The sequence below is a fragment of the Pteronotus mesoamericanus genome, unplaced genomic scaffold (genome assembly GCF_021234165.1).
Source record: "Pteronotus mesoamericanus isolate MK-2021 breed Mesoamerican mustached bat unplaced genomic scaffold, CSHL_Meso_final contig_101, whole genome shotgun sequence".
Taxonomy (NCBI): Eukaryota; Metazoa; Chordata; class Mammalia; order Chiroptera; family Mormoopidae; genus Pteronotus; species Pteronotus mesoamericanus.
The window spans coordinates 4,957,958-5,030,046 of record NW_026555001.1 but is presented as its reverse complement, the minus strand read 5'-3'; positions in this window follow the sequence as shown (position 1 = coordinate 5,030,046).

The window sequence follows — 72,089 nt, the reverse complement described above, 5'->3', positions numbered from 1 at the left end:
TATTGAATAAATGCAAACGAATACTTAAAATATATAATGCGCACTCATGCTGCCACTCGTCCCTGCCTTAAAAGACAGAGCAGAGCCGGTCAGCCTGACGCTCCCGTGAACTCCCACGCATCCCTCTCCCCCGCTCTGTGTCTCGCAGCTTTGCTCCAGTGACCTCCGTGTCTGTCTATCCCACACCGCCTTTGTGGTTTGTCACATGTGGTTGTATCACAACAGTGTAGTATTTGGTTTTGCATTATTCAATCTTTACACAAATGGCGTAATTCTTCTAAAAGTTGTTTATTTACTGCAAAATAATGACTGATACCGGGTGACTCATGTAGCTGAAATACATTAATTTTCAGGCCTGCATTTGGTCTACTGTATGACCACACCAACTGTCAGTTCAACTGGACATTTGGGTGGCTTAAAGTTTTCACAATTACAGACATTGCACATGCAAACATCTGTGGTGCGAGAGGTTCTCTTAGACATGTGCCTAGCAGTGGCACAAGTCTTTAAATACACAAGATAATATCAGCTAGTTTTTCAAAGGAGTTTTATCAACATATTCTGTCAATCACTGGGAAATATGTGTTAATATAATCCAGTATGATAATGCATTTGACAAATTCTACTTGTAGTTTTGGTGGGTGGGTTGGGTGGTTGTGTCTGTGTGTGTGTCTGTGTGTGTTTAAGTTCACAGAAACTTTACAATGAATTCATTGGGGTGATATTGGTTAAAAAATTATAAAGGTTACAGGTATATGTTCTACAATACATCATCTGTATATTGTATAGTGTGTTTATCTTTCCAAATCAAATTTCCTTCCATCACCATTTATTCCCTCTTTACCCTCTTCTACCTCCCACCATCCGGCTTTCCCTGTGATAAGCACCTTACTACTGTCTGTCTATGAGTTTTTTGGGTTTTTTTTGCTTAATCTCTTCACCTTTTTCACCCACTCCCATAAGCCCCCACCCCTCTTACAGCTGTCAGTCTGTTCTCTGTGTCCATTAGTCTGTTTCTATGTTGTTTGTTAATTTATTTTGTTCATTAGATTCTACATGTAAGTGAAATCATATGGTATTTGTCTTTCTCTGACTGGCTTATTTCATTTAGCATAATACTCTCCAGGTCCATCCATGCTGTCAAAATAGGTAAGATTTCCTTCTTCATTAAGAACTATTACTGTTAGATAGCAGCTAGGAATGAGTGGCCAGAGGGAAAATAAAGTCAGGGCCCTTGCCATTACAATCTAAGAAAGAACTTAATACAGGAGGCTAGAAGCAAAAGAAAGACATGTCCCACCAATGAACTCAGCAGTCCTGAGCTCAACTTGATACAGTTGCTGGGTGTCTTGAGCATTACAAGCAAAACAGCACAGGAGGAGGGGAGAATCCTTGAGATATGCTGTGAAAAGAGGCTCTCTGTAAACTTCTGTAACAATCTTACTAAGATTGCTAGGTGTCCTAAATGTCACCAACAAGAACAGTACAAGACGGTGGCAGGGCCGTGGGCGGGGGGGGGGGGGGGGGGGGGGCGGCTGAGGGGGTTAATTCTTGAGATTCCATTCTGGGAAAGGGAGCTTCTCTACCAATTTTACTAACACAAAAAGCCTTTACTGAAAAAGAAAGCCTTTGTAGCTGTACATTATTCCCAAGGGGGAAGGAGAGGGAACTTAGAAGCCAGCCAAGGTATATAACCCCTGAACCCCAATAGTTGGGGCACTCAGATTAGCTGGGTATCCCCCTATAGTTTTTGCTCAAGTGTATAAATAAACTTGCTATCTCATTTCCATTTTATGTTTGTCTCTTGCTTGTATTTGTGTCTTGGGAGCAAGACAAGAATGAAGGCAGGGGAGGGAGCCTCAGCCTAGGTCTGTCTCTCCCCATCCATAACATTACAAGCTTGTTAGCAACTTATATTGTTGTTCAATGGTGATTTTTTTTGTCTCTAGTAGTGCATTATTTGAACTTTGGATCTAAAGTTTATTTGGTATGTTACAATAGTTTATTTTTTTTTTGTTAGTATTAGTGTAATAGAGTGCAGCCAAGCCCCTCCTAAAGGGGGACCTGTAATGGGGTCCAGAACTTGGGGTATCCAAAAAAATATATAGGATATTTTCCTTCTTCCCCTGCCATAAGGCGGCTGCCAAGGGGGATGGGAAACCTGGAGCAGGGCATTTAAGAGTCATTTTGCATGTCAATAACTGCAGGATAGCTTCATACCTCATATGCAAAAAGGGTTATTTTGCATATTCCAATGGTAACCAAGAAGGTTTCCATAACTTAAATCCAAGATGTAACTAGGAGTCAGCTCCCCAGGTTACAGGGCTTTTGTGCAAGAGCTTGGAGACAGTTTGTTCCACACCAGGGAGGAACAATGTGAAGACTATGCAGGATGGAAAAGAGGAGAAAGGACTCTTGCTAGCGGGCCATGAGAAGGGGCCATGTGGTTTTGGATTAAGAACTGGAGATCACGGCGACACAGTTGATGGTGCTGTTGTTACCGAACAAAAGGACCCGTGGCGGGGGTGCCCAGATGCTATTACCGAAATAACGACACCCTCCTTCCCCGGGACCCCTCGGTTGTGGGTCCTTTGCCCGCCGCCCTTGGAATTATGGCTCTGAATGGCAGAGTTTGGTGAAAAGGAAAAGAACTATTTATTCAAAAGTTATACAGGTTTGATGAATGGCTAAATGTCATCCTTAAACCTCAAAATCCCTTCGAAACAACCACCAGCACACACACCGTCCTGCCTTCCCCCCTTTGCCCAGTCAGGCCAGTCAGGGTACCGTCCTTCAGAAGAAGAAAAAAGAAGTCCGGCGCTCGGCTAGGGAGGCCTCTCGCGGGTCTCAGCACCGTCCACTATGTCGCCGCGATCTTCAGCCCTTAATCCATAAGCATGTGGCACCTCTTCTGGCCCACTAGCAAGAGTCCTTTCTCCCCTCTTTCTTCCGGCGTGGTCTTCACACTGCTCCCCAGAGTCTGTGTCCCTTTTTGTCTCCTGCAGACCCCTGTCTCTCCTCCCTTTCTCCCAGTTACATTCTGTATAAAGTCTGAACCCTTTCTGATTAGCTTTGGTGATATGCAAAATAACCTTCTTTGCATATGAGGAATGAAGCTATCCTGTTATTGACATACAAAATGACTCAATGGCCCTGCTCAAGGCTCCCATCCCCCATGGCAGCCTGCCCTGGAGTGGGGAGAATACATTTTTCTTGGACACCCCAATCTCTGGACCCCGTTACAAATACCCTTTGGGGGGACCCTGCCTGTGCCCCGTTACTCTGGGAACCGCGAGAGGCTTGCCTAGCCCACCTACAGACTCCTGTTCTTTTTCTTCTGAAGGACGGTAGCCCTGATTGCCCTGACTGGGCAAAGTGGGGGAAAGGCAGGACTGTGTGTGTTGATTGGTATTTTAAAGGGATTTTGAGATGTAATGGCAACATTAGCCATTATGCAAAACCAGTACAACTTTTGAATAAATAGTTCCTTTCCTTTTCACCAAACTCTGCCATTGAGAGCCACTGTTTTTAAGGGCAGCGGGCAAAGAGCCTAGACAAGAGGGACCCCAGGGGAGGGAGGCAGTGTTCCAGTAACAGTATCTGGCCCCCCCCAAACAGGCCCAATATTCAGTAACATTAGCGTCCTATATCATTTTTTAACCCTTTTACTTCCAATGGTTCATGCCCTTATGTTTCAGGAATATATCTTGTAAACAACCTGTATTTGAATGCTTTTACATAATCTAAAATATTTCTGTTTAACTGGAGATCTTAATCATTGTGCAATTATTATTTCCTCCTTGTCAATCCTTATCCCTTTCATTTTTACATATTTAAATATGCTATTTATTTCTGCCTTTCCTCTTTACCCCCTTTTTTACTTGTTTTCATTTTCTTTGACTATCTCTATTATGTCTTTGTTTTCTATTTCACTGATTTTTTACTCTTATACCTGTTATTTCCTTCCTCCTACTTTTGATTAATATTCTTATTCTTTTGTTAATATCTTGAGTTGTTTATTTAGCTCATCAATTTTCAACTTTTACTTTTCTCCAGTATAAGCATTTAAGGCTAAATATTTTTCTTAGATAAATTACTTTTATTGTTTCCCTCAAGTTTAATATAAAATCCTTTTCTTTCAGTTCTTCTTATTTAGTTTTATATCCATTATAACTTTTCTTTGATTTATGAGTAATTAAGAAATTTATTTTAATTTCTAAATATTAAGAAATGTTTTATTTATTCCTTCTAAGCTCTGACTTAATCACATTTTGTGGTCAGAGGTTTTGGCCAGAACAATAACTGCAATTTGATGAAAACCTGCTTCATTGCCCAGTACATAATCAATTTTTATAAATGCCACATTTATAAAAACTTTTAAAAAATGTATGTTCTTTAATGTTGAATACAGAGTTTTGTATACAGTCCATTAAACCAAGTCTGCACCTTTCTGAGCTAGTCTTGTAGAGTTTGCTTTTTCATGTCTGTCTTTCCTATTAATAACGGTGCGAAGTATGCAATCTCTTAATATAATGGTGGTAGGTTCATCAGTGCACCTGCATTTTGAGGCCTTTTTATAAGTTGCACACATAATTATAATTGTTATATTTTTCTAATAAAACAAATCTTTCATTCTGTATATGTAAGGATTTTTGCCTTAGAATTCTTTTCTGAGATCAAAACAGCCACAACAGATTTCATTAGTAATTGTCTGATACACATTTTTCCACTCTTACTTTCAATATTTATGTATCCTTAAACTTTAGATTTATCTTTTGTAAATAACATTTATCTGAATGACCTATCAATTTGCAATCTCTGTCATTCAACTGGTGAGTTAAGTCTGTACATTTTTATTATAATAAGCAACATTTTTTAACTTCTTTCTACTACATCTTTTTGTCTCACTTGTTCTTTTCCTTTTTTCCTGTTTTCATGATTTTTTAAATTGAGTTTTTAGGTTTTTTTAAATATATTTATTTGGAATTTACATACTCTTTCTTTTCTTTCAGTGAGTACCCTTACCATTACAGTATGCTTGCTTAACTTAATAAAGTATAACATTAAACTACTCCTAAACAATAAAAAGTTTCAAATATATCAGTACTGTCCATCTCTATTCCTAATTTATATGTTACTGACACTATTGTCATTATTTCATTCAAATGATGTTTGTTTGGATTATTCAAGTTTTTTTTCCTTTTATTTCTGTAATAGCTTTTTCTTTTCTTGAAAATAGTCTTTAGATTTGTAAGTTTTATGAGAACAAATATCTTGGTAGCAGGCTCTTTCTATGTGTCTTTACTAGAATATATTTAATACCATTTACATCATTTTTAATTGTAAAAATGTTTATATTTTAAGTGCTTTAAGCAAAAGTATCATTTAGGGTAGCTAGTCCTTTTTCACTGGCAGAAATAAAAAAGCAAGTCAAAAATTTTATATATTTGTAAAATATGTCTTTAAAAAGTAAATTTAAAAAATTAACTTTTTGTAGTAATAATTGTCATCTTTAATATGAAAGGATATTCCACCTTAATAGAGCTTGTGTTTTGAATAGAAAGATTTGAATAGCTCCAGCTCCATTACATGCCTTGTTTTCCAGGTGGCTGCTGGCAACACATTCCTGAATTGGCAGAGGAAAACTATACCAATGGCCTTGAAACAAAGCCTATATAATGGTCCACATTGAACACTGAAGCCATGTTTTTGACTTCCTCAGCACAACTCAGCCAACCAAGTTAACCATTTTGATGTGTTAGTCACTCCAAAGGAAGAAGTCTGATTTTTTAAAATTTATTCATTTGAAGGGGAAAATAATATGATTTGTTGTTGTTCCACTTATTTACGCAACCATTCATTGCTTTTTTTAAGTGTTCTGATGAGAGATCAAACCCATAACCTTGGTATATCAGGATGATGCTCTAACTAACTGAGCTACCAGGCCAGGGCAAAGCTGATTTATATCTTTACCTTTATCCTAATAATTCACAAATAGAAATATAGCTGATAAATGTAGATAGGCCTAAATCAGAAAAACACTATTTCTATCATCAATATAATAACTGACATAGACAAGCATCATCATTAGATACTAAAAATAATTGGGTGAACGGTTTAAGGATAACAAGACATTCACATATTCTTTCATAACATCCTAATTAAATGCAAAGACAAAACTACATTTTACAATGTAGAGATTTCACATTCAAAATCTTAATCAAGTAAAAGTATCAACCAATTTTGGGTCAACCTGATGTCAGTTGCCTCAGTGTGATGCAATAAAAAAATACCAACATGATCTATGTGGTGTCTTGCCAAAAACATTCAGCCTGATTCTAATCTTGGGAAAAAAGGATTCAAATTGCAAAAGGTAGAACATTCTACAAGACAATAAGTTTATGCTCTTCAAAAAAAATCAATGTCATTAAAAACAACAGAAAAAGACAAGCAGAGTGTTCTGGATTAAAACACTTAAGTGATATAATGACCAAATGTAATGCCAGAACTTTGATTCAATCTTGGATTTTAAAAAATACCATATGCTTTCACTTATATATAGAATTCTTTTTTAAAAAAAGCAAACTAACAAAACAAGTGAAACAGACTCATAGATACATAGAACAAACTGGTGATTGCCAGAGGAGAGGGGATTGAAGGATGGATAAAAAAGATGAAAAGGATTAAGAGGTACAAACTTCCAATTATAAAATAAATTTTTCAAAAATGAGGAGAGCTTAAGAAACATTCTGGACAACATGAAGTATACAGAACAGGGTATATATTCAATAATACAAATTTTCACAGAGACAGATGGTTATTAGACTTATTATGGAGATCACATTGTAAGATATATAAATATCAAATCACTATGATGTACACATGAAATTAATATAATATTGTATGCCAACTATACATTAAAATTTAAAAAATCTTAAGTAGCTATATATATAAGACATTCCCCCAGTATGGACAGTATACACTAGGTACTGTTACTGAATTAATATTTTAGGTAGGAGGTTAGCATTATAGTCGTATAGGAGAATGTCCTTATTCTTAGGATTTACATGCTGAGTAGTTAAGGGTGAAGTGTGATGTTTTCAACTTAGTATAAGAGAGAGAGAGAGAGATGGGACGGGGGAGGAAAAGTGGAAAGATAGCCAATGGGGTGAATGTTTACATTTGTATGAAGGATATATGTGCCCATTTTCTTTAGTCTTTTTTTCAAAATAAAAAGTTGAGGGAAATAATGTAGAAGATAATCCACCCATTCTTCTCCCTTCATCAAAAAAAAAAAAAAAGGAATCTAATGTAGCCTAAGAGATGTAGTTAGAATACATTTCATACTGAAGGCTGATAAACACTGAAATAAAGTGTAAACAAGTTGGGTTATCTCCTTGTGGGGAGATCTTAAAACTTAGATTGGGTGCATGATTTTCTAGGATGACTAGTTGTTATAATCACTCAAGCTAAAGGGCTTGCTGAAAGCTAATGTCTCAATGTCTCCTCTTGCTTAGGGTTTCCTGATTATTAATTTACTCCAAGGACATTTATTAGCTTATAATTAGTTGACAATTCAATAGAGTAATACAGAAAAATAACATTATTGAGTGTCCTTGAAACTATATTCAGGCTTCAAAAATGTGGGTCAGCACACTGATGCAATAGACTCTCAGAAGTTAAATTGTGTTTGTATTCAATATCTCTCAGAGCAGTTTAAAATAGACGCCAACTGTAACACCCATGGATTATGGAAACAGAATTTTTCACAAGCCTAAAATCAATTTCTGGCCAACCTGGAACGCTGAACCATTTTATGCTAAATATATTGTTAGCTAAGAATGTGTTTTAGTATGTGCATTGTGCCCTCTTTGAAGAACCTGAGAATTTTACAGTTAATTACAGTATGAATTTTTACTCTGAATATTGTCAATATGTTAGGAATTCTAAAAGCTCTTGGGGAAAGTAAATATTTTACAAACATATAATATTGTGAAAGAATGAGATCACTATGATGAGAATTATGAAACATAATGCAAATTTAAATGTATATCAATTTCTAATTTTTTAAGTTCTTTCTCATTTGCATTAAATACAAACTTGAAATAAGTCATTTCTATAACTACCAGAAATAACTGTGGTGATTAAACAGCAAATGCTTTAAACAATCTACAAAAAATATACCAATAGAGTGCACAGCTTGAAAATATGAAATGTTGAACAAGTAACCTTGCCTAGATATTGAACTATTTACATAATAAAGAAAACACAATTATTTTATCAAGTGATAATTTATTTGTGATACTTCTTAAAAGGTCTATGAAGATGTTTACTCAAGGCTCAAAAGAGCATTATACCCAGCAAATGTCTAAATCACATAAGGAACTTTTTAAAGATTTCCTGGGTTAAAGATTTGTCTTGTTAATTAACACTTTTATCATCAAGGGCTTCTTATGTTTGCAAATGTTATCCCTTGTTACATTTAATACCATTTTTCTTACTTAAAGTGAGCAAGTCAAAGTCTGTATTGACATAGTGCAGTCATACTAATCAACTCCAAGTTATTTCAAAAGGACTCATCTTGGATCCTGTTATCCTGCTTCTATGTATCTCTCTTGCAGTGAGTGACTGGAAAGGACCATTAGACCATTCAGATCAGTGGTTTTCAATATGGACTCTGAGATGATTTCCTCAGACACTTCTCTGTCTCCCAACCAGCAATGCAGAAAGTATCCCAGAAAGCTGACATTTATAGTAAAAACTTAAAGTATACATTTGAGGTTCCGGTACTTGGTTATTCCCTTTTATTTAGTTTTTAAACTTTTCAATAACTTTTTTCTTTTCCTCTGTGGACCATTAATGTCAACATTTCTGAAAAAGCCATCAAATTTATAAACAGTAAAATTGAACATACGGATAATCCCCCAAAATTTATAGTTTTCATGTGAAATGCTGACCAAAAAGTAATTACAGTAAAATTTATTTGTAATTTATATCCAGATGTTGCAATTTGGTTTAAGATGCCATGGGTTAAAAGCACACAATTAAATTAAAAATATATTTTAAAAAATAAAATTGCAACTATGTTGCTTATAAGAAAGATGTCACAGGATCCAAGATGGTGGACGAGTAAGTGGAAGCTACACTAACTTCCTCCCAGAACCAATCTGGAATTACAACTAAATTGTAGAGAAATCATCCAAAATAACCAACTGAACACTAGCTGGAGAGAAGCTTTATAACCATGGACAGAGAGAAGTAACCACTTGACCACAACGTCATTGGTAAGGATGCTGAGGAGACGTGAGAGGGGTGGCTGGGCTTCTATGTGTGGCAGCCAAAGGGCCAGAGGGATATTTCAGTGGCCAGGGGGTACTCTTTGAGAAGTGTGGAGTCTAAACCCCAAGTTGGTCTCCCCAGCCTACACGACCAGAGATGGAAAAGAACCTAGATAACAGTCAGCTGTGAAAAGCAGAAAGGTTTTTGTCTGCCAAGAAGAGATGGCTGGAGAAACAGAGAGCCTCTTAAAGGGCGAACACAAAATATCATCTGAAGCCACTCACCCTGGGCACTGGCAAAGGGAGGGCAGAGTGGGCTAGAATCTGGCATTGGTGGCTCTGGGAAGAAAACTTAAGGAACAGCCACCAGGATCTCTGTGTTCAGTCATTCTCCATATTGCAGGAGCCAGCTCTAAGGCAGAGCACTCCTGACTGAATGGCATCAGCCTCAGGGGAAGGGATAACTGCGCCTCCAGGAATTACTGTGCCCCACACTGTGGTGCTTAAGCCAGGCTGCTGATTACAGCTTGATCAGATTCACAACTGATCAAGTTAACATCTGGTTAGTTTAATAGCTAAGGCAGAAAATACAAAGCAGCCAAAATGGGAAGATAAAGAAACAGACCACAAATGAAAGAACAAGTGAATTTTCCAGAAGAACTAGATAATGTAGAGGCAAGCAATTTATTAGATAGAGAATTTAGATTAATGATTATAAGGATACTCAACAGCATGAAAAAAAAAGACTTAGAAACCATAAAAAAGGACCAGTTAGAAAGAATGTGATATCTGAAATAAATAATACACTGGAAGGAATAAGACTAGGTTAGATGAAGCAGTGGATCTAATCAGTGTTTTGGAAAACAATGTAGAAATAAACACTCATGCAGAACAGCCAAAAGAATTTTTAAAAAATGGGGAGAGCTTAAGAAACATTTTGGACAACATGAATCATAACATCTGCATCATGGGAATACAAGAAGGAGAAGAGAGCAAGCAAGAGATTGAAAACCTATTGAAAAAAATAATGACTGAAAACTTCCCTAATCTGGTGAAGAATAAAGGCACACAAGTCCAGAAAGCTCAGAAAGTCCCAAACAAGTTAGAATCAAAGAGGCCTACACCGAGACACATCATAATTAAAATGGCAAGGCTTAAACATGAGAGAATCCTAAAAGCCACAAAAGAAAAGCAGGTAGTTGCATACAAGAGAGCACTAATTAGACTGTCATCTGATTTCTCAACAGGAACATTTCAGGCCAGAAGGGAGTGGCATGAAATATTCAGGGTGATATTAAGCAAGGACCTACGACCAAGGCTACTTTAGCCAGCAAGGCTATCATTTAAAATCAAAGGAGAAACAAGGAGTTTCCCAGACAAGAAAAAGCTACAAGAGTCAGGTAACACTAAACCAATACTGCAACAAATGTTAAAGGGCTTGGAAGAAGAAGAAGAAGAAGAAGAGAATGAGAATGAGATGGAGGAGAAGGAGAAAGGAGGAGGAGGGGGGAGGAGAGGAGGAGGAGAAGTAATGGGAAAAAAAGGAAAATAGTCTAACAATAAAATGGCACTACATACATATCTATCAATAATCACCTTAAATGTAAATAACTTAAACACTCCACCAGAAGAGCTGAATGGATAAGAAGCAAGACCCATGTATATGCTGCCTGCAAGAAACTCATCTCAGATCAAAAGATACACACAGGCTAAAAAAGTTGGAAAAAGATATTTCATGCAAATGAAAAGGAAGAAAAAAACTTGGGTATTAATACTTAAATATGACAAAATTGACTTTAAAACCAAAGCTATAGTAAGAGACAAACAAGGCCACTACATAATGATAAAGGGAACAATCAATTAAGAGGATATAACCTGAATAAACCTGTATGCTCTCAACATAGGAGCACCTAAATACGTAAAGCAAATCTTGATGGACATAAAGGGAGTGATTGACAGAAATACAGTCATAGTTGGGGATTTTAATACCCTATTGACTTCAATGGATAGATCTTCCAGGCAGAAAATCAACAAGGAAACTGCAGCCTTAAATGACACACTATGTCAAATGGAATTAATTGATAGCCTCAGAGCATTTCACCCCGAAGCAGCAGAATATACATACTTTTTAAGTGCACATGGATAGACCATATGCTAGGACATAAAACAAGTCTCAATAAATTTAGGAAGATTGAAATCATAGCAAGCATCTTCTCTAACCACAATGCTATGAAACTAGAACTCAATCACAAGATGAACACTGAAAAACATGCAGAGACATGTAAGTTAAATAACATGTTATTAAACAATGAATAGGTCAACAGTGAGATCAAGGAAGAAATCAAAAGATATCTTGAAACAAATGAAATGAGAACACAACAATTCAAAATCTGTGGGACACTGGGAAAGCAATCCTAAGAGGGAAATTCATAATGTTACAGGCCTATCTCAAAAAACAAGAAAAACCTCAAATAAATGATGTAACTTCACACTTAACCGGACTTGAAAAAGAACAACAAACAAAGCCCAAAGTGAGTAAAAGGAAGGAAATAATGAAGATCAGAGCAGAAATAAATGAAATAGAGTCTTTAAAAGATGATACAAAACATCAATGAATCCAAGAGCTGGTTCTTTGAAAAGATAAATAAGATTGACAAACCTTTAACCAGATTCATCAAGAAAAAAAAACAGAGGACCCAAATAAATAAAATCAGAAATTAAAGAGGAGAAATAACAACTGAAACCAAAAAAATACAAAGGATTGTAAGAAAATATTATGAACAATGATATGCTAACAAACTGGACAACCTGGATGAAATATATAAATTTCTCGAAACATACAATCTTCCAAAACTAAATCAGGAAGAATCAGAGAATCTGAATAGACAGATTACAACTAATGAAATTGAAGTAGTAATCAAAAAACTTCCAACAAACAAAAGCCCTGGACCAGATGGCTTCACTGGTAAATTTTGCCAAACATGCCAAGAAAAACTAACACCTCTCTGTCTCAAAATGTTCCCTAAAATTCAAGAGAAAGGCAGGTTCCCAAACTCATTTTATGAGCCATCATTATCATAATTCCAAAACCAGATAAAGACACTACAAAGAAATAAAATTGTTGGCCAATATCCCTGATGAACATTGGTGCTAAAATCCTCAACAAAAATATTAGCAAGCCAAATACAGCAATGCATCAAAAATATTATACAATATGATCAAGTGGGATTTATTCCACAAATGCAAGATTGGTACAACATTCACAAATCGATCAATGTGATTCACCATATAAACAAAATGAAAGGATTAAATTTTGGAAGGATTAAAGCCATAGGATCCTATCAATAGAGCAGAAAAAGATTTTCATAAAATTTAGCACCAATTTATGACCAAAACTCTCAGCAAAGTGAAAAAGAGGGCACATACCTAAACACAATAAAGGCCATACATGACAAAGCCACTGCCAGAATCATACTCAATGGGCAAAAACTACAACTGTTCCACTTAAAGTCAGGAACAGGACTGGGATGTCTGTTTTCATCTCTCTTATTCAATATAGTACTGGAAGTCCTAGCAACAGCAATCAGACAAGAAGAAGAAATAAAAGGCATCCAAATTGGAAAGCAAAGTAAAACTGTCTTTATTTGCAGATGACATGACTCTGTACATAGAGCACTCCAAGAGTCCACCAAGAAACTACTAGTTTTGATAAATGAATTCAGCAAAGTAATAGGGTACAAAATTAATATCCAGAAATCAGCTATTTTTTATTTGCCAATAATGAACTAACAGAAAGGGAAATTAAGAAAACAATTCTATTCATAATTGCTTCAAAAAGAATAAAATACCAAGGAATAAACCTAATTAAGGATGTAAAAGACCTGTACTCAGGAAATTATAAGACACAGAAGAAAGAAATTGAAGAAGATACAAATAAGTGGAAGCACATACCGTGTCCGTGGATAGTAAGCATGAACATCATTAAAATGTCCATACTACCCAAAGCAATTAATAGATTCAGTGCAATTCCTATCAAGATTCCAATGATATATTTCACAGAACTAGAACAAATATTTCAAAAATTTATATAGAATCACAAAAGGCTCTGCATAGCAACAGCAATCCTGAGAAAGAAGAACAGAGATGGAGGAATCACATTACCTAATATCAAACTATACTACAAGGCCATAGTAATCAAAATAGCCTGATACAGGCATAAAAACAGACACATAGATCAATGGAAAAGAATAGAGAGCCCAGAAATAAACCTACACCATTATAGTCAATTGATATTCAACAGAGGAAGCAAGCACATACAATGGGCTAAAGATAGTTTGTTCAATAAATGTTGTTGGTATAATTGGACAGATACATGCAGAAAAATGAAACTAGATCACCTTCTTAGACCACACATAAGAATAAATTCAAAATGGACCAAAGATTAAATGTTAGACCAGAAATCATAAAAATCCTAGAAGAAGGAAACATAGGCAGCAAAATCTCAGACATCGCTTGTAGAAATTTTTTTATCAGATATATCTCCCCAGGAAAGGAAGACAAAATAAAACTAAACAAATGTGACTACATCAAACTAAAAAGTTATTGAACAGCAAAGGGAATCATCAACAAAATAAAAAGACAACCCACAGAATGGGAGAACATATTCGCTGATATATCTGATAAGGGATTAATATCCAAAGTTTATAAAGTACTTACAAAACTTAACACCAAAAAAAGAAAAACAACCCATTTAAAAAATGGCAAAGGACCTGAACAGACACTTCTCCAAAGAGGACATACAAATGGCCAATAGACATATGAAAATATGCTCAATGTCATTAATTACCAGAAAAATGCAAATTAAAACTACATACCACCTCATGCCGACCAGAATGGATGGCTATCATTGATAGATCAACAAACAAGTTGTTGGTGAGGATGTGGAGAATGGGGAACCCTTTTAGCACCATTGGTGGGAAAGCAGACTGGTGCAGACACTGTGGAAAGCAGTATGGATATACTTCAAAATATTAAAAATGGATCTACCTTTTGACCAAGCAATCCCACTTCTGGGAATATATCTGAAGGAAATCAAAAAACTGATTTGAAAGAACATAAGCACCCCTATGTTCATTGCAGCATTATTTACTATCACCAAGATATGGAAGCAGCCCAAGTGTCCATCAATAGATGAGTAAATAAAACAAATATGAGACATTTACATACTGGAATTCTGCTTGACCATAAAAAGAAAAAAAAGAAAATTCTACCCACTGCAACAGTGTGGACGGACCAGGATAACATTATAAGTGAAATAAGCCAGTCAGAGAAAGACAAATACCATATGATATCACTCATATGTGGAATCTAATGAACCAACTAAACTAACAAGTTTAAACAGAGACAGACTCGTAGATGGAAGGCAGATGAGAGCTAGTGGGGAGGGGGCGGTTTGGGGTGGAGGGACTGAGCAAAAGGAAGAAGGACTCGTGGGCATGGACAGCAGTGTGGTGACTGCAGGGGGAAGGGGGGTGTAAGGGGACTATACGGCAATGACAAAAATACAATAAATATTAAAATTTTTTTAAAAACAAAAAGGATGTTACAATAGTAATTTATTTTTAAACAAAAAAATAATTGTTTTTATTTTATTTGTTTCATTAATTTTGAGTAAATACTATAGTCACAAATTTGTAAGTGAATGAAGTAAAAAAATGTCCAAATGACAACATTGGTCCTTTTCATCCAGTCCCCACCCCTTCCACAACTTCAAATAGGGGAGCTGCCATTATTGTGTATTTGAGTACTTCTTTAAGATTTTATACACACAAAAATCAAATACACATATATATTTATCTATCCCTCTCCATTTTGCACAAATGTAAATATTCTATACATGCTGCACAGAAACCTGTTTTTGTTTTTTGCTTAATATACCTTGTAATATTTATTGAACTTGGTACCTGGTATGTACCAGGCACCCTTACAGGAAGCTATAAGAGAAACGACATGAATGTTCTACTTCCAATCTTCATCACTGTATTCTCCTAAAACTGCTATAAACTAAATCATCGTTAGTCGAACCATATTTCTCCACATGAACAACATTGTGATTAGAGGATGCATCCCTGACCAAGGACCAACATCAAATATAGTATGACCAAAATATATTATTAAGCCAGTCAGAGAAAAACAAGGACCATTTGACTTCACTCATACGTTGAATCTAATGAACAAAATAAACGAGCAAACAAAATAGAAACAGACTCATAAATTTAGAAAACAGACTGACAGCTGTCAGAGGGGAGGAGTGCTGAGGGGGGCTGGGTGAAAAAGGTGAAGGGGTTAAGAAGAAAAACTCAGGGACACAAACAGTGTGTTGCTTACCAGAGGGAATAGAGGGCGGGGGAGGTAGAAGAGGGTTTAGCAGGGATAAATGGCAATGGAAGGAGACTCAGCCTGGGGTGGTGAACACAATACTATATACAGATGATCTATTATAGAATTGTACACCTAAAACCTATATAATTTTATTAACTAGTGTCACCCCAATAAATTCTGTTTATTTTTTTACACAACACTTTTTCTTTATTTTTTATCTTTTTATTGTTATTCAAGTACCGTTGTCTCCATTTTCCTGCCACTACCTTCCCCCACCTCCCAACCTCAATCCTACCCTGCTTTGTCTTTGTCCATGGGTCCTTTATAGGGAAGGATTGTCAATTTAAAAAGTTAAGAAAAGACAAAATTCTTCAGAGAGCATTTAAGAATGTAAAAATAAAATCTTCCTGAATAGCCATGAAAATACATATATAATTAGTGAAAGATAGAAATCTTTAAATGAATGTTAAATAGTAATATAATTATTTCCTAAACATCATCGATTATACACATATAAATTCAAATTTCCATGCTTATATTAAATGCCAATGCTTGAAAACAATGATCTATATACATATATATACACACACATATATATACTTTTACTATAAATTTTACCTATCTAAAAACATGTTCACAACAAGCACATTTGATTTTTTCTTTGTCTTCTTAGAATTTTTAAGGGTTTTCATGTTTTGGAGGACATGATTTTGATGCCCAAATTCTCCTTGTTCACAAAGTCACATGCTTTTTTTCTCTTGGTAAATGTCTTCTGACGTGCAAAAGAATTAAAAATAACTTTACTGATAACATTCTTTTCAAAAATGATCATTGAACAATATACATATTTGAAGTCTTTTCAATGAGGACTTCAGTTGAAGAGTTTATAGAAAAGTCCCTGAAACTGATTCTTGGCTACAAATTCCTTAAAGTTCATCATTATTTTTGCCATTTGTTAAAAATAACCCCAAAATACAATCTCTAATCTAAAGGCATGGCAACATTAGTTTTCACTCAAGAATTACTACTTTGATTTAATGATATTAAATGTGGTATGAGATGATTGTTAGGGCTGTAGAGATGTTCATTACAAGAGTTTCAAGAAAATTTTATATTTCATGTACTTCCATCTCCCTTTCTGCTCTTACCCATTAGCTCTCAGACCCTGCTTCTCAAAAGGCGCGGTTATCTTCACACTCCCTCTGGTCCTTCCCTAGCTCTTTACCCGAGATCACCCTCTCCCTGAAAGTTAAAAGCCTCCAAAATGGTTGGTCCATTCCCCAATATCTAATTTTAAACCCCCTTTTTCCTGGGAAAGCTTATGATTTGGGAGTGATGAGTGTTGATTGGATAACTCAGAGTGGTCAGAAATGCAGAACATGAAACAAATGCATGAGCCAAAAGGAAGAATGTCAATAGGATTACACTTGTATTATTTCCACAAGGATATACTACTGCTGATTATAAAACACACCAGTGAAATTGACTGCAAGGCTGTGTTTCCTGACACAAAAGTTGAATGCGTGCTGAAGGCTATGATGGTGGCAGTAAACTTGAGTTCCTGGAACTTCATCTTCACTGGGACAGGGGCACAAAGGCAATCTCTTCACTGTGCCAGGTAAGTGTTGGCTGTGGTTTCCAGATGCATAACTTTTGAATCTGGTCCTGAGCCCCTATAAGGATTTTCTCTAATACTATTTTATACCCCTGTGGTTTTAGTAAAGTGTCCAAGGTGAATTCTATTGTTTACAACTAAAATCTCTCACTAGATAACTCTGTTTCTCATAGTTGTGAAGCTCAAATGAGATACTGTAAATCATTAATGAATGTAGGTATTATAATAAATTTTTAAACTTATGTTCAAAATATTTAGTTGTATTAAGGACAGTTGATTCTATAACTTATTTTACTTTTCTTCTCTGAACAGCACCTTATATAATTTGTGGCCATTTGGGCACAATGAACAGTAACTAAACATATATTACATTATTGATTTTGCTATGAAGATCCTGACCTAAGAGATACTTAAAACTCTTCGCTAAAGTAAATTTCTAATCTAAGTAATTTTTATCATGGATTTATTAGCACTTGGCAACCTTTGCAATGTCACCCATCTGAGCTTCTGAGGCCCAATACTGTGAGGACCTTAAGGGCAGGCTCCATGTATCATTCATTATTGTACCAGCACTAGGCCTGCCATGTAGCAGATAGTCAATAAATGTTCATTGAAATAAACTAAAGTATAACCAGCGGGCAGCAACTCGAACGCTGTTATCAGTCTCATTCACTTTTGATAGAGGTATTCCATTTATATGTAAAAAGGTTTGCATTGGTCAGTTAGTTTCACTTTATTTCGCTTTACATTTTTAAAATTCCAAACTGATGACTAACCTCTCTAAACTTACACAATGTGAAAACTGTGAATATAGTTGCTATATTGTTTTACTAAAAAAATTCTTTTAAGCCAAACAAAACCTATACTCACCCTTCTCCCTTAGAGCTAATTCAGAGGTAATTATACATGTATATCTGTGCAGTAACTAAAGAACATCATTGCATGAAATATTATTGTTTGCTTCTTCCTGGGCAGACCATCAAGGAAGCAGAAATGCCCTTGTGATCATTACTGAGAAATTAAGTTTATTCTTCTTGGGTGGTTGCATGGTAACACATGTAATAAGGCCAACAAAGTGAACCGAGAAGAATGCTGACTCATCTGTGAAATGACATCCTATTCATAATCATTCTTGTTCCAAGAACCCTTGTGTGCAAAGACTGCAGAATTCAGTTGGATGAAATTCTAACTAGATGAAAAACACTTCTGATTAAACTCATCAAAAAGTGAAATACTTTATATACAAGGTATAAATTACAGATTAGGAATTTTCCCTTTGAAAAGATAAAGGCTAAAAGGAGGTTTGCTTAAAATGAATAAAATTATGTAAGAGAACACAGGCCAAGTCTCCAAATGTGACAACTCTGAGTGTGCAACCCCTCTTCAAATTCATACATTAAAACCTAATCCCCAATGTGATAGTATTTGGAAGTGAGGCCTGGGGAGTTGGGGGCAGTGATTAGATCATGAAGGCAGAGCCTTCATAAATGGGATTAGGGCTCATACAACAGATACCTCACAGAGCTTCCTCACCCCTTCCTCCTACCAGGTAAGGGCACAGAGAGAAGCTGGCCATCTATGAAGCATGAGGCAGGCCCTTATCAGACGCTGAATCTACTAGCACCTCGAACTTGGACTTCTTAGCCTCCAGAATTAATAGAAACAAATTTCTATTGTTTAAAAACAATTTAGTCTATGGTATTCTGTTACAGCAGCTAACCTAAAATACTAATCTAATATCTTTTACTTATAAACTCAAAGTTTTTTGGACAAATAAAGGGTTACAAAAGATTCTGGTGTAAAATCTCTCCTTGATAGTCATACCTTTACACATTCTACCAAAAATTGATTGGAATTGGCAGGCTTCTTTTTAAAACCAGAACCAGTTGCATGGAAGAATCAAAATTATTCAACATTCATACTACAGTGCATACCGCTATATTTCCTTTATGCAAAGATGTTATTTTTGAACCTTTAAAATCAGATATATTTATAACTTTTGGGACTTTTTTTCTTTCCATTTTATTTTGTATTTGTTTCAGGTGTACAGCGTAATGGAAAGACAATCATACTTTTTATACAGCGTTCCACTCACTATTTCCAGTACCCCACCTGGCACCATATATAGTTATCACCATATTATTGACTGTATTCTCTATGGGGTACTTTACATCCCAGTGACCATTTTCTAACTACCAACTTGCTCTTCTTAATCCCTTGACCTCTTTAGGTACTCCCCCTGGCAGCCACCAGTCCACTCTTTGTGTCCAGGAGCCTGTTCCAATGTTGTTTGTCCACTTACTTTGTTCTTTAGATTCAACATATAAGTGAAATCATAGGGTATTTGTCTTTCTCTAACTTATTTCACTGAGCAAAATACCCTCTAGGTACATCCTTGCTGTCACAAATGGTAAAACTGCATTTTTCTTTTTTATGGCTGAGTAATATTCCACTGTATATGTGTACCACCATTTTTTCATCCACCTGTCTACTCATAGGCACTTGGGCTGCTTCCATATCTTGGCTATTGTAAGTAACACTGCAATGAACATAGGGGTGCATATATTCTTTTGAATGAGTGTATTGGGTTTCTTTGGATAAATTCCCAGAAGTGTAATTGCTGGGATACAGGCAGTTCCCTTTTTAATTTTTTGAGGAAACTCCATATAGTTTTCCATAGTGGCTGCGCCAATCTGCATTCCCACTAACAGTGCACAAGGGTTTCCTTTTCTCCACATCTTTACCAACACTTACCATTTGTGCATTTATTAATGATAGCCATTCAGACAGGTGTGAGGTGATATCTCATTGTGATTTTAATTTGCATTTCTCTGATAATTAGTGACATTGAGCATCTGTTTATATAATGAAAATAATTCTATTTTTATATACTAATAATAAACTATAAGAAAGGGAAACTAAGAAAACAATCCCATTCACAACTGCACCCAAAAAAAATAAATAACTAGGAATAAATTTAACCAACAAGGCAAAAGACTTGTACTTGAAAAATTATAAGACACTAAAGAGAGAAATCAAAGAAGATACAAATAAATAGAAGCATATACCATGTTCATGGAAAGACATGAATAACATTAAAAGATCCACACTATCCAAAGCAATCTATAGATTTAATAAATCCCTGTCAAAATAGCAATGGCATATTTCACAAAACTAGAAGAAATAATTCAAAAATTCATATGGGATCACTAAAAGCACTCAAATAGCCTCAGCAATATTAAGAAAAAAGGAAAAAATTTGTGGAATCACACTACCTGACATCAAACTATACTACAAGACCATAGTAATCAAAACAGCATGGTAGCAGCATAAAAACAGACACATAGATTAATGGAACAGAATAGAGAATCCAAAAATAAACTCATGTTTATATAGTCAATTAATGTTTGACAAAGGAGGCAAGAAAATACAATGGGATATTGAAATGGTCTATTCAATAAATGGTGATGGGAAAACTGGACAGAAACTTACAAAAAAATGAAACTAGACCCCCTTCATACACCATACAAGAATAAATTTAAAATAAAGACTTAAATGTAAGACTCAAAACCTTAAAAAAATCCTTGAAGAAAATATAGGCAGTAAAATCTCTGGCATTTCTCTTAGCAAGATTTTTTCTGATAGAGCTCCTTAGGGAAGGAAAACAAAAGAAAAAATAAGCAAATGGGATTATATCAAACTGAAAAGTTTTTGCACAGCAAAGGAAACCATCAACAAAACAAAGAGACAGCTTACTAAATGGGAGAACATATTTGCCAAGAACATCTGATAAAGGTTTAATATCCAAAATTTATAAAGAACTTATACTACTCAACACGAAAAAACCAAACAATCCAATTAAAAAATAGGCAGAGGACCTGGATAGACACTTCTCAAAAGAAGACATATAATTTATATGTAATTTTAATAATTAGGGTTTTTTCTTCAATACCCAGATGCTTCAACTGCTACCCATACCAGCTAAATGGAAACAAGCACCAAACTCTTTTCTCCCATTGCTCATAACTGAACATAGGCTCCCATGGTGCATTTGACTGATGAAGCCCAGGTACAACCCAGATCAAGGAAGGCTACTGGGAATTTGATTTCTGACTTATAAAGTAATAAGGCTACCTTCATAACTTGGGGACTTTCCAAAATATGGAAAGACTAAACAAAAGATGATGAGTAAGCACAACCATGACAAATGTCCAATAAATAGTGATAGGGCAGGACTCACTGTACTCATTGTACAGGAAGATTATGTAAAATAACTAAGATCACAACAGGATAGGGCAGACTTCCCAGGACATTCTTTTCCTGACTGAATGTCAAAGTCTTTCAAATTAATACTTCTAAAGAGACAAGACTAGCCACACACTAGATAGCCGATGAGCAAATTTTAACACATAGAGGCAAAACTGCTTTCAGATCCAGGAAGCTCAGTGTTCTCACCCAAAGGCAGAGAAAACTATCAATGTCTGAAGATGTCATCACTTTTACACATGACACCTTTGACATCTCAGCTTCTACTGAAGGCTTCAAAACACGGAGTCTAGGGAGCTGGACAAAGGAAGTATTTTGGACTGCTGTCCATTGGACATTTTGAAGACCTTGCAGCGTATTTGGTCATTGTGGACAAGCAGAACCTTGGTATTCATGTCTGTGAGAATTTTATGTGTGCTACTTAAATTGTGAATTGCAAATAGGCAGGAGTCCCAGCCTCAAACTAGTCCAGTGGGCACTGGCTCTCATTCTTCCTTGGCACAGAAGAAAACAATAAAGCCTCTCTCAGCTGTCGCTTATTCTTCTTTCCTTTCCTTTTTTCCTGTGTCCCAGTTTGCAGGTCTGTTCTTTCAGAGCTATCTTTAATTTTTTTATTGATTGGTTTTAGAAAAAGGAAGGAAGAGAAGGAGAAATATCAATTTGTTCCACTTATTTATGCATTCAGTGGTTGATTCTTTTTTTTCCGAAGATTATAATACTTTATTTTACTTTTATTTTTTAATTTTTAATTTTTTCCGTCACCATTTATCCCCCCATACCCTCTCTCCCCTCCACCCACCCCATCCCCTCACAATCACTTCACTGTTGTCCAAGTCCGTGAGTTCTTTCTCCTTTTATTTCCTTTTTACTCAATCCCTCCACCACCACCCCCTACCTATACCATTCCCAGAGCTGTCAGCCTGCTCTCTATCTATGAGTCTGGTTGATTTTTTGGGTGTGCTCTGACTGGGGATCAAACTTGCGACCTTCACATATCAGGATCATGCTCTAACCAACTGAGCTACCCAGCCAGGGCTTACAGAGTCACTTTTAAAAGTGAAAACAATGACAGCAAAGCATGCTGATGACCAATGCACTGAGAAAGGATCTGCACACTCCTGCCAGCTTCGGTGAAGCCCTGACGCATGCAGGCACCGTTTGTGCGCAAGTACTGAATAGCAAGATCTCAGACGTAGAACTGTCCTCAAAACAATGGAACTCAGCTTTGTGCTGCCATTTAAATAAGACTGAGAAAATACAAAAGTAGATTTCAGGTCTCTTCTGTTCATCAAATGTAGCTACCACGGTTCTCCAAATGACCTAAATGGCAAAGGTATTTTTCATCCATACCAGGGCACTAGAAGATACAATAGAAACTGCATTTTTAAAATCTCTAATAAACCAATGTTTATCTAGGGAAGGGTACTTTGCGGTATGTACTAATTAAGGGACATTGTGACTTTAAAGGACTTTTATGCTGAGGTTCTAAATATACACATATAGATACCTAAATCCTTAATACCGTAATGAAGAGGATTGGTCTGTACTCTGCAGAAGAGTTGTTTTGTTGATTTATGCTGGCTGTGCCTGGCTCCAGTGCAATTATAAGCTAAATTGCAGCCTAGAAATATCAGGTAACTATCTGTGACTGTCAATGTCAAATCTCCTGCAAAAGTTATTCCTTATTGTATCAGCAGGAGCATCTAAAAGTATAAAAATTGTGAAATGAGTAAGCACTAAAGATTCTTTTTAAAAATGCATTCAATTATTTGTGTTTTAAATGACTAGGGCTTACTTAACAGTTTTCTAGAACAATTAGATTTTCTTTCACTGTAACAGATTTTTTTTAAAAACGCTAAATTAATAGAATTCAAAATTTTTCATATAAATTTTAAAAATTAACTGAATTTTCAGCAAAGCGTCGAATTTGATTTTTTTTATTCTGACTCCATGAAAAACAGTTATAGATTGAACTAGAGTGTCAGATCTGCCACAGAAAAGTTAGTGCTCCTGGACATCGTTCCATATTTTATCTTGAAAAGTCTATTTCCCTTGTGCCCTCCACTTCTGTCCTTTTCAACTCTGCCATGGATTTTTATTCTAGGCACCTCAATCAGAAAAATTAACAGTGGCAATGATTTATTGAAAATTTTATGAAGTTCAATAGTGAAGTTAAAGAATAGGTTACAAAGGAAAGTGCTATCTCAACTCTATCCATATGTAACTTGATTTAGTCTCTATTTTGTTTTCTTGGTTTTTTTCCCCCCAACAGAAATTGTACTAGGTAACTGGGCAAAGTCCATAAAAATGTCTTTAAAATCTGGAGTTCATCTACAATCCATGCAGCTTTGCCATGAGTCCTAAAATTTGAGGTAGCACAACTGATGTTTGGCTATTACCATGTTCTCCAAGTTCATTGGCAAAGGAGTGGATTGTAAACATCTTGAGGTTAGGAAACCCCTATTATTATCAGTTTTTATTTTTTGGTTGAAGGAAACATCTCAGACTTCACAAAATATTCTGGATGGAAACTTGGGCTGGATAAAGAGGAGAGATTATGTTCTTTATCACTGACTTATTAAAATGGAATAACATTGAGACCTAAACTAAAGAGGCAAAGAGTTCCCAATCACCACTGACATTCTTTATTCTGCAGAGATTTTAACATTCTTATATTTCATTTTTGTGTCCTTATTTTACCTTTTGGTCCTTAAAAACATTAAGCCATTGGTAAACCACAGTCTAGGCTTTGTGCCACTCAGAGTTTTAATATAAAGAAAATGTCTTACTCATAGTAGAAAAGAAAATAGCTTTTATCCTTATATTCTATGAAAATACTGTCAGTGAGTTGCAAAATTATACAAGCAATGAAGAATAAATAATTGCTCTAGATAAAATTCAGAATATGAATACCAGAAGAATATATAAACAAGGGGTTTATGGTGGTTACCTCTGAGTAAATAGAAAATGTACTTTTACTCCCTTTGTATTAGTAATAATTTCTAATTTAACAAAAGATATATATAACTTTTGTAAAAAGGATAGACAATGAAATTCATGTTTAATTTTAAAAGCGCATATCCAGACTTTAGTCTGCAACAAAATTACAGAGACTCCTTCAAGATGGAGACGTAGGTAAATACGCCCTGCCTCCTCACACAACTACCGCAAAAATTACAACTAGACTTTAGAACAAATATCACTGATAATTGTCAAAGAATTGAGCTGTATGGAAGTCTGAACAACCAAATATTTAAAGAAGCCACATTCGTCCAGAGAGGTAGGAAGGGTAGAGATGTGGAGTAATACAGAGAGGCATGGAAATGTGGAACAGTCAGTCCCACATTCATGTGAGGTGGATAAAAATCAGGAGGGATACCTCAGGAGTGAGGGATCCCAGCCCCAGACCACACTACCCAGCGCAGGGTTCTAACACCAGGAAGATGAATCCCCATAACTTCTGGCTGTAAAAACCAGAGTGTGTTAGGGTGGCAGAAGAAACTACTGAGATTCTCAGGAGACTCCTCTTAAAGGACCCACAACAGACTTAGAACTTATGCAGACATACCCGCTCTGGGACTCAGCACCAAGGAAACAGCTGGAAGAGCACCAGCGGCATAGGGAGAGAAAGTGAAGTTACTGACAATAGGGCAAGTACCAGGAGAAACCAAGGCAAGTGCCAGCTTCCTCCTGGGCAAAACTCCAGAGGCAACACAACGGAGTCCACTCTGTGAGCCCTCCCCCACACAGAGCCACAGAAAGGTGATATGATCACCTGCCCTGGTGATCACCTAAGGCTCCGCCGCATACAACCTACAAGTGTACTTTTCTACAATAGGCCACCCTACCAAGAGAGAGAGTCAAAGTAGCTCTACCTAATACACAAAAATAAACACAGGGAGACTGCCAAAATGAGGAGACAAAGAAATATGGCCTAAATGAAAGAACAGAACAAAACTCTAGAAAAAGTACTAAATGAAATGGAGATTAGCAACCTATCAGATGCACAGTTCAAAACACTGGTTATTAGGATGCTCCACAAACTCACTGGGTACTCCAACAGTATAAAAAGACCAAGGCAGAAATGAATGTTACATTAGTGAAATAAAGAAGAGTCTATAGGGAACCAAAAGTGGATGGAATGAAGCCAAGAATCAAATCAATGATTTAGAACACAAGGGGGAAAAAAATCATTCAATCAGAACAGCAAGAAGAAAAAAGAATTTAAAAAAAAATGAGGATATGCTAAGGAACCACTGGGACGTCTTCAAATGTCCCAACATCCAAATCATAGGAGTGCTGGAAAGATAAGAGGAAGAGGAAGAAATTTAAAATTTATTTTAAAAATAATGAAAGAAAACTTCCCTAATTTGGTGAAGGAAATAAACATACAAGTTCAGGAAGCACGGAGAGTCCCAAACAAGATGGACCGAAACAGGACCACACCAAAACACATCATGATTAAAATGCCAAAGGTTAAAGATAAAGAGAATCTTAAAAGCAGCAAGAGAAAAGGAGAGAGTTACTTACAAAGGAGTTCCCATCAGATTGTCAGCTGATTTCTCAAAAGAAACTTTGCACATTAGAAGGGACTGGCAAGAAGTATTCAAAGTGATGAAAAGCGAGGACTTATAACCTGGATTATTCTATCCAACAAAGCTATCATTTAGAATTAAAGGGCAGAGAAAGTGCTTCCTAGACAAGGTAAAACTAAAGAAGTCCATCATCACCAAGCCATTGTTATATGAAATATTAAAGGGAATTAATTATATAAGAAAAATAAGATCAAAACTATGAACACTGAAATGACAAAAAATTTAGAGCTATCAACAATTGAATCTATAAAACAAAGTAGGCAAACAAACAGAACAGGAACAGAATCATAGATATGGAGATCATTTGGAGGGTTATCAGTTGGGAGGGGGAAAAAGGAGAGTGGAGGAAAAGGTGCAGGGACTAAGAAGTTACAAATCAGTAGGTACAGAATAGACAGGGGTATGTTAAGAACAGTATAGAAAATGGAGTAGCCAGGGAACTTACATGCATGACACATGGACATGAACTAATGGGGATGCTGGAGGGAATGGGGGTATTGTGTGGAGGGAGGCCAAGGGGAAAATCTGGGACAACTGTAATAACATAATCAATAAAATATATTTTTTTAAACTACAGAGATCCCTATACTTTCATTCAATCCTGTGGTCTTGCAGTATGATCAAGATTTAGAAGAAACATCACAAATATAAAAATAAAATTTAATAAAACCATTACTTTAACAGTAATAATTGTCAGGGGCTATTCTAAATACATCTACCTTATTGAATTGTATCAACAGCTCTGTATGAAGTAGGTCATGCTATTTTCCCATTTTACATTTGAGGCAACTGAGATACAGAAAGGCACATGTACATAAAGTCCCAAGTTCATAACCACTCAGCTGCATGGTGTCTTATGAGATTTATATTTTTTTTAGTGAATAATAATAATTTGTATTGATTCTGTTCATAGGAATCATTTTGAATAGTGTTTATTTTAGAGGATCAGAAATTTAGAAATCCCCTGGCTCTAAATTTTATGTTAATTGCAATATACTTCAAAGGCTATCAATGAAGGATAATAAAAAGGAAGTTAATTGGAAAGTCTGAAGCTGTGATTGATCCCCTAGAGTGTATTTTGGCTTTTCTTCCAAGAGCATTTGGGAATGGAGTTTGTCCTAATTAAAGAAACTAACATCTTAGGAACTGGTCCATGGGCCCTCCCTCCACATGGCATGGTGGGAAACCAGGATTGTTTAAGCCCTGGTCCTCTAAACAATTTTTTCTTCTCTTTAGAGTCCCACAATGTTTTGAAGTGGTTCCTTTTGTAAGAGACCTAATGAGAAAGATGGATAATAAGCCTTCCAGAAAAATCTGTTTGTTTGGTTTTTTTAGGATAAATGACAATATTCTGCTTTCTTTAGAATCTTCACTTTTTCTTATATAAGAATTAATAACCCATCACATAAAATTCTAAATTATGATCCCTGAGCTTTCCCACTCAGATTCTTGTAAAATATTAAAGAAAATAATCCTATCACCAAAGAAAAACTTGAATGAGTTATTTTTATTGTGAACACAGAGAGCTAGTTTATTTTTCTTGGATTGTACGAGGACTACAGTCATCCTTTGTGTCAAGTGGGTGCATATACCTGCTGCTTCTCCCTACAATGCAGAGCCTAATTTCAAGTTTTCTCAAAGTACACATAATTTATTTACAAGGGCCTCAAGACTGTTTGTATCCACATCAGAGAACAGTATAATAATGATAATCACTTATGGCAAGAGGTTCTTTTATAAATTGCAAACCGTTAATGCTTTGTTTTAATTTATTCCTCTCTCTTGGGATCTGATAGTGATTGAATTCATAAGCTTATTCTGGCCTCTGGGCAAGTTTCATGCTGATTTATAAGGTGTGAAACTTTTAGTCAGTTCTGTTCTTTGGGATGTTATTAATCAAAATATAGAAGGGGACGGCTCAAACAGGGGCCAGAACTCCTGGACTCTAGCTGTAGCTCTGACACTATCAAGGTCATTAGCCTTGGATGAATTTATACTTCTGGGCCTCAGTTTTCTCAAGTATGAAATAAAAAATTTAAACAGATGATTTTTCTTGGGTCATTTCCAGTTCTGAAATTCTATGGTTTTTAAGAGATGTTCAGTTTTATGTATGAGAAAATTGGGAAGCCATCCTGACTCATCAAAGGTATGTAAATATTAAATTTTAACTGTTCAAGACAGAGTACACATTATGAGTGATTGTTTTTTCATCATATCACCCCAGGCATATTGCCTAGAAAATATTGACTGTTTATATAATTGCCTTAGGGCACTATATTACTCAGGTGGACACACAGCAGAAATGTTATTTATGGTGCATAAACTGTAAGAGGAAACCATATCTTAGCCTCTGCTTTCACCAATCTTTTATTTTTAATTAACCAGGGAGGTATTCATTCAGTAAACATTCGGTAAGCATTTCTTGAACATTTATGTATCCTGTGATGGAGTAGATACTTTGCTGTTTTCAGTATCTTCTCCCCGAAATTCTGAAGGGTAGAAAAGTGAGGATTAGAGAAGTTATATCTGGTTCAAAGATGAAGAGTTGACAAGTGGTGGGCCACAATGTGAACCCAGATCTGCTGGATCTGTGCTGAATGTTTGTTTGCCCTCCATATCCATTCTTCATTCTTCTTTACTCTCCCCCATCCAGAAGGCTGGCCTGTGTGATCACATCAATCTGCCATTAGGGAAGGTCGGTAAGAGACATTCAGGAAGGGAAAGAGTGAGGGCAGATGAAGTCTTTATGTCCCTACCTCCTTTAGGTTCATCTAGGACTGGCTCTGTCCCTTCACCATAGCTCAGTGTTCCATTCAAGTTGGCTCGCTCTACACAATCCTTCCCTTCCAGGTACACCACTCACTCTAGTGGGTCTCATAATGCTGACAACTCTGAGGTACTGTACTTCACTTAAGATTTACTACATTCTACCCTTGCTACAGGAAAGAGTCCCTTTTTAAGCCCTTCTAAGATTATCCTAATTTGAATGTGCCATCTCTTTCTTGTAGGGTCCCTGACTAAAACAGTCACTGAATCTCTTGCTACCATGCTATGCATGCTGTTTCACAAGTCAGGACACAACTCCATGACTTAATCAAACATTCGGCAGCAGATATCCTTCAACTGCAACAAGAGCTACTGTTTGTGAAAATGTTACTGTTTTCTGTTCCTGTATTTCTCCGATCAATTAGAATTTGAAATCAGCAAAAATATAGGATTCAGGGATGATCAAAATTCTGTTTTGGCCTCAGAATACTGCATCAAAATAATTTAAACAAAGAAATCTAACCCACAATAGGACTGAATAATTGACCTACTACCAGTTCCCTCCAGTGCAGGAAAATATTCTTGACATGCTATTCCTTCAACTGCCCACACTTCAATCCAGCATCTAGGATTAAGTTCAAGAGAGAATGACAACATAGGAGGGATTATATGACATCACAAAAGAAGCACACTAACTTTTAATGTTGTTATTTATGTTGCCTGGGTATTGACATTAATTTTTTTTTCTCAGACCCTCCTCCATCTGAAAAAAAATGGAATTTCTATTGATTCTACAAAATAGGCAGAATTCTTAGACTATGGTATCCTTTCCTTCTGACTGAAGAAGACACCCACACACCAGCCTCTTTGTTCAAATGAATTATGCAATGAGCCAGAAGGTCCTAGAACTTCTTGGCCTGAAGCAAGCAAGAGCTAATTAATCTAAATGTTGGTGCACTAACTGAAAAGACTTGCCTATGCATTGAAAATGAAGACTCTAGACTGTGCATCCCTCACCTGGGGTCTTCTGACCTGGGATTTCATGTCTGAGTTTCTAGGAGTCTTTAGAACCATGGAAATGTGTGAAAAATCTTGTGTGCATGTGCTTTTGATGAGAGCGGGATTCCATGGCATTAATGAGAATTTCAAAAAGGTCTAAGAACCAAATATAACAAGAGGAAATGGGCAATATCTACGCTTCATTGGCTAGATCAAGAAATATGGATTAGTATACAAGATACTTCAATATTATTCTGATTCCATATACTCATCAGGTAACTTTCCACTTTTGCTGTAATTCCACACAGGGTTTTGGAAAGATACATCTTAACCTCAATTATTGTATTAGCTAAAAATCAGTTTTATGGATTTGAAATAGATCCTTTTGTCCTTTTTCTCGAGTCTTGAATTCCCCTGAATAGGTTATTGATTGAATTTGCAGAACTATTGGACTGGAGAACTGGGCCTAGGAACAACAATAATAATGAAATAAATCTCTGATGTCTTTGAGATCTTTTCTGACCACCAACTCTAACACTGCCCCTCACTACAAAAGTTTGCACTGGGAGCTTTAATATGCCAATGCTGAATATCAAAAAAGCTCACATATTCTGATACTATTTTTTTTCTTGTATATTCATTACTTTTTTCTCACCAGGGAGCCTAGCAATGTACAATTTAGTGAGTATTAAAAAACTTTCCTATTTGAAAAAAATAGAGGTCCTACAGATATAATAAAAAATAACATATGTTTAGAGGGAACAAGGTAATAATTGTTCCTTTTTATCAGATCAGTGGATTTCATTTTGGGGGCTATGAGGTAGAAGGTAATAATGTATTTGGTCAGCTTTGTCCCCAAAGAGCTATTGATGTGATTTTAAGGTTACATTTTTCTATTATTGTGTTCACATAAAGGAGAACTCTCTTCAAAGGAAATATAATAGAAAAAAATCCATTGTGATACTGTAATGAATGTCCTTCACCAAATGCAGGATAGAGAATTAAGGCTGTGACTCTAATTCTCTTATCCATGCTGGAAAACACTGTATCTCCAGTTCCTATCATAAGATGCTGCCTTTTAGCACTATTTACCCCATAGGGGCACTCCCTCTATAGCACCCTGCATAACCTTCAAGCTTCTTTCAAACTCTCCCAAAACCATCACCCAAGCTTTTCTATGGGTCAAAGCCAATGGTCACTTACTGATCTTTATCATCCTTGAATTTTTTCTACCCTTTGGCATGATCATTCCCTTCTCCAAACACTCTATCTCCTTGGTTGCTGCTTAACTGCTGAGATTATCCTCCTTCGGTCTCCTCCTATCTCTCTGCTCATTCTCCCTTATCTCCATTACTGATTACTCAGTGTCTTAGCCTTTCTCTTAAACGGTGTGTTCACTATGGTTCTATCCTTGATAATGTTCTTATTGAAAAATCTCATCCACCACTTCTATGTGGCCACACTCACAGTAGTATCTTCATGCCAGGCCACTGTGCTGAATATCTAGATCCAGTGCATGTAAATACCAACCCAGCATCCCTACACAGATATTCAGACTTGCCTGCCCCTGATGGAATTCATTATCCTCCTTAACCTTCCCCCTAGCCAAACTAGTCACTAGTCACTTCTTAATCTCCCCTCATCTTAAAATTATCAACTCCCATCTAGGTATTCAAGTCAGAGATGATTAACTGTCTCTGAGACTTTGACACAAGTAATAATATTTGAGCTTCATCCCCATGAATAAATACAAATGTACTACTTTGAAAAAACATAAAAGAGTGTTCCAAGAATGAAGATTTTCAAAAAGTCAATGAGTCAAGCACTTTTATGTGTTCTTTAACCTAAAGTTCATTTAAAAAATATAAAAAAACAAAGATGGGGAAAAGTCACTGAGTCATGAAGCCATACACACACACACACACACACACACACATACAATGAATGAGATCTAAAGGAAGGAAAATACATAAAATGGATATTCCAAACAGAGTTGTTTTGACCTGAACCTAAGGAGTAGACCTGAGACCAAAGTACAGAACTGAAAATCAGAGGACCATAACTGTTTCATCATGTAAAAGCCCCAGCACTGTTTCTATCTGGTTCATGCTGAATCTAGTAATGAGGCCATCTGCTTGTGATGCTTGCTCTGTGTGTGGCTTAAGCTCAGAAATCTCCACGCCTTCCAGCAAAGTCATTTTTACACTGTACTTGACAGACAGAGCATGTGTTTGTGCTAAAAACACAACAGGAAAAGGATTTGGGGAGGTATTAAAAAAGCCTTAACCTTGGAAGAAGACAGCCATGAGCTCTAAGAAGGCAGTACTGAAAAGCTAGGGGCAGTATAATACAGAGGAACCTTCTAGAAGCAATTCCTTAGACCCATATCACACCATGGTAGGCAAGAACACCTGTTTGGAGTTGCTTTGGGGGAAGACAAAGTATGGTGGCCTCATTCCTTGCTTTTGAAATAAATTTATTTTCTTCAGTATTTAGTTAAAAGTTAGAAAGCCAAAAATGACTTTGAAAATCTTAGTGAGAACCCCATGGCCAACTAGATAAAGCCCAATTTATTTATCATGATCCTTATAATCTGACTCCAACTTACTCGGCCACCAACCCAATCTCATGCCATTTGCTATCATATGCATTCAAATTTTTGACAATTCACAAACGTGGCATACCCTTTAATGCCTCCACATCACTGAAAATGCAGTTTGAGCTGTCTAAAATGTAATTTTTGCCTTTTTCCAAAAGGATTGAGGAAAAGTGGACTTTCCCAAGATCAGACAAACTTTGACTGTATGACATGATAATAAGACATTAGACATAAGAAAAGAACCAAGGAATGGCCATAAGGATTGAATGGTCATAAAGTTTATGCTATTACAGTATGCCCCCCGACTTCCATAACCAGTCCTGTCACCCTTGTCTATGTCCATGGGTCCCAAAATAACGTACCTAGGACTAAATTTAACAAAGGAGGTAAAAGACCTGTACTCAGAAAACTATAGGACGCTGAAGAAATGGAGGAAGATACAAATAACTGGAAGCATGTACTGTGTTCATGGACTGGAAGAAATAATATCATTAAAATGTCCATACTACCCAAAGCAATTTATAGATTCAATGCAATCCCTATTAAAATACCAATGACATATTTCACAGATATAGAACAAATATTCCAAAAATTTATATGGAATCACAAAAGACCCCAAATAGTCTCAGTAATCTTGAGAAAGAACAAAGTTGGAGGGATCACAATACCTGATATCAAAATACACTACAAGGCCACTGTAATCAAAACAGTCTGGTACTAGCATAGGAACAGACACATAGGTCAATGGAACATAATACAGAGCCCAGATATAAACCCATGCTTTTATGGTCAATTAATATTTGACAAAGGAAACAAGAGCATACAATGGTGTAAAGACAGTCTCTTCAATAAATCGTGTTGGGAGAACTGGACTGGTACATACAGAAAAATGAAACTAGACCACCATCTTACACCACTCACCAGAACAAACTCAAAATGGATAAAAGACTTAAGTGTACGTTATGATACCATAAAAATCACAGAGGAAAGCATAGGCAGTAAAATTTCAGATATCTCACATAGCAATATTTTTGCCAATATTATCTCCTAGAGCAAGGGAAATAAAGGGAAAAATAAAGAAATGGGACTACATCTAATTTCCTGTATCTAGAGAACTTGACTTTGGTGTGATGACAGCAACCTATATGAGGGGATATCTTCAGAAATGTCCTAATGGATTTATCTTACATCATAGTCTGAGCATCTTACAACGGACACTGTTAGATTATTCAGGGTTCCCTTGACAAGGAACCTCAGCACAAAGTTCTTTCTGGTCTTCAGTATCAGGAATAATTTTTCTTCACCTGGGAGTGGAATTTATTTTGCTCTATAGAAACTGGGCCCTCTGCATTACCAACTGGAAAGATTAGAAGCAAATCTGGGGACCATCCTTTGTGACTATATGGGATTCTGCAGCAAGAATCAGCAAACTTTTTACAAAAGGCCAGATAATAAACATTTTCCATCTCTGTAGGCCATAGTGACTCTCTCACAGCTAGTCAACTCTGCCTCGTAGTGTGAAAGCAGCCATAGACCATGCCAAATGAGTGTGACGATGTTCCAATAAAACTTTATTTACAAAAACAGTCAGTGTGTTGGGTTCAGCATCCTGGCTGTAGTTTGCTGTCCCTGCTCTATGGTAGACTTTTGTAACAGTATCAATCATCATTCTGTTTAATCCCTTTAACTTACTTTTCTCCTTGTTCTTTCTTACTCTGGCATTTATGTTATATGGCTATGGCTTATGTAATTGTGCTGCCTTTCTGGTATTTTCTAAAGAAATAAATAAAAGTGTTAAAATTAACTGGTTATAGGCTTGCTTTGTGGTTATATTCAAGTAAGAAAGGTTATTTGCCAAAGTTAATAGGACAAAGAGACATATCAGATGGGATGGATTATAGTACAAAATCTAAAAATTAGAAAGTAATATTTTTTCTCAATTTTTTCTCTGGGTAAACATCTAAAGAAAAATTGGCAGAGAAGGCCCAAATGGAGAAGGAGGTCAACAGAAAAAAGGTAATAAGTAGATAAGAAAGCAAGGAAGCACTGGAGGTTGACAGGGGACCCTTTTTGTTATTTCCAATGTAGTGGTATTTATAGCTTTCTGGCTTTTACTAGTGTATTTTTATACTTCATGAAATCTATTTATAATATTGCTGTGTTCCACACATTTATTTCCACTGTGTTACTGCTCACTTGTCTCTTTTCTAAACCCCTTAAAATTAACTTACTCAAAACATACTAAATATAAACACACACGAATATTATACACCAGATGATGTTCCAGGAACCTTGTAACAGTGAAGAAAAGAGACAATGTCCCTACACTTACGGCATTTGTTTCCCAGTGGAGAGGAACAATGAATAAACAAACAGTAAATAAATAAGCCCTGGAGGAGGAAAGGGATATAGAGGGATAAAAGCAGAGCAAGAAATAGAGAGTGACGGAGTTGCCATTTTATTTTGGGTCAACACCTAAATGAAGCATTGGACAAAGCCATACAGGGACCTCAGGGAAAAGAATTCTAAGGGAGGAAACAGCAAGTACAAAGCTCAAAGGCTCTGTGGTAGGAATATGCCTGGTATTTTAAAAAATAACAAGGAAACCAAAGTGGCTGGAGCACAGTGAACGAGGGGCAGAGCCGTAGGCAACAAAGTCAGAGAGGGAGTAGAGAACTGGATCTCAGACAGATTCAAAAGCCCCTGTTAGAACTTTGGATTTTATTTCATGGGATATGGAAAACCAATGGAAGCCTTTGACCAAAGGAGTAACATGATCTGACTTATATTTCAGATAGAACTTCATGACCGCTCCATGGAGAGTATACAGTAAGGACAAAGGAGAAAACAGATGGGTTGAGACACTTGAAATCATCTAGGCTAAAGAGGATGGTGGCCTGGACCAGAGTGATGGTAGAAGAGGTCATTTGTATTTATCCGAAAGAAGTGTTCTGACAGTTTGCTGACTAACTGGATATGGGGATAGTAAGAAAAGAAAGAAGTCAAAAATTACTCCAAAATTTTTGATCAGAAAAAAATAGAAGAATGGATTTACCTGTTAGCAAGATGTGAAATTCTAGGAAACAATGGGGTTGGGAAGAAAAATTAGGTATTGAAGTTGTTAAGTTTGAGGTGGCTAATTAGACATCCACGTAGAGATTTTTTTTCTATATATCTGGTTATATATAGTCAAAATACCAGTAAACCTGCACAAAAATGATGGATTCAATATAGATTATCTCTAAACATCATCACAGCTCTACTACTACCTCAACCTTCCCCCTTAATCCTGCTGCAAAATGCTATGATACAGTAAATAATATCACTAATTTGGAAAACAGACAAAAGATAAAAAGGTATTTTGAATCACAAATATTTTCTTTTTATACCATTGTAACACATTGGGTTTTGTTCTGAAAAGCGCTATTGGAAGCAACCAAGATGTCATTCAGTAGGTAAATGGATAAAATATGGTATATCCACCCAGTGGAATATTCAGCACTAAAACAAAGTGAGCTAGCAAGCCATAAAAAAGACATGGAGAAACTTTAAATGCATATTACTAAGTGAAACAAAACAATATGAAAAGGCTGCATAATGTATGATTTCAACCATATGACATTCTGGAAAAGGCAAAACAATGAAGACAATAAAAAGATCAGTAGTTTCCATGTGTAGGGCTGAGGGAGAGACCGATAAGCAGAGCACAGAGGATTTTTAGGGCAATGAAAACTACTCTGTATGATATTATAATGATGGATGCCCTTGTATGACATTATAAATTTGTCCAAGCCCATAGAATGCACAACATCAAAAGTGAACCACAGGGTAAACTGTGAACGCTGGGTAATGATGTCTCATTGTGTGTTCATCCTTAGTAAACAAATGAGCCATTCTGGTGAGCGATGTTGGTAACCGAGGATGCTGTGCGGGGGGTGGGGGGTAGGCAATGGGAATATGGGAAATTTCTGCACCTTCCTCTCCATTTTTTTGTAAACCTAAAACTGTTCTAAAAAATTGTCTTTATAAAATAAAATTATATCAATAAGTGACTCAAGAGAATTAATGTTGACTTTGAGTTTAACTTTTAAACTTCATGTTTACCTATTTAGTAAACATTTCTGGCACCTACTATATGTAGCCAGTGTGCTATGCTCTATGAGGAAAAAGGGGAGAAAACAAATAATGAACGAGATAAGAGTGACTACACTCAAAAGAGGTTATTTTACTCTCCTTTATCTCTGATGATAGTTAATTTTAGAACTTAAATCGCAATTGTTTGCATCAACTGCTTTTAATACAAGCCACTTTAATAAACTTTTGAATTCAGAAAAACAGAGGGAAATTCTCTACATCTTCGCATCTTTGCATCAGTTTAAGCATGGCAACAAAGAATAGGTGTTCCAGAAGTAAAGCTGAAATATTTTTTAACTACTGACATTCCATTAGACTGCTTTTGTAGTAATATTTGAATTTGTATAGCAGTGTTTAAACATCAACTCTAATAAAAATTAATACTTCAGATGAAAATGGAAGTGGAATACACCTCTGTAATGGCTATTTATATGAAAATAGTCTGGTTCTTCTAGGGTCATATTAGCACCTTAAGATAAAGTGAAATGTTAAAATTATACTATACTGTACCAAACTTTAAACATGCCACTGCTTTTATTTTTAAATGGCAAGCTTCTATAATAACATAAAATAATGCAACAGAGTTATTTGCAAATTTTTAATGTGAGCTTTCATTATCTTCTGTTCTTGGTTATGGTATGTTCTCTGCTGTATTTTTATTTGTGAAAATCAAGACATTTTATAAGCTCATTAGGTGTATGAATTAGAGACATTTTAGCCCCCCAGCTCCCAACATCTAATTATTATGAATGTGAATTTTATGGATACTAGATATTTTCTTTACCTCTTTTGCAGTTGAAATATATTATTTATTTTATTATATACGATTGAAGTTTTGTAAAGCTGAATGCAATGTCCTCTAGGTCTACAGCTCCTTAATGCATTTCAGTGTGAAGAAGTTTAGTCATCATCCCTGGCCAGCGCTACTAAACACTTGGGTTGCACAATTCCTGTTTTGTAAGGAACTGCTTCTTGGCTATTTGTCCAGTTTCATCAAGCTGATAAATTATAATGTGAGAATATTCTTTATAAAGCACTTTGAAAGAGAAAATGTCCCTGATTTTACATAATTTACATGTCCTGGTTTGAACTGTATTATAATATATTAATAGTACCTACAGATATAGCTTTCGAGGAATTTTTTTCCATGCAATTTTAATTTTATTAATTCCAAATCCACAATAATTGAAACAAGGAGTGGGTTAAATTATGACCTTACTTAATCTCAAGATAGCATTTTATCTGTGTCTTCAAAGTTCCTAAAATCATCTACTCCAGGGTGGATATGCAAAATGCCCAACAGACACCCCTTGTCATAGCTAAAGCCAGTCAGTCACTGCACTGTCCTCCAAGAGAAAAAAATAAATTGTTTAACTTGCTTAGATTAAGATACTTTATACCATTTAGAAGCAAATGAATGTTAATTTCAAAATATCCTACAATACAGTTTTTTATTAAGTTTTGTTTTTACCTATAAATCATGCTAAAGTAATGAGCTTTTACTGCAAAGTAGAATGTCATTTCAGGTTTTTTTTTAGTTTTGTACTTTCCTTTCAGCAGGCAAATTATTTGTAGGGCCTTTTTCAAAATCAAATATTTGATACCAGAGTTGGAATCTCTAATTTCTTGAGAAATCTTATAATTGTTTGCTCTTCAACGCATTGTTTATGTAGAAACAGGCAGACTAGTTTTTTTTCCCCTCTCTTCTCATTAACTAGAATCTCATTCTACAAAACAAAATAAAGTGATTATCATGAGGGCCATTTTGCTTTTACTTTCCTTTTTCTATCTGAAACCCCAAAATAGATGAGTTTTAATTTTGTTTTTTCCTTATCTCAACAAATTCAAAAAACATCATTTTTTTTCTTTTTTTTTTATTATATGGTACTGCCATCTATGGGTTCTACTCAGAATAATTTTGGTTTGGGGTTTAAGGAAATTTAGAACTTAAAACTTAAAAGATCATCTAGTCCTTGCCTTTTATTTATAGATAAACTCAAGACTCTAAGTGGTTAAATAACTTCAACACAAGCACGAGGCTAGTCATTAAGACAGGCTGACTTATCACCTGTATTTAATATTTTATACCTGTAATAGTGACTTTAAATTTACATTTCTGCCTCATTTACAACTTGAACAAGCAAAAATGTTTCTGTTCCTAACATTTGAAGATATATTATTTCTTAAACTGAGGTAAAATGAGCTATTTTAAACATATAAATATCTAACCACCTAAGTATCCTTATTGCAGTTAATTTGTATATTTGTTCTGAGAACTTTTTTATAGAATAAAGCAAGAACTCTAAGAAAGTTAAAAACTCATTATGTTAAGGATATACTTGAATACAAAATTTAAGGTGTCATTTATATGTTGAAGGAATAAGAATTTAATGTAATTTTTAATTTCTTTGTAGTCATCTCCAAACACGAAGGGCTCAAAGGAAAACAAAAGTGTGGCTATTATGTCTGACAGTAACTCCCAAAAAAATATTTTGAAAGTTTAATGGCAAGAATTTTTTTAAAAGTTCAGATTTAATAAAACATATTGGAGTATAATGATTTTGAATTTTCTGGTGTTCAATTTAACATGCTAACATTCTATTAATAATTTTTACAACAATACACAGGAATGACATTGGTCTTTGGTTTGCTTTTTATTCAGCCTGGGAAAGTTTTGGCATCAACATTAGGTCAGCTTCTGAAAATGAATTGGAAAATTTTTACCTTTTTCTATGCTGCACAACAGTTTAAATGGTATTGGAAATGTACATGATGTTATTCCCAAAGCCCTCAATTTAGGCCACCATATTGCTTTTGCTTCCCCAGATTCTCAGGGATTTGGGGGAATTTTTACTATACCCTGAATCTGTTTCAGGTTTATGCAAGATGTTTCTGCTTTGTTTTGTTTTGTTTTGTTCTTTTTACAGCTGTACTGAGGTATAATTGATATATAAAAAGCTGCACATAGCTAATGTGTACAATTTGCTGAGTTTGGACATATGCATAAATCTACAGTATCATCACCACTATTAAGGTAATAAGCATATTACCTTATTAGCATATTCCTTATTAAGGAATAAAGCATATTCATCACCTCCAAAGTTTGCTTTGCAACCCTTTAGGGTTTTTGTTTTGTTTTGTTTTCATTTTTTGTTTTTCTCTGTGATAAGAACAGTTAGCATGAGATCTATATTCTTAACAAAATTTTAAATGTACATTCACTTCTTTTTCTGACACTGATACTATTCTACTATTTCCCAATTTTAATTAACTTAGTGCAATGGTTTCAGATATTAGTGTTTTCAAATATCATATCCACAATCACTATTTAGTAACGAACAATAGAAATTAAAGTCTGTATCTTAAAAACTGAAATTGATAATTGATCAGCCCACACTCTCTCTCCTACCTACTGATTCTCCCTGACCTATTTTTGCATAACTCTCTAAGTTTAATGTGAAACAAGGCAGTTATGTGGTAGCTAACTATTCAAAAAGAAAAATAACCGAGGTTGGTTGAGCAAGTCATAGTAAAAAGTGCATTCTTTCTTTCTATATCTTCTAAGAAGATTCACAGTTATTTTAATAACTTTTTTAAGATGCAGAGTCAAGAAATTTCTTTGCTGTATAGGCTCAGCCTAAAAACTGTATAGAGAAATTAACTTAGTGCAAAAAATAGTTCTTACTACATCCTCCCAGAAGCGAAAGGCTTCTAATGAGCGTCCATCATAAATGGAAAGGAAGGAAAATTATTTTTCAATCCTTCCTATGTAAAAGATGCTTTTTCTCTTTTACTAATCACTTTTCACTTTACAATGTAGAAAACAATGTAAAACTGTTTCAAATGTAACCACATTCTGCCAGCACTTATTGAAGGTTTCATAACAAAAATTATAATTAACATTTACAATGTGCCTACTCTGTGCCAGAGAGTTTGACTCCCAAGTTCCAACTATTTAAACAGTATTATAAATTTATTATATAAATTTACACAGAGTTGTACGTTAGGTGTTATAGGAATTAAAAGTCTGAGTAATACCCAGTTATATCTGCCCCAAAACTGTAGCTTCACTGAAGAAATAATTTTACAAATCTCTGGAATAAAGCAAATCGATGCACAAGAGAGAGGCAAACCAAGTCCTACTACACATCTGATAAAAGTTTGGGCCAAGAGTCGATACCAGGAAAAAAATAGCATATAAAAGACAAGTAAGTGGGAAATTTCAGATGTGTTCAAATAATATCAAGTTACCTATTTTGGCAAGAGATTCTGTTAGCATTAGCTTTTAGAAGATAACCTCACAAAATTGAGTTAGAAACAAAATGTAAAAGTCTTGTATATCATAGTATATTTATGACTGATTTAGATGGAGAGAGTAACTAGAAACTTCTATGAGCTCTAATCTGGAAAGCTTGATGACAAGTAAAGAGCAACAGGTGGCAAACAATGAAGGAGGCTATTATAATAACTTCAAAGTAGTTACAACAGAATTGAGTAGGTGAGAAAAAAATGAGAGGATAGTTATGGGAAGCATTTTGATGGAATAGTCTATGACTTAGCATTCACTGGTTGGATGTTGGAAGGAGGGAGGAGTCAAATACAACTCATAGGATACTACCATTAGAAGAAAAATGAGGCAGGACACACCTAAATGGAAAAATGACAAGTTCCTGTGAATTCAAAGAGCTGAAAACTATTCAAACAGAAGTCCCAGAAAGGCAGGTGGAGGCACAGATCTGCAAGCAGGGCTGCACAGGCCATATGAGTTATTTCCTCATTGAAGGGATCATTAAAATCATAGGAGTAGCTGGAGTTAGAATTGCTTAGTCATAAGGGGGCCAGGGAAAGAGCAAATGGGGAATCTTATTTTTATAATCACAGGAAGAAAGATAATCAAAGAAGGTATACAGAGGTCTTCGGATAGATAAGAAGAGAACTAGTAAAATACTGTAGAACCAAAAAGAAAAAAGTTTCAAGGAAGAAATCAGCAAATGTTTCAGGCATGGAGAAGACAATAAGGAATAAGGCCTTAGAATAAATTGCAGATTATACTACATGAGATTGCTGATGACTCTGTGACAAACGATTTTTATTAGAGATATTCCCAAAATATTAATTTTTACCAGCAGTGTCTTTTACCAATGGTGTTAGATTACAACATTATGTGTTCTCAATAGCTCATTTTCTTCCCACTTTTGCTATTCTGTTCAGTAGGATGGATGTACTTCCAATCCCACTGACTTCAGGCTTCACTTTATGACTTGTTTTGGTCGACAAAATGTGAGCAGACTAATGCTACCTTCTATCAGAGGAACAGAGCAGCCTTCCACGGTTAGGCTCTGACCCTCCTGTGTTCTCCTTCCTGCTGTGAGAACAGCATGACCCAGGTAGGGGCAGTTCCTTCAGCCTGTGTCTGGAATGGGGAGATAGATGGCACGAACCCCAGGTGAGCCAGCCAGGAATGCTCAGCCAACTCACAGGCCTCTTGTAATATAAGTTAAAAATAAATATTTGTTCTTATAACCCATTGAGCTATTGGAGATGTTTGTTTCCACAGCAAAAGCTGACTAATATACCACCTTTAGAAAAACCAATAAACGGTTTAAAAATTTTAGAATCTTTGAAAATGTTGCTGTGTGAAGTTCTTCAAGGCATACAAATTAAATATATTTTACATTAATCATGTCATAAAGTTGAATCAAAGTTTGAAATAAAAATCATGCCTATTACCCTTTGGTCATTCATTTAAGTAATTTGTAGATATATGTGACTCTCTATAAAGTACCTCTAATAATGTGATATACAAGGTATAAAATGTGCTTTTTTTTAATTTGTCTGCATGGGCTCTTTAATAGTTGTACAGCCACACTCTTCTAGTACTTGGATTTACCATGGGCAGTATTTTCCTCCCTGTTATTGTTGGCAAAAGCTGCATCATCTGGTCTGTTTAGAACTCAACAATCTGTACTGCCAATTGTGCTATTATAATGTCTCAAGATTTCCTCTACTCTTCCTTTATTTTTGGTACTTCCTTTGTGACTTATGATTTGTTTTATGACATTGTACTGTAGCTCTTGACATATATAGTGCAACACACTAAATTATCCTAATTTAAATAAACAGCTTAACCATTTGAATATGTTCAGGAAACTCTAAGTGTGGTATCTTCCCCCTTGACTTGGCCTAAAAATTCAATCTCATAAAAATTAAAATAGTGCTTTAGCTTATAATCTGCTCAATTTTCCTTTGCTACTCTAATTTGTGATATTACTATAAACTAAAATTGTACATTTTTGAGGAAAGCATATTGCTTTACAGCATAAAAGTTTTTTTATTTATCATCAAAATATTACCAAAAATCATATGATGCTTAGTATATAAGAATGTTGATAAATTTATGTTCCATATCAATAATAAAGATGCAAAAGGCAACATAAATAATGAACTGTCTACTCTTTTCCTTTTAAGTATCATAAAGACAGTGCTGGGTGGTCAGAAGCAAGTGGCTGACAGTAACCCGATACACTTGACAAAAAGTAAGGGTAAAGATATGTCCCCGAATGTGCTTTTATCTAGAATACAGAAGTCACATCTGTCCCCATTGTTGACTCAAGTGGGAGGCAGCAGATGGCACAATGGGGTGCTACAGGGGCAGCTATAAAGTCCAGGAGGAGACAAAACCTCGTACAGAAACCACTAGTGGAAAGATTAGAGGGATTTAAAAAAAAAAGAATGAAAAAAAAAGAAAGAAAACTCAACAGCCTTCAAGGCATGGCAAACTGAGAAAGGAAAGCTCTCAATGGGAAATCCATCAAGAGATTTGCTTTGAGAAATATTTTTAATAAAAGGAAATTTGGATTCTAGAAAATAGTACCCGTCCAAAGGCTCTTTTCTCTCTTTTATTAGTTAAAATGTTCAGTTCTCAATATCCATTAAATATTAGTACTACCTGCCTAATTATGTTCTCAAGAGTATATTTAATTGTAGTTTCTACAGTCAGTGATTTGGTCATTAAATTTATATATTATGACATCATGATGTTTCTTTCTCCTGGAGCACATTCAAAAGGCATAACCCACCAAGCCCTTGGATTTTCCTTTTTTCCCCACAGAAGATTCTGTTTGGATAAATATGGAAAATATGGCATTTCAATTCCACTGTAATGTCTTCCTTCAGCAGTAAAGCACCTGTAAGTTTCCCTTAAACTATGAACTGCTCGCTCTCTTTGAGCCTTAATCCCATATGAGTAAGTGGGATTGGTGCTTCTTGAATATCCATCTGAACTCAACCTCCAAATTCAGTTCTTAGCTTCACTGTGGAAGCTGAGGACAACTGGAAATGTTTGCCTTAGAAGCTTACTCTCTCAAATATCTCCACATACTGTAAATGCTGCATTTCTACCTAGTTTTTTCCCTCAGGAAAACTTATAGCCTGGATATCACAAAAGACCAAAAATTAAATTTGTTGGTAGAAACTATCAAATGTTTAGTTTTCATTACTCATTAAATAGCAGCACTACCTGCCTAATTACATTTATTTTTTAGTATGTTTTTTCCAATAAAATTTTGGAAACCACTAACAATAATAACACCACATTTCTCATCCCATGAGATTCCCGAAGAACATACTGTAAGAAGTAGTAAGGTAAATAGAAGAGCAAGATAGAGATGCCAACTCATTCCATGAGGTTAGATAAAATTGTATTCATTAATTTCAACACACCATCCTTAGTGAAAATGTGTATAAAAGACAAAATGTACATTTTCCCTCTCCTTATGAGTTTAAAAGTTTAAGCTCAACTATTAATTATAGTTATATTTAAACAATCAAATTATCAGTATATAAAAACCAAACTGAAAATGTTTTAGATCTTTGTCAGAATTAGAGCAGTTTACATAACATACCTTCCTCTATTCCGATATTTTTTCTTCTGCTTCTATTATTTCCTAAGATCCACCATTTTCTTTCTTGTAGGTGTAGTTTCAGTGTTTATAAGATTTTACATAGAATCAAAATATTGCTTCATATTAAAACCACATGTTGTATTTTTAGGTCCCTAAGATGCTGATAAATTCTGGGCTAATTTCTCATCAATATTTTAATATAATGTATAAGCAGAAGACATAATTCAGCTTCCCTTAAAGTTAAAAAATGTAGCTGATGTGTTAGGTGTTGTCCCTACCCTTTTACAGGTGAGAAATTGTAACTCAGTGAATTGATTTGGTTTGTTTTTTTTTTTTATTTTAAGTTTGCTTTAGGTTAAAATTAGTAGGTGGAAGCACCACCTAGGTTTGGCTGTTTTTGGAACTTCATCCTTCCTCCCTGATCCATTTCTATCTAAACATCGAATTTCAGCCGGACTTGTCTTCTCTCACGGCCTGCCTCAGCTCCAGTCTCCAAGCACATGACTGTCAGGCCATACCCAACTGCTTTGCCCCTCTGACTGAGCCTTTCCCTCATATTCCTGGAGTTTCTTAACTGTGCTTATGTCTGCCTTAAAACTGCTAAATAATTTTGAAAAAAAAAATCACAGCTCAAAAGTCATCATCTTTCAAGAGAGCATCCAGGAACTCCCTCTCGCATTTTATACCTACCACATCGCATTCTCGTCTGTCTTCCTCCCCCGCCCCTCATCCCTTCTCCACCCTGCCCCGAACCTCCTGCCAGATTGGGAACTCCTTAGGTCAGGGACTAAGATTACTATCTCCTAATTTTGTCCACTAAAATAATGCAGTCATACCTTATGCTACTGAAACTTGAGTTCTAAATTGTTACTTGATGTATATTGTAGACTAAGTCCCAAATGAATTTGTTTAAAGACTCCAGTGACTTCAAGTATAATTTTGTTTCATAGTGTCTTGCAAATATTAAGGAACTTCTTTTATAGGTTGGCTAAATTATTAAAGATACAGTTCCATAATTGACTGGCAATATAGGTCAGCTGCACTCCAGGTATTGGTCAGAAAATAGAATCTCAAATTAGTTGCACATAACACGTTAGCTCAGCTGAGAGAAATTAAATTTTTGGATGACTGACTAAAGTATGTGCAGTCCATTTACTCCCCTGAATACTTCAATACAGTGTTTCTCAAGTCAGGTTCATAGACTTTTTGTATCTTCAAACACTCCCAGGGTGATTATCTGAAATGCAAATTCTAGGAATCCACTTCCAAATTACTGAGTCAGAATTCCTAGGGGCTTGGGTGGTGTGAATAGGAGAGATTCATAAATCTACACTTAAATGAACTACTCACAATCTTTGCTGCATTTGATCAGATCAAAGAATACTTATATTGTTCCCTTAGAGAACAAATTCTACTGAATTATACTCTAGCAACTGTGCTATTTTTCCTACATTGATGAGCCTTATGAAAAATCAGTCTGTAAGGCTCAATATTGTGTAATTTATGAATGTTAGTTAGCACATAGTTCATCATATTGTATCATATCTTTTCCCTAAGAATCCATAGGAAAATTTTCTCACTAGTCTTAGTAAGCATATTTCTCAAATATTATTTTATCTATGGTCATTATGAATCTTATCATCAACCTCTTCTCTCTCCACCACTGCTTACTAAAAAAGTTAAAGCCAAATCTCTGGCCCGTCTCTAGCCAACACATAGAACTTTAAATCTTGAACTTAATGTACTCTTATCATTCTTGCCTGCATTTTACTTGGTTGGCTTTATTTTCCTTTGCCTCATTTTTTTCTAAAATAATTTCAATTTACTTACTCTTCCTATATTTTATGCTCCATTGTAAGTTTATTTAAAGACTTACAGGAATAAAGTGGGATATAAATTACTTAAAGACATGAGCATTTTAAATGAATGAGTAAAGCATATATAGAGTGACTTTTTAAATTTACCCTTCTTGACTCATTTTACTTATTTATTTATTACCAAATTCCTCAGCCAATGGTCTAAGTTCCTTTCTTTTCCTGAACTTTTCTTGAAAAATATTAGATTGGAAATACATTCATCATGGGGTTCCCCATCTATATCATTTCCCTTTAAAATCTACACTTCCTTTTATTATAAAAACAATTTTACCAAATTACAGAAGAGAGAAGAATTTTTTTTAAGTCACTCAAAATCCTATCATTTGAACGCATCTATTATTTTTTTGTTTTGTTTTGTTTTGCTGTTCCCTCTAGTCATATTTTGTCAGTCTATAGCATTTTTTTTATTATTTAGCAAACATTTTCTGGGAAATGATTACATGCAAGTCAGTATGTTACATACTGAGATACAAATATAAAGACAAAATGATAGCCTTCAGGCAGCTATCAGTCTAGCAAATGATATTAATATGTGAAAAGGTAACACAATACAAAGTGATAGAAGTGTAGAGAACTGCAGTCCACCATAAGCAGATAACTTTTCAGCTAGGAAGTAAAAGATAAAGAGGCATTGTGTTCATAAACATTGGAAAGAAGACATGCCACACTGTCACGGCGTGATAGCTTGAGCGGGACATTTATAAGAAAAGAAGTCATGAAGGTAGAGAGGGATCAGGATCATGAAGGGTATTACGTGCCATGGAAAGGAATTTAAACATTCATTCCAGTGACAATGAAAAACCAGAAGGAGTTCTAAATGGAAGAGTAGCATGACTGGATTTGCATTTCAGAAATCATTTTGGTACCATTAGGAAGGACAATGAAGAGGGGCAGCCATTTAAGACAGATATATCAGAGGTCTGAACTGGTCCATGGTGGTAAAAGTGAAGCGCCAAGGGATAAAAATAAGGAGGGTTTAAAGAAGATCATCTTGAGTCAGTGACTGTACAATAGGGAGATGGGTAGGAAGTTGGGGGGTGGGTAGGAGGAAAACTGAATTTACGATGACTTCAGTTTCTGGTTAAGGATGCTGGAATGACCAGTAACTGAGATAGGAAACACCTGTTAAGAAGAGTGGAAACAGAATTGTGTGGGAGGGAAGAGAGAGGAGACTAAAGAATTCAGTGTGGGACAGATATATCCTGTTTGAAGTGCTGGTGGGGCTCAGAGAAACAGCCTTTGTTGCTCTTGCACAGATAGAATTGGAAGAAATCCAAAGACATTTGGGAGCGTTGCCTGCACAGCAGGTAGTCAAGTCCATGTAAGTAGACCTTTGTGAGGGCTGATTTAATGTGTCCTGGAGGGGATGGGAGGGAGGCAGTAAAGACCTGATGGAAAAGGATGGAAAAGTTAATGTAGGACAAGAAGAGAGTCAGCACAGACTGGAGTCAAGATTTGGCTACAGCTGCAGAGACACACAGAACCAAGGCAGGGACTTCTTTAATTCAAGATGAGAGGCTTGTTTATGTTTTTAGTCCACAGAATATTACAGAGCAGACAAAGATGAGAAAAGGAAAGAGAATTAATGAGTGGAGTAAGAATATGAAGAAAAATAAAAAGAGAGGCTCAAGAGACAAAAGCAGAAATTAACCTGGAACCAGGAGGAAATGCTTTACTAAGAAGAGAGGGAAGAAAGAGAAGATGGGCAGTGATGGAACAATATTACAGGTGTGGGGCAGAGCGTGAAGGACCCTTATATCCATTAGCTTCTTGACCTTCTGAAGATAATGTCAAATGCTGGTCATGTACAGGGCAGGCAAGGATCTCAGAAGAATCAGGGAACGTGAGTGGAGCTGCTACAAAGAATGAAAGGGTTCCCCAACGGTAGGGGAAGAACAGCCCAGCACCATCCAGGCTCCTGTGAATTTGCAATAGCAATGATTAGTTCATGATTTGCTTCCAGCTGCACTTGGCCAATAAGTAAAGAAGCAAAGAATCCATATTTAAGGATTGATCCACAGTTGGGGACTGCTTTTAATTTTTGGTAGGAGAGGGGACAATACATCACAACTTTTAATGACAAGGTTTGCAGGATGGACCAAAATGTAGACAGTGCTAAACAGTGGGAGACCTCGTCCTTCCCTTCAAGGAGGAGAGCAGAATGTGTGCCCTTTGTAGCAGGGAACAGATCAAAAGCAACTGAGTGAACTCTGCCCCTGCAAGCAGGCAAATCCCAAAGGGGATCTCGAAGGAGCTGATCCTCTTACATCCTCTTCAAAATTCACCAATCAGATACGTCATTCCTCCTCTCCTGAAAGGAGCAAGTGCAGGAACCCAAGCCAGGAATTTTATTCAACCAGAGGCCTAACCACAGGAGGTGGGGGTTGGGAAAGTGTCCCTTCTAATGCGATGGCCAAAGAGTCTGTTTAGTTTTTTCCATAAAATAAAAGACGTGTTTTTTCATTTGTGCCAATAACTATTGATTTGGCTATTTTGAGTATGTTGGATACCCCTTGCTATTGGTTTCTAGTGGGTATAGGTCTGCTAAATGTCTTCCAATGCATAAGACACCCCCACAGCAAAGAGTTATTTGGCCAAAATGTCAGTAGTACCAAGGAACTTCATGAACCACTTTTGACACATTTGATAGGTCACAGTACCTTCCCCATACACTGCACAAACCTTTTTTTTTTGCATTCCAGTTGCATTTTTACCTTTCTTGAAATAATAAAGCATAATACACCAAAAAATGTTCCATATTTTCTTCCATCTTCAATATTAAAATGGCTGCACAAAAATCCACCAATTTTGATGTCTTTTTTAAGTGCACGCTGATATGACAGCTATCACAACACAATCTAACAAAATTGTTTCAAATGAAGTTAAAGACAACTAAGCACTACTAGAGCCATCATACTAAAAACACTAAACGGCTTTTTTGGCCAACCCAAAACATTTACACAAGTAGGAGAGAAACAGAAGGGATAGAAACTTGATGTACTGGCAAAAGGGTAATTCTAGGACGTGTCCAGACTGGAAAAAGAAGGAAGTGTGGATACAAGAGGTCAATGAACATAAAGAAAAGAAGTGGCAAAGAGTGATGATATCTAAGTACAGATTTGGTGGGAGTGTGATAGGTTTGGTGGGGGAAAAAAGTGGAACTTAAAGCTTCAGAAAGCAAGTAGTTCCAATGGATCACTGAAATAGGAGAATAAAGTGGATTAGGCTGCAGGTCACACTCAGTGGAAAATATCAAGAAACAAGCCCTGGCTGATGTGGTTCAGTGGATTTAGTGCTGGTCTGTGAATCAAAAAGTCACCAGTTCAGTCCTAATCAGGGCACATGCCTGGGCTGTGGGCCAGCTTCCCCTTTGGGGCTGTGTGAGAGGCAACCAATGTTCCTCTCCCTCTTTTTCTCCCTCACTCCCCCTCTCTCTATAAATAAATAAAGTCTCTAAAAACATGAATTGAAAATACCAAGAAACTAGATACTGGATAGGCTAACCACATGGACACTCAGGTAATGCCCAACTTTGACAAGACTAAGTATGGGGAGGAATACAATGAATCAAATGCCAAAGTCCAAAGAATAGGAAGCAATGAGCTGCACTGGATTTGATGGATGACAGGAACGGCTAGGATGATGCCAGCAACAAGTAGGAGGTGGGATAACATAAATATTGGATGAGGACTGGAGAAGGTTTTGTTTCTGAGAAAAAAAAAATGCCCTAGTAGGAGCAGGGGATAGAGCTGGGAGAATGCATTCATTGCCCGCCTTCCTTCTCCATTATCACTGGAACATGAAGAATGAGCAGCCTCCACTCAGGACCTGAAAATGTGAGCCCTCCACTCTCCCATATTGCTTTCTTGAGTGTTAAAAATTAAGCAGAATAATGCTGAAGTGGAAAGGACCATGGAGATCTTCCCAAGTCATCTCCCTGTACAATGTACCCGCTCTGAGAAAGCCTCAGGACTCACAGAAGACCTGCAGCATAGAAACCTGGTTAGCGTGCATTAATCACACATTTCCTAATGACTTGACTAGAGAGTTTCCCAAGGTTATTAGTGAGTTAAGAATAAAATCTCAGTCTTCTACCTATTAATCTAGGATCTTTCCAAGCACCCAGCAGCATTTATAAGTGTTCCACAGGGTGGGGTGCTGATGAGACACCTCAGAAGTCAGCAGATGAGAAAAAGGAGACTGGGCAGGTGGGTCTCCAGGTATACCACACCATTCCAATCAAAACAGCTTTGCTTTTATCAGTTTTACATATTGATGGTCCATTTACTATTTGAAGTTTTAATATTTTAAAATATTAAGTCTCCTAGACATATGCAGAAGTTGAAAAATAGGAAGTGGTATTCTGGTATAACTAGTAGTTTGGGGATTTGTTTGGACTAAAAGCTCTGACCAACTAAATCAATTGTAAGTTCCTTGAAAGTCGGAACATGTGTTAAACTTCTTTGAATCTCTTGCCTCTGACAGGGTGCCCTGCACAAAATAGTTTACCAGAAAAATCTATGTGGTTAACAGGTTTGACTCCTGGACACTTTATTACTCAGTGGTTTTTTCCCAAATGTCTCCATTAACAGAGATAAGAGGCAGGAAAGAGTTTTGTACTAACAAAGGAGCATCATTTTCTGTAAGGTATGAGTGCACGCTGGGGCTCTCAAGGACAGAACAAGTCCTGTTTGTCAGCCAATGTGTCTGACACCTGAGCCAGACAAGAAATTTGAGATGGGAACTGTGGTTGGAAGGTCTCTTCAGTGGCCCGGGAAATCAAACAATCCAACTAAAAATTGAGCCAAAGATCTAAAAAGACACCTCACCAACGAAGATATACAAATGGCAAACTAGCACATGAAAAGATGCTCAACATCACATGTCATTTAAAGAAATGCAAATGAAAACAACAATGAGATACCATTATACACTATTAGAAGGGCAAAAATCTAAAACACTGACAATACTAAATGCTGGTAATAATGTGGGGCAACAGGAACTCCCCCCATTCATTGCTGATGTTAATATAAAATAGTACAACCACTTTGGAAGACAATTTGGCAGTTTTTTACAAAACCACATATGCTTTTACCCTATAAGCCAGCAATCTCACTCCCTGGTATTTACCCAAATAAGTTGAAAGCTTATGTCCTTACAAAGCCTGCATGTAAATGTTTGTAGAAGCTTCATTCATAACTGACAAAATCTGGAAGCAAGCAAGATGCCTTTTCGCAGGTGAACAGGTATATGAAATAGTGTACATCTAAACAACAGAATATTATTCAGCTCTAAAGCCATGGAAAAACATGGAGGAAATTCAAATGCATATTTCTAAGCAAAAGATGCCAATCTAAAAGGCTACATACTGTATGATTCCAACTACACGACACTGAGGAAAAGGCAAAGCTAAAGAGACAGTAAAAAGATCAGTGGTTGCCAGGGAGTAAGGGGCAGGGACGAATGAACAGGCAGGGCACCAAGGATTTTTAAGGCAGCAAAACAATTTATTATATGAAGTTACAATGATAGACACACATCGCTATATGTTTCTCAAAACCCAGAGAATGTACAACATCAAGAGTGAGCCCTTATGTACATAAACATTCTAGAAGATTCACACGTCCAAGATATGTCTGTAAAACCCTGATTTGGAGGAAAGCTGAGTTCTAGGAAGTCTCATAATGCCAAGTCATAGTTCTCTTCTTTGATGGCTGGATGAGAAAGACGCTCCAGCTGCCCTGCGTGGGACTCAGCACGCCAGCGTCCTTCCCAGGGCTGAAGGGGAAGGCTTCACATTATTCAGAGAGAACTTTTACTGAATTGCACCCAGGAGAGGCCCAATCAGCTTTCAGTGAGAGACACCATGAGAAACAGTCCTGGGAATTTGTTACTGTCTCCTGCAATAAAGTATTTGAAGATGCTGATTTAGAAAATGTGCCCTTTGATAAAATTCTCAGGAGACATCTTACTTTTGTATCATAAATAGCGGTCCATTTTCTGAACAATCTAATGGTTTTTATCTCTGGAGTAAGTGAATTGGTTAACTAATCATATTTCCTTCTATACATTGTCCAGGAGAATACTTACCATCTAATCTGAGGCTCATACACATCAAATGCCTAGGAATATTTTTAATATTCAATAAAAACATACTGACGTTATTCAGTAAGACTCCTTACACATTTATTACTGCTCCTAATTTATCATAGGAGTTACTTCCCAAAAAATGTTAATCACAGCTGGGTCAAAAGAGTATCTGGGAAATGTAGCAATGTTGTTTAAATAACTACACTACACTGTAAGTCTACTGAAGATTCTAATGGATTTACCTTTGCCGAATTTGAAACAAAAGAACAAGCAGCAAAAGCTACTGAGGTAGGTCCAGAATCTTTTGAAAGAAAAGTTCTTCTTAACCTTTCTGAATTAGAGTTTTCCAAGAATTCTGTTCTCCCCTGGAAGGTTACGCCTAGGATTTAAAAGCAGGCATTCCTGAATCAGCTTCCGTCCTGACTGGTTTTATGATCCTGTTCTTTTTAGCCTTCCCCCGTGCCTTTTTTATCTACTTCCAATTTGTTATCTTCCTATCTTTTATGTACCTTACAAACTACTTCAAAATACTTTCTGGAACAAAGCATGCGTTAGGCAGATAAATGGGTACATAAAAGGATAAATCTTTATAGATCTCGTTTTCCTTGGTTATAAAATGAGGAATTCAGAAGTGTGAGCCCTACTGTATCTTCCAGGTCTAAGGCCCAAAATTCTATCAGAAGTTTTAGTACAACAATAAAATCTCCTTTAAAACATATCATATTTCTGATGTATTATCACAACAGTTTTCTAACCAAGAGCATAGTCATAAAAGTAAAGAAATATCTATTTCAAAGAGCATTTTATATCTTTAAAATGTAATTTCTTTTACTACATCTGATATATTTTCTTTTTTAATTAAATTTATTGGGGTGGCATTGGTTAGTAAGATTATATAGGCTTCAAGTGTACATTTCTATGATACATGGTCTGTATTTTGCATTTTGTGTCCAACACCCAAAGTCAAATCATCTTCCAACACCATCTATTTGTCCCCCTTTGCCCTGTACTATCTACCCCTTCCCTCTGACAACCACAACACTGTCGTCTGTGTCTATGAGTTTCAGTTTTATATCTCACATATGAATGATAGCATATGGCTCTTAGCTTTTTCTGACTGACTTATTTCGCTTAGCCTAATATTCTCAAGGTCCATCCATGTTGTCACAAATGGCAGTATTTCATCTTTTCTTCTGGCTGAGTGGTATTCCACTGTATACACATACACCATATCTTCCTTACCCAATCATCTATTCAGGGACACTGGTTGTTTCGATGTCTTGGCCACCGTGAACAATGCTGCAATGAACATAGGGGTGCATGTATCTTTATGAATGTTCTCAAATTTTTCAGGTAGATCCCAGAAGAGAGAATGCTGGGTCATATGGGAACTCTAGTCTTAATTTTTTGAGGACCTGCCACCACATAGTGCTTTCCACCAGCAGTGACTAAGGGTTTCTTTTTCTCCCCAACCTCTCTAACAGTTGTTATTACTTGTCTTGTTGAACAAGTGTGAGGTGGTATTTCATTGTAGTTTTGATTTGCATTTCCCTGATAACTACTGAAGTTGTGCATCTTTTCATATATGTGTTGGTCATTTGTATGTCTTCTTGGGAGAAGTGCCTGTGCAAGTCCACTGCCCACTTCTAACTGGATTGTTTGCTTGTTTGGTGTTGAGTGGTATGAGTTCTTTATATATTTTGGATATTAACCCCTTGTCTGAGCTGTTCTTTGAAAATATCTTCTCCCATTCACTTGGCTGCCTTTTTGTTTTGTTGGCAGTTTTGTTTTGTTTTTTGGGGGGGTTTTTTTGCTGTGCAAAAGTTCTTTATTTTCATAATAGTCCCATTTATTTATTTTTACCTTTACTTCCCTTACTTTTGGGGTCACTCCCAAAGTGTATCTGATTTTAAGGTAGTGTCTCATGGCTTTATAAAACCAGTAGAAGAGCAGAAAATTTAAAATGTCAGAAAAAAGCCTTCATCTACATTTTTAATCAATTGTGTTTATTCCTCAATCTTCCACCCATTTTTCTCCCTTTAATCCTTTGTTCTATCTTTTCCTTCTACCAGTAGATGGAGACAGAAAATTGTGATTTGGAAGCAGATTACAATGATTTTCAAAATGTAACAACAGGAAACATTGTGCAGGTATCCACACTGAATGATACACTTAACAAATGGTTAACATAATACATATAATATTATGAATATTTTACTACATTTTTTTAAAAAACAAAAGTTAACATGAATCACAAGAGTGTATAACCTTTAATCCTGAACTTGTACATTAACACCTTGTACTATTCTTTTCTGTTTTATATGTATGAATACCGTGTATATTCAGAAAACTGTAAAATGACAGAATTGATTTGTAAAATCCAATCTCCTTTCAATAGTGCTGCTATTTAAAGACACATAAATATCAGTTCACAGAGAGCTGCCACAGAATTACCAGGCTGATATTTTTTCCAAAGAATTTATAAAGTTTCTTTTTCAATGTGCAAAATATTTTATTTATACAAGTAAAATTAGTTTACTAGATTCCAACAGATTATTTATTTATTTATTTTTAAATTGTTTTATTGTTGGCACTATTATAGATGTTCCCCACCCCAACAGATTTACTTTTTTGTTGTTGTTCAAGTATAGTTGTCTCCATTTTCCCTCCTCCACTCTCCCCTGCCCCACTCACCTCCAATGAACAAAATAAATTTAAAAACAACATAGAAACAGATTCATGGACACAGAGAACTGACTGACAGCTGCCGGAGGGGAGGGGGCTTGTGGGAGTGGGTGAAAAAGGGGAAGGGATTAAGCAAACAACAACAACTCACAGACACAGACGACAGCAAGGTGATGAGCGCAGGGAAAGCGGGATGGGGGAGGCAGGAGAGCGTAAAAGGGGAATAAATGGTGATGGAAGGAAATTTGATTTGGAAAGATGAACACACTATACAATATACAGATGGTGTATTGTAGAATGTACACCTAAAACCTGTATAATTTTATTAACCAGTGTCACCCCAATAAATTCATTGTAAAGTTTCTGTGAACTTAAAACACACACAGACACAACCACCCAACCCACCCACCAAAACTACAAGTAGAATTTGTCAAATCCACTACCATAGTGGATTATATTAATACACATTTCCGAGTGATTGACAGAATATGTTGCTAAAACTCCTTTGGAAAACTAGCTGATATTATCTTGCATACTTAAAGACTTGTGCCACTCCTAGGCACATGCCTAAGAGAACCTCTGGCACATGCGAACCACAGATGTTTGCATCTGCAATGTCTGTAACTGTGAAAATTTTAAGCCACCCAAATGTCCAGTTGAACTGACAGTTGGTGTGGTCATACAGTAGACCAAATGCAGGCCTGAAAATTAATGTGTTTCAGCTACATGAGTCACCCGGTATCAGTCATTATTTTGAAGTAAATAAACAACTTTCAGAAGAATTACGCCATTTGTGTAAAGATTGAATAATGCAAAACCAAATACTACACTGTTGTGATACAACCACATGTGACAAACCACAAAGGCGGTGTGGGATAAACAGACATGGAGGTCACGGGAGCAAAGCTGCGAGACACAGAGCGGGGGAGAGGGATGCGTGGGAGTTCACGGGAGCGTCAGGCTGACCGGCTCTGCTCTGTCTTTTAAGGCAGGGACGAGTGGCAGCATGAGTGCGCATTATATATTTTAAGTATTCGTTTGCATTTATTCAATAATCAGGATAAATAATACAATGTTCATAGTAGCACAATTTACAATAGCCAAGTGCTGGAAGCAACCTAAGTGCCCATTAGTAAATGAGTGGATCAAAAATCTGTGGTACATTTACACAATGGAATACTACGCATCAGAAAGAAAGAAGGAGCTCCTATCCTTCATGACAGCATGGATGGAACTAGAGAGCATTATGCTAAGTGAAATAAGCCAGGGGGTAAAAGTCAAATACTATATGATCTCACCTATAAGTGGAACCTAATCAACAAAACAAGCAAGCAAAACAGAACCAGAGATATTAAAGAACAAACTGACAGTAACCGGGGCGGGGTGGGGGGAGGGGCGAGGGGGAGAGGGATAATGGGGGAAAGAAGGGGAAAGGTCATCAAGGAACACATGTAAAATTTCTTTCATTTGTTATCATTTACTGATTTGGATAATGTTTTAGAGTGTTTCCTAGGGAATGCTTTTACCCCAAAATATTTTTGTGGTACTTCCAACAGAGTATCACCCATGCCTAAATAACATACTAGGTCTGTTTTCGTCCCCTTTATCCAAAGGGAAGATTCAATCACATTTCCTAAACAAAGGCTTCCTTTGTTTTACCTGGGGGGGAAAGTCATTATATGTAGAGATAAAGATGTAGCTAGAGTCGGACACAGATACAGACATAGACATAGATATAACTCTCATTGCCAGGTTGAAAATCTGCATTAAGTATGGATGGGAAACATTGAAAAGAAAACTTGAAAGGGGGAGAGAAAGTAGGAGAGAATTTAACTTGATCTACATCAAGACCTTTTGTGCTTTGCAAGGTGTTTGGAATAGAAGGCCTCATTGAATTTTTATACTCTGGCCGCAAAAATTGCTAACCTTTGAGGCAAAGGCTTGCACAGCTCCCTCTCCTAATCTCCTCATACCTACTATAATATTATCAGTCTAACTGTAAGCTCTTGGCTTTATGGCATTGCTTCAGGATATGACATCAGGGCCTCCCCTATAACATAGAGAGAAACCAGCACAACACAGCTGCATCACCTGCTTCCTGCTGACATCCAAATGCGAATGCATCCCCATGCCCACCTACCATGTCTGCCTCTGAGGAGGACTTGTTTGTTCACATGGGTATGCTAACGGAGAGTATCACCCAGACCCAGACAACAGCCCGCCCTAATGGCAAAAGGAGAACCTGCCCTTTTCTGCACCTGCAGATCCTAGCCTGGTGGAATATTTTGGAAAACCTTAGACCTATGCATAGCAACCAGTGGTCTTCCAGTACACATCACAATGAACTCAAGGAGAGTGTGAAGTTTTGCAGATTTGACCTTGGTCCAGCCCAAAATGGCTCTATATAAGTGCACAAAGTGGACAGAGTCTTCTTCTAGGGAACAGCTACCCAGAAAGCCTCTATACCCATCACCGCCTCTTCCCTTGGCCTCAGGCCTCATGGTTGGGTCTCTGGAATCTAACAGTCCCCGCCCTTTGCTTCGTCCCTGGGTTCTCTCACTAGCCCAGATTCGAGATGCCAAAAACGTGGTCACTTTTTAATATTCCCAACTTATACCTTGAATAAATTGAACTGGCTATCAAAATTTACTTTATCAAGTATCACTCTGAGAGCCTGGCTTTCCTAATAACTCATGATTATAAGCAAGATATTTTATTAAAGCAAATACTCTAAACAGGAAAAAGAAAGGGCGATAATAAGTAGGTTTTAAGTATATATAATAGCATCTCTTTTAAAGTCCTTTGGAAGTTTTTTTTTTTTAATACCCTTAAATCAGTACAATTTAATTCACTAGCATAATGGCAATTAAAAGTTGTTACAAATAAGAAATACAGAACAAGTTACATTACAAATATTTTTGTGCCCTTTTAAAGATTTGTGAAATACAAGGTTGAACACGGTCATTTAATGCCTTTTAAACTGTCACCTAAACATCCTGTCCTTTTAAAATTACAATGTCTCTTAGTCCTAATGAGTCATAAATCCATTACTGTTAAACTTCTGACTGATTCCAGGTTAAAGAGCACCACATAGCTGATTTATGTTTTTTATACCATTAAATTGCTTTTGCTATGTTCTTTCAGATTTTTTAAAGTATGCCTTTCACTTAATATATAGTGATTTTGTGATATAAAATCACTATATATTTTGTGATTATAGTGATATAGTGAATTTTTAAACTAAAAGCTTGAGCTTTATCTTACTCATCTTGAAGCAGACTTCATCTTTATAAAACTGGTGCCTAGTATAGTACCTGGCATACTGCTGGCATCTAATAAGTGCTAATTTAATTAAGAAAAAATAGTTTTTCCACAATCAGTTCCTCCCTTTATCTCAGCTAAAGCTGTATGGAGATCATAACATCTTTTGGGGTCCAGTCATGCTCACATAGACGTAAAATTTCTAAGAGGACTACTTGTTTATATCAAAACTTATGGTGTGTAGTAGCCTTCTCTATAACCCTACAGAATCCTATGGATAAATAGATGTGCAAATTTGTATACAATGCTTACATCCTGGTTTTTTTTCATGGATTCTTCACATGGAAAATCTTTTTCTGAGTGTCTTGAATGTAGTTGTTGGGTAAAATGGAAAAGAGCTACAAAACATTATTGTTCTTCAATGAAGTTAAAGAGTGGAGGGATTTAGAGTGAATGTGAATCGTTCTCAGAATTTCTATTCCACCAGAATTATTTTTAGATATTAAAAAAATAGATCTATAACTGGGAAAAGTTTGATCCTAAGGGGTTTTTTTTTTAGCCTCAGAAATTAGAGAATTTATCACAACTTCTTTGGAATCAGTAAGCTGATTATTCCCTAAGGTAAAAATACCATCATCTGTAACGGAGCACTGAAGAAAAAGCTACCTGGGTTTAGGCCAATTTAAAATTAGCAGAGTGTGAAGAAGAAAATAAAATTTTTAATGTGTATAGTAGGAAAAAAATAGAAAAAAATGAATGCCATGTATTACATGAGAAAGAATACCTGTGTATATCAGAAACCCTGTTTTTACTCAACAGCTTGTGTTAAAATAGTTTGAAGTTTTGATGCTTATGTAATAGTTACTTAGGTTTTTGCAATTTTAAGAAAGTTGACATTATATTTTTTATTGTAGGTAGTCTTTTTTTCTTGATGTAGTAACTTAAGTCTAATCATAAACCATAAAGATGCTTCTCATTAATTGTTAAATCTTTACTTATCAACACAGTTTATAATATTTGAGGAGTTTTGTGGTATTATTAAACATGATATAGATACAAATTCCTAGGATAAAATTTATAAAGTTTGTTAAGAATGATAATAGGCATTTCTTCTGATAAGATTAGCCACCTCAAAACTTTGATAGGTTTCTGTGGGTAAAATACTTTGAAATTTCTCATGTGTTCTGAAAGCAAGACATTGAGCAATAGATGAATTATTGAACATTTAATTTGTCCCATAGTTGAATAGCATAATAAAGACAAACCCAGGAAATCACATGGAACATACCCCCTCTGAAATACTGTCATTCACTCTTTATTTTAACCATCTCTTAAAAATTGGCTATTTAAGGAAGCCACATGGTATACTATCTGTTTAAATATTACTACAATCATATTTCCTAGCAGTTGTGCCCTCCCCGGGGTCCTGGGTTGAGGTAGAGGGCAATAATTGGTGTGTTGGTATGTTGAAGTCTGAGAGGTTCTGACTTGTGTACTTTTAAGCATTTGTCATATTTCACAATTCCCAGCCCACTAAATCTCAGTGACGGAGGTGGGGAAGGAGCCGGAGTTAAGACTACAATTACAATCTTATTCAATTTTTAGAAATGTGTCTCCTTCGGACATCATCTAATGATTTTAATGTCTTCTCATGAGCCTTATAAATCCTGTGATTGGCTATGTGCTCCAGTTAGCACTGAAAAATTTCCTCAGTGGATTTTGGAATCTCAAACATCTTGGCACAAAGATTATTGCTTAGATTCAAAGATTTCTCCCCTACATCCAGCCAACTTGAAGTCTATGTAAATTCTAAAACACTCCTTGATCTACATGAATCTACTCCAATCACAAAAGGAGATTATACAATGGTCAGAAATAAAAGAGAATGGAAGATTATACAAAGCATTACCACACATCACCACAAAGGGAGAAGAAAAACTATGCTTTCAAATCTCTGTCCAGTATAACCATTACATTCCATTTTCCAAACATAATGGACCTCCAAATTTTTACTTCAGTAGCGTGTAAGGAAGGTTCCATTCTTTAGCCAGCCATTCACCAGCCCATTCATACTTCTACACTTACCAGGCCATTTCATACACACATACGCACACACCACATCTGCGTACTCCCACACTTACTCCAGTAACTCATTCTTTTATGGCTGTTCAGTTATACCACATGCACTTCCAAAGCCATATAGAGGACCACCAAAAAATCAAATATGCCAGCTCATAGTAAGAAATTGATGGAATGATTATTCTGTTAGAAGTCGGACTTTTAAGAATCCTGATCTTAGTTCTCTTTCCAGTTTAAACATGCACTTGCTATTTCTGTTTCCTTTTCTTTTTAATGTGCTTTCAAATAGGGATATGTGGTAGAGACTGATAGCGCTTTACCTTCTTCATTGTTGCCCTACGTCACTCAGGGTAAATAATGCACCAGCTCAGCAACAGTGTCTCCACATTCCCTAACACTCTGTACCATAAAGGGACTTAGTGTCAAACACTGAGATAAAAGAGCATGTGCTGTATGGACTGCCATGGAGGTTCCTTAACAGGCTCTGACTGAGCTGGGAAGTGCCTCCTCATTGCATTGAACACAAACATGATGGCTAGCACACCTGTGTCCATCTTGAACCATGAATTGAGGATGAAGCCATTTTCCAAGGTGGTGGAGCAGAAACATACCAGTGCCTGGCTCCCTGATGTTGGAGTGGTGGCCACCCCAGCCCTGGACATCGCACCTCTAACTGCCTTTCACTGGACAATGAAACTTCTACAAATCGCTACTGCTTTGGCTTTTCTGAACTTCATTTTATCTAAGACGATGTTTTTTTTTCCCAGACCTGAAATTTATTAAGCCCTTACGTGCTGACTTATTCACATAACTATTGTCTAGAAAAATTATATTTACTATAGAATTATAAAATTATTCAATAAAAGATTGAGTAGTACTTTCTGCAAAATCATAACAGACTTGAGCACTGACTTTAGAAATATGCTTGGTAGCTCTTTAGGAACATTTTTAAGAGACGTTATAAAATAAACAGACATTGAGAACTCAAGCTCTACATATAACACTGTTTAAATTAAGCCTAAAGCACATGTATTCTCATAAAATATAAGGTTAGTTCATTTGCTAATACATTGCCAGCATCTTCATTATTTTAATGTATTTTTATTCATTTTTAATAGTTTGCTTTTAAATTTTGATCTCTCTAGCCTTTGTATTTTCTTTTTAGATGCCATTTCTGCTAATATTCTGAAATGATTTATGAGTCATGCAAAACTAACTCTGTTAACTCAGCTATGCCAAACAGTGAGAACTAACTGCCTACATTCTAATCAGTGTTCCCGGAGCCCTCCCTGTTGCTCTCCCAGGCACAGCCACATTAGGGTGTCCCTCTGCAAAAGAAATATGATAAAAAGTTGGGACTTGTAGAGAAAGCAGGAGGCTGAAGAAAGGAAGAAGCATTTTGATGGGGAATGCTTTAATAACTAGGATAACATTATTAATCTCCCTAGAGAAGCACTTTCTTATATTCTAAATGAGGTCTCCAGGATAAGGACAATAAAAATCACCAACCTCTCTATCTGGCCTCTGAAATGTACAATTGCTTAACATTTTGTCCTTGATATCCAGGTCTGGTAAACGAGCTTGGTCTAACTTGAGGAACTTCAGTTGTTGAAGTCTGAAAAATATAAAATCTACCCCATTTGGGGTAGTTGGAACATAGGACAAGCTTATCAGAATATCTAACTTTATTTCACTGTTAGTAGCCAGTGTGAACCACTTCCTCTAGATTAGAAACCTTTCGCTGATTTTATAAAAGTATCTGGACTAGGATTGGGCACCTAAGCATGTCCATATTTGCCACTGCAGTACTCGGCTCTAGCATCTTCAAGATGCCAATGCTGTACACAGAACAACACAACCCAGGCACCTCAGTACTTTCTCCACTTAGTCAGAATTCAGTCAGTGAAGCAGACCAGCATGCAATATATAAGAACTTTATTGCCAGGGATCAGCTCAAACAACTGTTGGTGCTATCTAGGCAAATCTGAACTCATCGGGAAGGATTAAAATTGCTGCCAACAGGCAGAATTTCTTCTTATTAGGGGAAAGCCTCAGCTCTGTTCTTAAGGCCTGTCAACTGATCGAATCAGACCCACACAAATTATCCAGGATAATCTCCCTTACTTAGAGTCAAGTGATTATAGACTTGAATCACATCTATAACATACTTTCACAGCAATATCTGAATTAATGTTTGAGTGACAGGTAAAAACCATCACATCCTTTCTTCACAAACTCTTTGTCACAAACTCTTAGGCAGCAATGCAGTGGGATCACGGTCAGCCCTGATTTCAATCCCTTTTCGCAAACATTAACAAAGAGGCCACAAATATTCAAGGTTTGATCCTCACTTTCCCATTTTGTTTCATGTTAGAGATTTTCAAGAACCTCTCATTGCACAACTCTCTTTTCGCTTTTTTAACCTTTCATGCCTCAGTCTTCATAAATAAAATGGACATTTAGAAAGTCCCCAGTAAAACACTATCCCCACTAAGATCTGTAGTAAGGGAAAGAAATTCTCCAGGTGCTTTGTAATAATTTTCTCAGCTGTTATCTCAAGTAGGAAACGGGAAAAGGAAGCAAAGGGGTAGTCTGGCTCCAGTCCAGCAACCTAGTTTGACTTTCTCCTAGGCAAAGATCCCCTGGAGTCATCCTGAAAAAGTACAGGTTCTCTTTCTTCCTCTTTTCCTCTCTGCTTTCATCATTTATCACAGCAAAAATACACCCACTTTATCTTGTACCAGTAGTCCCTGGGGCTCTTACTCTGCTCTCTCCACAGCATCCCAGCATTTTTAACAAAAATTGTTGCTTTCTGGGGCAAGGGACACAACCCAAAACAAAGATAATTTTACCGCAGATGAAAATTTACCATGACAATGGTTTAGAGGTTGAGTTAGCTTTATGGAGTTGGGGGAGAAAAGAGAAAAGGCTTTTAAACACATGTATAAAAGGGATTGAAAAAGTTTATATTCAAAGACATGGGTTTGGGTCTAATTTGTTTCATTTATTAATTGAATGACCTTGTGACAAGTCAACTTTCTTGTGTTTCAGCTTTCTTGCCTATATATAAGGATGGGAGACTTTTTTAAAAATCACTATATTTTTTAAAGTTCTACTGTTTTTTGATCTTATGAATATAAAGCAGCATAACATGGAGAATAGTTGGCCAGAAAAAAAGGATAGAAGAGTAGCTTAAAGAACAAAGGTGGGGGGGAGGGTGAGATGGAGACATCTGTAATAGTGTAAACAATAAAAATAAAAAAACAAACAACAAAACTACACAGTTCATGTGAAAAATGGGACTAGACACACATCACTCAAAAACTTTGTCAATGACATTTTTTTAAAATAATAAAAACCTTATACAATTTGGTAAACCAAGAAAAGAATAAAGTACAATGAAATATTCAGTCTGTAAGGAACAACAAGAAAAGGGAAAAAATAAGAATGAGAATGCAAGGAAAAAAGATGGGGTGAAAGGTAAAGCGCAGGAATACAGGGGCATGTACAAAGAGGGAATAGTGGGAACTGTGGCGAACTGGAGAGTTCATGACCCCTCCCCAGAAAGTAGCTATTGCTTATCTCTATCCAACTGCGGTCATGAAAAATACAGATCTAGTGTCGTCAGATTTTAAAATTTTTCAAGAAAAGCCAGAAATCTGGACTCTTACATGACCTCCACTAATTTTTACATAACAAACTAATTTAAATTTTAAAGAATAAAATGTAGAACAAACATAATATTCCTGCAGGCAGAGCATCATTTCAGGGCTGAGACGAGAGTTAGGCACATGAGACGCTCACCTCACGAACAACATCTAAGGAGACACCAAAAACTTCATTAATCAAGATAAATAATATGTTAATGCAATATTTTTAAAATGAAAACTATTGCAGAAAATGCATCAAGACCAAAATATCAAACTTTTTAATAAAGATATGATCCTCTACTTGCACAATTCACACCTCTCATCTCACCCTAACCCTGGCTCTGCATCCTTCGAGCCTCTGGGTTAAGAGCTCACCATAGGGAGGGAGCGCGTTAGTGCCATACATGCCAATAGGAGACAGGAAGAAAAGCAGGCTTAGGGGTGAAGACAATGAATTCAACAGCTGGCATTTGGTCTGAGATACTGTGAGGCACCTAGGGAAAGAGCCTCTAAAGCATTTGAGAATGGGAAAGTGACATCAATAAGTGGAAGAAAAATTAATACTATTCAATGTCTATTACATGCCAGTCTACTTATAGCACCTCATCTACCAAGAATCCTCAACATGACTCTTTAATTACGAGATTTAATCTCCGTTAAAGAGGTGTCTTCATGGATATTAAAGTTACTTCCCAAGACCATGCATAGAGCCAACGATGCAGCTGATACTTGTCTGAATTCCAGGTCTGACTCCCACATCTATTCTTTCCAGTAAATCGTGCTGCCTGGAGTAAGTCACATACATGTGCACAGCATCCGTAAGCCTCGAGACTGGATGGGATTCCCACAGAGCTTAAATGGCCCCTGCTGTGCATGGAGGCTGTGCCTTTAACCTGGTGACTCCCTCAGGGATGGAGCTCTCTCTTCCTCTTGCTGCTTTCAAGACTGGAGTCTTTCTTTGGATTAGAGTGTTTCCAATCCATTAACCAACTTCCCATACAGCTTCAGGTATTACAGCCTCTGAACTCTGCACTCTGCTCACATGTAAAGATACCTATCTTCCTTCTGCATTTACTCACATCACTGCAGCCTTGTTAAAATAATAAGTTTCCACACTCTTTGGATTCTGGCCTTGACCACCAATTTCTTTTAGGATTTGCATGTGACTTCATAACAGCCACCTTACTGTATTGACAGAGTTTACCTCTTTCCAAATGCCCTGTTCAGAAAACGAATAATCAGGGCAAACATAGCTATTTCTCAAAATATGACATCTTGAAACTTCTTATTCCATCCTGTTAAGTCTTACTAAGTACTTCTTGCATAGTTAATTAACTAAAGAAATAGATGGTTTTTCAAATAAATTTCTTGTCTTCCCCTTCCATGCATTTCTCACAGTCACGTCCTTCCCTTAGGCCAGCGTCGCCCTGCACTCCGCCAGCATGGACCCGATCCGTACCTCTAAACTGAGCTTACACTCTGCCCGCGCCATACAATGTTCTTTCAGCAGCCCAGCCTGAATCAACCACTCTATCTCTGAACTATGATAGTGCTGATTCATTGGACACTCATTTGCCCTCGTTAATCAACAGCACGTCAGTCTTATCTTCCTAACTAGATGGTAGGTTCCTTAAGGACAGGGCTAATGTCTTAGGTTTTGTTAATGCTCCCAAAACTTCAAGAACATAGGTGCTCCAATAAATATGCCTGATCAATACATTTCTACAACATGGAAACGCCAAGTTATAGGCTTGTATCCTCCCGATCTTCATTTCTTTTATTGGCTGTTTATTTCTAAAATACGGATAACATTCCATAAAATCCCAGAGGAATCATGAAAAAGAAATGCAATGAAAATATTTTTTAAACATCTACTGATATTTGTTGTCTTTCCTCGCAATTCTTTACCATTTTCTGCCTCTAGTTAGGAAAGGGCAAATACACTAAAGAAAGTAGGATTTAACCTCAACGGAAGAACAAAAAATGTGCATGGGGCTCTCTTTCAACAGCACTTGGGATTGGGCTCGTCTCCATTTCTCAAGCTGAAAACCATCTTGGAAAGGCTGAGAGAAGAGGAAAGAAAAGACATGAACTATTTGTCAATCTCCACTTTTTTTAAGTTGTTTAAACTGGGGGATAAATAAAATTACTTTGAATTGACATTAAGTTTTTTTTCCCCCCTTTGGGAACCTAAGGGCCTGAAGAAAAGCAAGATCAGTTATAAAATAAAGAATGATAGATGGGTTCCTCACATGTTAAAGGCACAGTGTACCAACTTTGACACCTATCTCCCCTCACAATAAATTTATGATAAATATACGTATGTAACTTCAGAAAACAACTCGTGCTGCAGAATTAAGGACATTGCACCACTAGAGGTGCCTGCAGCATTTGTTTTCCTGACTACTTTAAAGTAGGTTAAGAAAAAAATCTTCCCCAACTAAGAAGAGAAATCATTATGACATGAGAATTCGGTGAAATTCCTCCCTATTAGATTTTGCTGAAAGAGAAGTGCCAGACAAGGGGATTTCAGGGATGAGTTTTTACAACAAATTAGTGTAATGAAAATTACCAAGGCAGCACCATGATTGAAATGAGCTGTGTCATCTTTTCTTAAGTTTTAATATAAGATAATTGTTCATTTCTTCCAAGAAATGGTTAAGGTTACTGACTCTTTTGCATCAATCAATATCTTCTGAACAATAAAGTTAATAGCCCAGTAAAGCCTATAAAATGTAGCCATGTAGCTGTCTGTTTCCAGGGATTTATTCCAGGAGCTAAACAGCAGTTTCTATTTCTAGTCGATGACTGTATTTATCAAATTACTTCCTTGACTCAGTGACAGCTTTTTATGATATCTTCTAAAGGAAAGCTTTAATTTCTTATCTTTGTTCTGCAAGTTTAAGAATGCAATTTTTAAAGTAAAAGCATTGACCACTATTATATTTATGTGGCTGTTTAATAATATTGAAAAAATCATGTGTGTGTAAAACTAGTTGTACAAAACATCACTCTTATTGATTTATTTACTCATCATGGAAACACACATGGGTCTTATTAACTTCACTAAGATCATGTTATCATGCTTCATAATTATCCACAGTGTTAAGTTATAATAGAGGCAAAAGTACAAGTATTTAAGTCTAATATTTTTTTACCCTTGTGCTCTGAGCCATGTACCCTTTCCAAAAAGAGCAAATGCAGGAAAGTACAATCAAGACCAAAAAAAAAAAAAAAAGGCAAATACAAGTACAATCCATGACGAGATTCTACTGGAGATGAGGGATAACAATCTTAAAATGTTAGATGATTATGTTAAATCTATCTTATTAGATGTAAGGTGATAATGATAATGATTGTTCACCCTCAGCTTCTACTGTGTAGCAAAATTACAAAATGTGTTTTTAATGAATGTAGCTCACTGGTTATGTTTATTCTGACTTCTATTTGAAATAAAAATGGCTTAAAATATTATGTAGAAAGTTTTAACTCTAGTTATCCAAAAACACTTTAATCAGAAAACTGTTTCATATCTAATTAAAGTACACTGTTGCTTATATTTTTTCTAACTCTTAAAAATATTAGAACTAATTGCTCATTATGTATTTGATGCCACAACAATTTAATATCCTAGAAAACTTAGACCACATTTGTTTTACTGTTCTGTAAATAAGGAAATTGAACTAGATGATTTCCGTGATTTCAAAGATTTTCAGACTTACTTATTTACTTAATTTTACATGTTAGAATTTAGTCATAAGCACATCATTTATCTTGAAAATTTCTTAAATTACAGAACAGTCATGGCAGACACACAGACAGTGTCAGCTCAGAGCCACCTGAGACTTGGACTGTCCCTGTGGCACAACATTGTTTCCAGTTCCAAATACAGAGTGGTTTGATCACCCCTTGGGTTTCTAAACTGATTGAGGTTGGTCTGAGAGAGGCCTGATTTAATTCCTACCCTCAGATATGACCTCAAAGCAGTCTCTTAGGGTAAAACATCAGTCCTAAACTAGACCCCGAGACAACGCTGCAAATCCTAAAATACTTTATAGGGAACTCACCAAAGCCCAACTTCAGAAAGTTATGGCAAATCGTTTTTAACAATTTAAGGGGCGGGGGAGGGTGGGTGTGTGTGTGTGTGTGTGTGTGTGTGTGTGTGTGTGCGCGCGTGTGTTTATACACACACGCACACACATACACACATACAACTTAGGGCAAGCTGTTCACTCTGAACATTTGATATTTTTTACCTGTAAAATGAAAGGAATGCACTAATTAATGATCTCTAAAAGCCCTGACAGTTCACACATTCTACAATTCCTCAAGTTATTGTAGATTCCTTTTTCCCACCTCCCTTAAAAATGATGATGAATGAGACAAAAGTTTTCAATTAAAAGAGAGTAGCCCTGGTCAGGAGGCTCAGTTGGTTGGAGCGCGTCTGACACACCAAAAGGTTGTAGGTTCAAATCCTGGTCAGGGCACATACCTAGATTGCGGGTTCAATCCCTGGTTACATGCATATGGGGGGCAACGGATCGATGTTTCCCTCTCACTTCCATGTTTATTTCTCTCTCCCTTTCTGTTTCTCCTTCCCTCTCTCTCTAAAATCAGTAAAACATATCCTCGGCAGAGAATTTTTTTTAAAAAAAAGTGAATTTTCAGTTTGGAAGAGAGGTTAAAAATCTCAATGGCATATTGTAAAGAAAAAGTTTATGCTAGACTTAAAGTGTAAAGAACTTAATACCATTAGTTGTTAAAATGGGGGGAGGGGGAATCAAGGTGAATCCAAGGCCTTCAATTTTTGTTTTAAATGTGTGTGTGTATATGTATTGCATTTCTGTCATTAGAAGTAACCCAACTCAAAGTTTGTTCATCATCAACATTCATGCACACCCTTTTGCAACAAAAAGAGCAAGGAACCTTGCAAGGTAACTAATCCTGAGTAAAATATCATAAACAGAAAATACCTGGTTGAGGTTAAAAAGTAAGGATACTTTCAAAATATATGTGAAAAAAATATATTTTTCTTGATCTTCCTGATTAAGGTATTCAATACTTATTTTAAAATGTGATATATAAGTATTTAATTTTTATAAATATTTAGAAGAATGTGGTTAAATGATTTTGTAATCAATGTGTTTGTCTCTAATATTTCAACCTGATGAATTTATGGTTTAGTATATTAGTTGCAAATAATGTCTGACCTTTTGGAGTTGTGCTGTCCAGTGTGGTACCCACTAGCTAAGTGAACCATTTAAATTTAAATAAATTAAAATTAAATAAAGTTAAAATTCAGTTCCTCAATCTTCTTATCCATATTTAAGCTGCTCAACAGTCACACGGCTATTGCCTAGCGTATCTGACAGCACAGACAGAGAAGTGTATTAGCCTATTTTTAGGTGTATTAGTTAGGATATAGACTATCCAGCTACATTTGTAAGACTCAAAAATACAGTGGCTCAATTGGCTTAGTCAAGACAGAAGCTCCTTTCTTACTTATCTAACAGTCTATAATCGTAGGCGGTCCCAATACAAAGTTGGTAGGTAGAAAGGCAAGTTCAGCCCCAGAAGGACTCCAACGACCCCCGCGCTTCTTCCTTGTCTTGCTGTCCTTAGGGCACTATCCTATTCTGCACGACTGCAACTAGCTCTGCAGCAGCTTGTCTGCATGTTCCAGACTGCCAGACAAGGAAAAAGAAAAAATGGAGGACAAGAAATTTCCTTTACAGAGGATGAATGTTGCACACATCACTTCCCCTCACACCTTTGTGGCGGAAACGAAGGCAGCCCACATCTGGCTGTCAGGGAGGCCGAAAAAGGCGGTCAGATTGTGTGGCTGTTGCCCAGGCTAGAGGGGTGGTGGGTGCTGTTTCTAAAAAGAATGGGAGAATGCGTACTAAAAGGCAATTAGCACTTTGCCACAAAGGAATACTGTTTAATGCATTTATTTTTGAAAGTGGAGCTTAGAACATTTAAACAGTGGGAGGTATCCTTCTCCTCATTTAATAGTCCTTGGAAAGTAAAACTGCTATCAATGTCCCTTCCACTGTTATATAAATTCTACCATTAATGCGTTTTGTCCTTGCCCAAGTAGTACAAACCAGTAATATAAAACTTACAGCTTCATTTAAAAATTCACTAAAAAGAAAATTTTTGCTTTCTTGGGTATTTAAAATAAATATCAGCACCTATTTTAACTCCCTTAACTTTTTAATAGGGAAAAAATTATTTAAGGGATAGTGCTACCCATAAATCTGTAAAATAATGTACTCAAGTCAGTACTGCATAATTATGAGGCTGTACAATAGCCAAAAACAATAGTTAAAGTATATAATAAATTTAACAATACTACAGGCATGTTTTATAGATTAAACTCAAGTTCCAAAGTAAACATTGTATTTAAATTTTGATTTTGTGCATGAGGAACTAAAAAAGATATTATTAAAATATGCTAAAATTTGTTTTTTTAACAGAAGATTATCTGCTATTAAGCTGCAAGCCTAATCATTTTTAACCTGTCAGTGAAAGTATTGTATTATATAATAATGTTTGCATGCTTACCTACCACTTGTGTAAAATTGTTTCTTAACATTCTTTTACATTAAATGTTAAAATTATATATTTTAGACTATGGAAATTAGTAAAATCACAATAAAAATAATAATATCATAATAACCTTTTAGCAACTGCATCTGGAAATTCAAAAATATGTTCCATAATTGTTGACAATAATCTCTTTTGATTTGCTTTTGTTCAGGTGAAAGTGAATGAAAAATTTTGTTTATTTATGTGTTCTTTTTAAGATAAGAATAAATTTCAACTGGTGGCTGAAAACATTTCAAAAATCAAAACTGATAGTGTTGCCTTAAAAACAAAAGCTTCTCAGACCAATAATTCCTATGTCACATTAAATGATATAGCTTAGGCACCCATTACACTGGTAAACAAACCTTTACAAGTTAGTCAACAGCGTCTGAAAGGCGATTGTATACATTTCATTATTTGTTAAATTGACTTAAAGTAATATGTTAGATGCACTATTTCCAAAGAAAATGAATTCTACTTTCTTCAGTTATTAAATTTAAGCAAGCAGCTTGTGAACTCACTTTTAAAACAAAGTATTTTCCCTTCCTAGTGCCACTTAACAAGAGCTAAGAGGAAAGAGCAGAGCATGTGGACCCCGTCTTCTCAACCAGCTCCCCTCACCGTCTATTATTAGTTTTCAAATATTTCCCCCTCTGGCCCATGGGCCCCTCTCACATGGACATTTCTGCTCTGTTAGGGTTAATCCCAATAATTTCCATCCCAGTCAAGAAGTAACATAAAGCAAGGAAAAGTGACATTTAATAATAATCACCTTGAATCTACAGCTCATTTAAGAAATAAAATACATATTTTTCCACACTATGAAGCATCAGATACTATGAAAAAGCCTGATAGTATATTTTTAAAAGGTGGGTTCAGTAGGAGGGAAAAGGCAGGAAAAGTAAAGAAATCCCTGTAACTGCACAGAAGAACTGACAAGAAACTGAGAGCAATCCTCAGGCCAAAAATGACAACAAGCAGAATCCAGAGACGGAACAAAATGCTGATGCTGGTATCTGTCATGAGAACATCTGCTGATCCTTGGAGGCCTGTTAACTAACTTCGTTCCTGGCAGGCTATGTGACTAAAGGACAGGGATAAACCCAGGGACTACACCAAGTGGGGATGTAGATCAGAGACTCTCACCAAAAAGTAAAATCCCTGAGAGATATGGCCTCACTGCAAATTTTAATGATCCATACTGCAGAGGAGAAAATAAATATTTGCTTATTTCATTTTCATTAGATCTGGAATGAGGAGGAATGGCCATCTCTTCTGAAGCTTTTCAACCAGGAGCATAATCTCAGTTGGATTGAGGC